We start from the raw sequence: 60,948 nt of genomic DNA, 5'->3' as shown, positions 1-60,948 counted from the left end.
TGTATATTTAGTATACTGGGCTCTTGCCTGTCACACCCCACAAAAGCCATTGACAGCCCTGGAAGAATATGCAGTACCGGATGTTATTCAAGCCGCTTGTGTTGTAAGTGATGGGGAGATTAACTGGGGGATGGGCCAGATAGATATAATGTAGCTTATTTCCAATATTCAAGCGTTGAATGATACAGTTCAAAGCACTCATCATGAAAAACGACCTGGGTTTGAGGGTCACTTCAGGCAACAGTAGCGGCTGTCTTACGTATGCCTTTTTTTGCACACACCCTGCATCTTTTTGGGCCCGTTCTTTTCCTGCTTTTTCAGTTCTGGGACACTTGTTTCTTTCCATTTGTGGGCATGGGCATGTGGTCTCTTTGCTGCTGTAGGAACTGGGCAGTATACCTGTTGGTCATGATGACCATATGCTCCAACAGGTTATAGGTGAGAAAAAACTGGAAATACTGCAGAGGGGTGAAGCCAACAATAGTGATCGATTAGTTCTGAAAATAACTTCAAAATACGATCAAGTTTGTAAAAAAGAGCTGTTCGGGTCTGCTAAATGTTGTACACATCACGATTTGCTCAGATCACATTAAATAGACTTTAGTTGCTGTAAAAAAAATAGCTCTTTGAATCCCCTAAATGTTGTAGGCATCACGTTTGCTCAGATCAAAGCACGATCCGTAATATATACAGACTTTAGTTTGCTGACTCGACTTCCTGAATTCCAGACTAAACAACACGGTTAACGCCTATAGGCTAATTTAGACGTCAATCCTCCACTATTTACGTGACAGATACACCGTTCACATATTTCTAGAGATTAAACCCTCCCACGCACTCAGCAATTGTTTGAAACGATCGGTTACAGCTTGCGGGACAGTGCGATGTATGAGAGGACGTATCATTTCGTTCCCACTTTATATGAGCTGTTTAATTTACTGTTGCTCCACATGGCACCTATACGCTTCCGTAGTTATTGACCCCAGAGATCGAATATATAGTATTTCAATGATTTTAAATAAACCCGTGATACAGTGGACTGCTATTCCAAGATGCGTTTAGCATTATCAATTCAGTGCTGCTGGTTTTTGTTCATTCAGACGCATGCGCTTATTCGCGCATTGGCCCATTAACAATTGTTTTTAAATGCTCATTCAACTCTCCCCGACATATGCACCCTTAAATACAGAAGGTACATGGCGTAATGTAACGTAACGCCTACTCTAGCGCAAGTTGTATTTCTATAGCCGTTGCCCTTAGTACCAACATGGCGTTTGTATTCTTCACTTCCCTTCCTTTTCAGGTGTAAGCTTCCGTTTCCTGTTGCTTGTTTCCTCCTGGAGAGGGAAGATGGCGAATTACAGGAGACGGGATTTTGAGCCCATGTTTTGCTTCAGATTCCCGGGCAGAGTCAGTGGACTTGGAGGGGCGCTGATCTTTCTGAGCTGTGTCCTTGCGGAGCCCAGCGCGGCCACCACACACTGGGTAGTGACCGAGGATGGCAAGATCCAGCAGCAGGTAGGGAGCTGTGTGAATCAGAGCAGGGCAGGGTCAGCGCACGGACTAAGATTTGCGGGAATTGGGCTGTCATTGAATGGCCACCAGAGAAAGTGTATCACGGACCCTGTACGAGAAGCTGTCGGTGCAACGGCACAACAAAGCTGAAGCAAGAGTTTTCATTAGGAATGTATTTAGCTGAGATTACTACTGGTTTGAATCTTGTGTTGTTGCTAAGAGGTGCCAAGTGTCATGACTGGCACAGGGAGTGAGAAAGCTCAGAAGGAGGAAATGTGGTCTGTTGACAGGAGGTGCGCGGGTGCGAGTACACTCCCGAAGTGTTTGCAGATATATGGATTTGTACCCAATATCACTTTTTACTAACTCGGCATTAAGCAAGTGTTCAGTCTCCATTGCAGTTTGTTTACCTGCTGTAGAGGTTATCAGTTAACTGCTGCTTGAACATTAGTATTAGTCATTGTTTTAAATCTCTTAAATGCAACTTGTGACTTACACGATGAAGGAATTATTTAAAATACATGTTTTAGTAGTCGTAGTATTTATTATTACACTGAAATGTACATTTGAATATATCATTTACAGTGGTAACCTAATAAAAGGGATGCAAGCACAGGAGCGGTATATTGTGCAGCCTCCCCTGACAGACAAAATTATTGTTAAAAGATGATAGAGCCTTCTGTCTGACAAGTAACCAACATCTGACAACATTTCATAAATATATAAATACATAAATATATGGAAAGTATGTTTAATTACAAAGACAAGAAAAATGCATTTTGGCTGAACTCATTTAGAAAAAAAATCAATTTTCAATGGCTTGTCTAAGAAAAATATCAAACAAATATGATGATTGGAATGCTAACCGATTAAAAATCCCCGACAAAAGAACAGTTGAATTTCATCTGGGGGCTTGGATTTAGTTTGTCCCCTAAAAAATATCTTTACAATGTTAACTCCCCAAACATGAATACATTGCCATAATAACAATGTTGTGTCCCCCTTTTGGTCCCAGTATCCAGCTCTTTCTCAGATGTTCTGCCTGGCTGTGGTCTTCTCTGATTGCCTTTGCTGTTCTGTTTTGCAGGTGGATTCGCCCCTGAACTTGAAACATCCCCACGACCTGGTGATTTTCATGCGACAAGAGACCAGAGTGAGCTACCTCAAGGAGCTGGAGGTACCTTCATACAGTATCCAGGAACTAAGCATTGCTAGACCAGTGCTCTGCATCCATCAACACAAGCCAGAGTGCTTGGAGATGGAACAACACATGCTCAACGCACAAATATATGCTCTAGATTTTGCCTAAAGCTTACCATCATTGTGTCAGTGTATATACACACACACACACACACACACACACTTATGATGAGCAGGAACGATATCAGATTGGAAAAGCACAAGAGCTTTTGAGAGTATGTGGGTTTAAGCTGCAATGATCAGTTCTCAAGGAATTTCAGACTGCAATTGCTCAATGTTAAGGTCTCCATACACTGGACACGATACAATTTGTCCTGCGAAAAAATGATACTTTCGTGCGACATTACCTTTCACACCAGTGGCGACAGGTGCGCGACTCTCACCTGATTGTGTCGTCAGCTGGAAAAACAAATCGCACGTGTGAGTCCTGTTATACAGCTAATAAAAATGTAGAATACATTATAGCTTTTCAGAATACTTATTTCTGTAAAGGTAAATGAATCATACACACCAGCAATATCCAGTTCCCTGGAAATGGACTGCCAGATGTTCTCCCTCATTGTCGTATCGTTATAATTGTCGTGTCCTTTATTGTACAGTGTGGCAGGGACGTGGTTAATGTCTCTGCCAGCAATCTACTCCTCTCCCAGAGGGAGACATTAATCCCGTCCCTGCCACATACAGCTCCGGGTATTTTGATACTGCAAGAATTCTTTTCTTCTGCCATTGTTTACTGAAGGTGAGCAAGGGAAGCTTTTCCTCATCGGTCAGTTCCCTAGTTGCCGCGCGACAGAATCACAAAAATAGACACCAATCCTATTTTTTTTTTTTGCACATCACAGGCAGTGTGAACGGCTCGTATCAAAAATACATGTTTCATTTTTTTTGTCGTGGTGCGGTGTGTCGTATGACACGTTCATTTATCGCATCGCAAGGCCTTAACACTTCTAAGCAAAATCCTAAAAAAAAACATAGTTCTCAAATTTGGCAGAACCAGGTGGGGGACACTGCTGCTGTGCCCTTGAGCAAGGTACTTTACCTAGATTGCTCCAGTAAAAACCCAACTGTATAAATGGGTAATTGTATGTAAAAAAAAAAAAAAAAAAAATTGAATGTAGAAATAATGTGATATCTTGTAACAATTGTAAGTCGCCCTGAATAAGGGCATCTGCTAAGAAATAAATAATAATAATAATAATTTATGTAGACATGGGGAGATGCAGAGAGATATTTGACACCTGTTTCTTCCCAATCTTGGTAAGTACATCCCTTAGCATCAAGTTATTGAGAGTTGCAGTTTGGGGATATAAGTTGGTGCCTGTATGTATGTCACACTTGCATTTGTACATTCTTTTGGATGTATGTCATGGAGAGGCACATTTTTCTAATAGAAGGCTCTGATTTTGTTTTCATAACCATGACAGGGATATATACGTCTGACACAGTTTTAGGCACTTGTATTTGGGTTATAGAACACCCTACAGTGTTTACAAGAAACACAATACCAATCACTGAGTGCCTTGTCTGTATCCCAGCATTGTATTAATTTTAAAATATTTAATCCAAATATTTAATCTAAATCAACTGGGAAATACCTTTCTCAACATTTACTCGGGAGCGTTCTCCAGGAGAAGACTTATTTCTCTTATAAGGATTACAGTGTATCCAGATCATGCTCCCCCTGCAACAGTGCTGGTTTTCATTTCCCACAATACTCCACTCATTTCAATCGGACCACCAGCATTGTTGCAGGAGAGAGCATGAACTGGATACACAGCGATCCTTCTAACAGAAATACATTTTCTCCTAGTTGATTTACCAATGATGTGTGAATAAAAATATCAAAAACAGGATTATGTTGAAAAATATATTGCTGCGATATGGACAACACGGAATACAGCAAAGGTGAAGTATGGTGTCTCTTCTGAACTCGGCAGGGGGTTCTGGAACACTGAATAATAGTGCTGACTGCCTGCCTCCTGTCCTGTTCACTGCTGTAGAAGCAGCTGGTGGCACAGAAGATCCATATTGAGGATAATGAGGACCGGGACACAGGATTGGAGCAGAGGCACTACAAAGAGGACCTGGACTGCATCAAAGCCAAGGTTCCTCTGGGAGACCTAGACCTCTACGATGGAACCTACATCTCACTGGAGAGCAAAGACATCAGGTACCAGCAGGGGGCAGCACCTTCAAAGTCATATTGGCTACAACCAAAATAAACTCCATTGAATGTGTTATCATTCACAGCTGTAGAGCCCCATATAGTTTGTGTAGGTTTCAGAAAATGGTTGCTCTGTGACCCAATGTGGATAGCTGTCGTTATGATATTGGCTTAACAAACACCATCTGGTTACAAATTCACTTTGTTTTACTTTCTGCACTCATAACCACCTACTGCTGCAAATAGTAGCCGGAGTGTCCCCTTATATCGCCTTATAAAAGTTTACTAGCAGTTAAAGTAATCTAGCAGTTTTCCTATGCTTTCCAGTGGTTATACTCTGCATTAGCCATAGTTTACCATGGTGTGCCATGTTTTTGAAGATGCTTTCCATAGGGTTGGGACAATATTGAAAATCTCTGAAATAACTGGGATAAAAAATGCGGTAATTGCAGTTATCGTGGTGTTTGCTCATTTAGATTCCGCTGGTTATACAAATATAAAATACAGCAGTCCCTCGCTAAACCAAGGACAGGTTACCTGGAATAATGAAGCGTCCTCTTTAAATAATAAAAAAAATACATTTTAAAAAACGTTATACGCATCTATACTGCTCAGATTATTTTAAATGTATTTCCTTTTTCGCTAAAATACAATTTCTGTGATGTCTACACATGACATTAAGAATGACTACAGTATACAGATAGTAAAATCAAATGAATACCCAGTGCATTGTTTCACTTTAGCTTATAGGCTACTGTAAATAATAACAGTAATGCACAAAATAAATCATGGCTTCTCTGTACACACTACTGTAGAATTCAGAAATAATAAGATTATTTCAAATTAAAGCTATTTAACAGTACACAAAACAACAAAATAGCTCATGTTGCCAGATTAACTGGCTATGATACCATACAGTACCTTACATATACTGCACACGATAAAGAAATAATACATCAATTTTAAATTTACATACAATAGTTTACAGTGCATGCGTAGCTGCAAGATCAGTGTTAGGTCCTCTGCTCTTCCTAATCTACATTAATGACTTAGATTCTGGTATAGTAAGCAAACTTGTTAAATATGCAGACGACACAAAAATAGGAGTGGCAAACACCGTTGCAGCAGCAAAGGTCATTCAAAATGATCTAGACCAGCATTCAGAACTGGGCAGACACATGGCAAATTACATTTAACATAGAAACGTGTAAGGTACAGCACGCAGGCAATACAAATGTCCATTATAAATACCATATGGGAGATACTGAAATTGAAGAAGAAATCAATGAAAATGATCTAGGAGTTTATGTTGACTGAGAAATGTCTTAATCTAGACAATGTGGGGAAGCTATAAAATAGCCAACAAAATGCTTGGATATATAGTGAAAAGTGTTGAATTTAAATCTAGGGAAGTAATGTTAAAACTTTACAATGCATTAGTAAGACCTCATCTAGAATATTGTATTCAGTTCTTGTCACCTCGCTACAAAAAGGATTTTGCTGCTCTAGAAAGTCTGCAAAGAAGAGCGACCAGAATTATCCCGGGTTTAAAAGGCATGTCGTAAGCAGACAGGCTAAAAGAATTGAATCTATTCAGTCTTGAACAAAGAAGACTATGCAGCAATCTGATTCAAGCATTCAAAATTCTAAAAGGTATCAGTGTCGACCCAGGGGACTTTTTAGACCTGAAAAAAGAAACAAGGACCAGGGGTCATAAATGGAGATTAGATAAAGGGGCATTCAGAACAGAAAATAGGAGGCACTTTTTTTACACAGAGAATTGTGGGAGTCTGGAACCAACTCCCTAGTAATGTTGTCGAAGTTGACACCCTGGGATCCTTCAAGAAGCTGCTTGATGAGATTTTGGGATCAATAAGCTACTAACAACCAAATGAGCAAGATGGGCCGAATGGCCTCCTCTCGTTTGTAACCTTTTTATGTTCTTATGTAAAACACATAGCCTACCTGCTATTTTCTAAAACAGTCCACAATTGTTTTCTGTTGGTAACATATTTTGCACATAGGGTACCTCAATTTTTCTCCAAAAATACTGAGATAGATTTCTTTTTTTTTATGAAGCTGTTTTGAACGAGAGTGCTGGCTGCTGCTTTCAATTCAAATGTGCTTTATTGGCATGACTATATTACAAGAAGTATTGCCAAAGCAATTTATAACAATTAACTTGTATATGTATATGAACTAAACATTATTAAACATTACTAAAGCATTTCTCTGTCTCCTTATCCTTCACCTTCCCTCACTAACCTCTTTCACCCTCTCCTTTGCTCACCGCCTTTTCTCAACAAAATCTCGCAAAAGCCTCACACCCACTGGGTCATCGTTAGGGCGGAAGTGGTGGCTGCTCCAATACACTACAAGACGTACTAATTAAATTTTACTAGAACAGATGGAATACTTGGAATTACTTGTGGAATAATTAATCCAAAAATAGCATACAAAGTTCAGCTGTCATTAAAAATCATCATACTAAATAAAATATCATACATTTCTGATAACTTCGTAATTATTTTTATAATGCAATTTTTTTATCGTGACTTGTGTTCGATATGATATTACCGAGTTATCGTAGATCGTCCCAACCCTACTTCACCATACCTCTGGGCTTTACAATGCTTACCTATGCTTTACCATCCATCACTGAGCTTTATTACACTTTGCTATGCTTTTACTTTATGGAAAACGTTCATAAGGGTCCACACAACTAGGAAATGCAAACAAACTGGAGTGTAAGCAGGGCCTGTGTGTTGAGAAGCGCACAGAAGAGAACTGGAAGAATGTACTAAACAGACACTGAAGAATGGTTGTTCTAGTAAAAGATTGAAATGGTTGTGGGACACTGCTTTAAGTGTTTCTCTAGTGTGTAGCAGGCAGCTTTCTCTACAAGCTGTAATCCAGGAGTTACTGTCCTCTTACATTTTTCAGATGTTTGCAATCATCTGAGTGGCTCTTATTGTGCTTGCTCAGATGCTGTGGTTTTCTTAAGTTGCCTGCCACAGGTGCATGGAACTAGAGGCTGGAAGATCCCGCGCTGTTTGTTCTAGATAGTAAGATACCCTTTTATTGAGAGCTGCTTCTCCTTTTCTCCCTGCAGTCCAGAAGACCATGTGGACCACAAATCCCCTCTGCCCCTGAACCTGGAGAAACCTAACTGTACCAAGGTACTGGAGCTGCCCTACAGTATCCACGCCTTCCAGCATCTGCGGGTGAGTGCAGCGCAAAGTAACACTTGGACGCATGCACCCTAAGGATCAAACACTTCTTGTATGAATTGTTTCATGATTTGTATCATTATATGCAGGTTTGTATTGGGATACACTGCGTATTCCTTATAGTCCTCCAAATAGTACTTGAATGAAGCTCGACTGGGATTTGTAGTTGCTGCTTTAAATAATAAACACAACCTTTCAAACACAGCACATGTCTGTTTCATTGAGCCCAGCTGCAGCCTGTACCTGTGCTGGACCAGCTGCCACTGAGCTCCCAACATCTGATTGGAGGAATAGGACATTCATATCCAGAGTGTTACATAAGGAAAGAACCGAGCAGCGAGTAGCCTTGGGAGTGATTACACTGACTGAGGTTATAGGTGTATAAAGATTCTGAATGATTACACTGACTCAGGTTATATGTGTGTAAAGATTCTGAATATGTTTCAGTATTTCTCTCTCCATCTCCCTCCCCTCCCAGGGTGTACAGGAGAGAGTGAACCTGACCACCCCACTCCTGTCTCAGGAGGACTCCATCTTCAGCTGCATGTCCCAGAGGGTGGGGAGGAGTATGGAGGAGATGGGCCATCGCATCCACGAGGCCCTGCACCTGGTGAGACGCCTGCACTGCTGCAGAGAGAGCTGTCTCAAGTGCTGTTTTAAAGAGTGCACTGTTTAAAGTGGTTGTAGATATCTAAATAACTCCATAAATCATACCTGTTTTGCACTTAAGTTGGCTGCATGAGTCTCTAACGTGCAGTTTTGGAAGAAACAAACGTATTTTAAATGTAAAACATGATGTCTGGAACTTGCTGTCTGTAAATATGTTTCTGGGACAATGCTGGACACTGACTGAAGTCATGTGAGTCAATGGGGAAAGCAGCTGGTTGGTTAAGGACAGTTTCACCCTCCAGGAAGTGCAATACTATCTGAAAGCATGGCTTGCAAACAGAGGTTTCATTAACAGTGTATTACCAGATATAGTTTTAAAATAATAATACCTGTTAACTAGAACACATTTCTTTAGAACCACTTCATAAAACAGCCCTTAAAGTAATTGTAGCTGACACACATTACATTTTTTTTTCTTCTTTGAAGTTGTGCACTTTCATTTGTTATATAGCTTTCAGATATCCAGTTTTGAAAGAAACACACGTTACAGTAAACTTAATTTTTTATTTTAAAACACTATATGGTACTACACTTGGTTAAATAAATCAAATTTTTGCAAGCCATACATTTAGAATGGCCCTTTGCTGATTATGTCTTTCCCTCCGACACCGTTGCTCGTGAAACATCAGCAACTTGAGCTGTCTTGGACACTGAAGCTCCTGCCAAACACGCCCCAAAAATCACCCCTCTTTCAAAGTCAATGAGGTCTCCTCTTGCAGCCATGCTAGCCATAATTATAGGCAACCAGGCCCTCCAGCATTTTTATACATGACCCTAAGCATGCTGGGATGTTATTTGCTTAATTAATGCATGAGCCACACCTGTGTGGAAGCCCTTGCTTTCAATATACTTGGTGTCCCTCATTTACCCAGGTGTTTCCATTTTTTTTTGTCCACTACCTGTATGTACATAACATGAAAAATAACAAAAGCTTTCCTATTCCATGAATTGAATGACAAAAGCGTTTTGTAATGATATATTCTTTAGGATGTGACATCAATGGGTAAGAAAATATACTGTTTTTGTTTTCACAACCCAAATGGCGAAACGTCAAGAAACTAGTGCTTGTTCCTGTTCATCAGATTAGTCATTTGATACTGTCATGCTTCATACAGGAGCATCACATGTATCATGATGCACATCATTACGTGACCTGCACATTGTGATATGTAGAGTTACACTTCTCAAAGGGGGCCTTGGGGTTCGAATAGTTTCATCACACTATGCAACCCTTTATCCAGTCTTCAGGGCCTGTTCCCAACACATTGAAAGCTGTTATAATAGGGGGTGAAATGTCTCTCTGTGGTCTAGGGAGGCTTGGGTCAAAGCTGGGCTAGTTTTAGAGATGCTGTGTAACCACTGTGCTGACCCCACACAGAACTCCTCCTCTTGGGTGCTGTATAACATGGCTGCGTTCTACTGGAGGATGAAGAACGAGCCGCGGCAGGTGGTGGAGTGTGCCGTGAGGGCGCTGCACTTGTCTCCCAGGTACGCTGCTGCAGGAGGGACAATGCAATACAGAGTCACTACTCGGGTCAGATCCAGATTCAAACTACTTCTGACATGAGCAAGCTGTAATATGTGATGGAAATAGTTTGGGCTCTTTTTCTTTTAACTTTAATTGAAGATTTAAAGATGTTGTAATTAAACAGATCATGTGTGGGATATCAGCTAATCGCAGTTACGGATTGGTCATTGTTCACTTAAATTCAAGATGTACAGGTTATTCAATAATAATAAAAAAAAAACCTGTATTGGAAATGAAGCAGCCACCATAAGGATTTCTTAATAATCCGGTACATCATGTCCTGTTTGTGTGTGTAGAATGCTTCAAACTATGCTGCATGTTCTAAACATTTTTTCAATGTTTTAGTATTTGCAGAGAGCAATCCTTTTTATGTGTGTGTGTGTGTGTGTTTTTTTTAAATTGCATTTTGTTTATATGGAGTCTGTTATTCTTGAGTATTTCATCTCGCTTTTCGGCCCTCTTGCCCAAACTGTGCGAGATAAAGCACATGACTTATTAACTTGTAGTGCAACGTTACAGATCAACAAGTAATACTGTTGCTTTCTGGCATCTATTTACTTCCTGTCCTGAAGGTCACATAGTCTGATTGCTGCTAGACTTGGACAAACACTGCCAGATAGCACAGGAAGTGAACAGATACTTGTAAGGAATTTTAATTGTATACCATTATCTTTAAATGAACTGCATACCCTGAATTTAAAAAAAAAAAAAATCCTCAAGGAGGTTTTATCTGCAGTTAGACATCAGGCTATGCTGAGTAAAACCCTATAATCAGAAGTAGGGAGTACTGTATGCTCTCTGTCTCCCCCTACAGGCAGCACAAGGACATTGCTCTTGTCAACATGGCCAATGTGCTGCATCGTGCTCACTTCTCTGCCGACGCTGCCATCCTGGTCCACACAGCTCTCGACATCACCTCAGACCTGCTGACCAGCCACTACACACTGGGGAACATCTATGCAGTGAGTACACTGCCCAATGCGCACCACAGGGGAAAGACCGCTCCATAAATCAACATGAATTGACTCAGAAATTCAGAAGCTGCTTTCTCTCTCTCCCTCTCTCTCTCTCTCTCTTAATCGGTCCTCCGTCGATTCAGAGTGTTTGCGATGACTCAAAATTCATATTCAAATTTAAAAGTTACTTTATTAGCATGACAGTATTCGTGGTATTGCCAAAGCAGTTACAAAGTACAATATAAACATTATAAGCATCAATAAAAGTTAATAAATGAAAAGAAATAATTAAATAAAAAGGTAGGAATGTAAAACTGAACACTGGTAGATAAACAAACTAATCACCCCCCCTCCTGTCAGTGCCCCTGTGCAGAGTGCTCACTGTGTGTCCCTCAGGCTGTGACAGGCACACACATACTGTGCAGAGCGCTCACTGTGTGTCCCTCAGGCTGTGACAGGCACACACATACTGTGCAGAGCGCTCACTGTGTGTCCCTCAGGCTGTGACAGGCACACACATACTGTGCGGATCCCTCACTGTGTGTCCCTCAGGCTGTGACAGGCACACACATACTGGGCAGCTAGTGGGTCTATGTGTCCCTCCCCCAGTAGGACTTCCACTCTCGATTGGTCATGTGTGGGAATTGCAGGAAAGAAATTGTAATTTTTTTTAAAATAATGTGTCCCTTGTTTGGGTACATTTACTGCAATGTAATACAAAGTGCATCTCTGTCTCAACTTCTCCCAGTTCACAGTAACCACATAGCCTCTTGTCTCTGGGCAGCCAGGACTGTCTGTGTTGTCCTGTTTTGATGGCCAGGTGGTGGTCACTGAGTCTGTTTTTAGGGCCTGATACTTTTCAAGTTTGTTTTGTGTTTTACTTTTGTCCCAATGAGTGAGGTATAGTTTGGTTGACTGACTGACATTATTTTAGCAGTGCTGTCCAGAAGCTCAATGATCTCAGTGCAGTGAGCTTCTTGGCTAGCTGGGGGCGGAGCTCTTGGTTTGTCAGGGCTTTGTGATGGTAGGATTTTGGGTTGCTGTGGTTTAAATGAACCCAGTATTTTAGTGCTCATTTTTTTAATAGGTAAATAGGTAGTGGCCTAATTCGGCTTTGCATGCATGGTTTGCTGTATTTCTCTGCACTTCTAATATATTTTTATAGAAAGGTTTCCGTTGGCTGTTTGTCCCACTTTGTATAGTCCTGGTCTGTGAGTGGACCCCACACTTCACTACCATATAGGGCAATGGGCTGAATGACACTTTCAGATATTTTTAGCCATATTCTTATGGGGGGATTCATGTTATACAGCTTTTCTTAATGGCGTAGAAAGTCCTCCATGCTTTTTCTTTTAATGCATTCACTGTCAGATTGAAGCTCCCTGACACACTGATAGTCAGACCCAGGAATGTATCTCTCTCTCTCTCTCTCTCTCTCCTCAGATGCTGGGGGAGTATAACCACTCAGTGCTCTGCTATGACCACGCACTGCAAGCCAAGCCCGGCTTCGAGCAGGCACTCAAACGAAAGCATGCTGTCCTGTGCCAGCAGAAACTGGAGCAGAAACTGGAGACACAGCACAGGTAGGGAGGGAGGGAGGGAGGGAGGGAGGGCGGGCTGAAGGCCCCCCTCCTGGAGAAGGGGCTGCTGTGTTCAGGTACTTTTAATTGTGTTTGGAAATGTGTAGTTTCCAGTACATTAATATTGTAGCATACAAAATCATTCATAATCCATAAATCTTAGCCATTTTGAACTTCCATTGGCTATATAGGTCTCGAATGTTAAGTTTTGAAGGAAATGAATGTTCTAGCAGACCTGTATTTTCATTGTAAAATATGCTTTCTGGTAGTACTCAACTTGTGTGTGTGTGTAATATACAGTATATATATTAGTGCTGGGACGAACATGGGATTTTCAGGTTTGGATATTCGTTCAAGATTTAGATATTCGTTCGGATATTCGTTATCAAAACGTTATCAAAGCCATTATATGTAACACTGTATTAAAGTTGAAAAATATCCCAGAAGTAAGAAAGTCTTTACTTTACCCTCGTGAATTAACTACAAAACAAAGAAAGCAATACAGTACTTTTAAATTGTGTGTTTTTTAATTGGGCAACAAAAAATTTAGCAGCGACATGACCATACACACCAGAAGCGACACAGAGGTGATGCAACAGGTTTGAAAACTGCCAGATCTATACAACTGTTAAAAATTGTTATTGACAAAACTATGATCAAGACTGGTACATATTCAACAACATGATGTGGAAATTGTGAGTGTCTTCTCTGACGGTATTTCAACACATATGGCAATAAATCATACAGACCTGGAATGTCCAGTTCCTTCGCAATATATTATCTTTCATCTCTGTGTCTTTGTAATTGCGATCACCTTTGTCATAAAGCTCTGAGTATTTATCCACAGCAAGTATTCTTGGTTCCTCCGTCATTTTGGATGCTGCTTCACCCTGCTGGAACACATGCATTGAAGCTGTTCAATGATTGCTCAATGCTCTAGATGATGAGCGACAAATTGCAAAAAACAGGATTCAGTCCTATTCGTTTTGTCTTAATATATAATATAATATAATATAATATAATATAATATACATAATTCTATTTGATTTTTTAAAAATGAAAATACATGTTTGCTAGAACACGTTTCTTTCAAAACTGCAATTTGTATGCAACAATTTTGTCAGCTACAATTACTTTGTCATAGCTTAAATAAAACATGAACTATTTCAGTAGTGTATACCTGTTTACAGAACTCTATCGTAGTATAGGAAAGGTAGCTGCATTCAAACAGCAGATTGCTCCTGCAGTATAAGAGAGAGCTTCACTCAAAACAGCAGCAATGATGTCATCATAACCCTGCAATGTATTCTGATTATTGTTTTAAATAAAGCTTAGGAGGAATGCATTTGATGGTATCAGTTGTACTCAGATTGCCATGCTGTTCAGAGAAGCAGGATACTGTGTGAGGTTTGTGTGCCTCTCTGTCTCTGTGTCTGTTCAGATCGCTGCAGCGCACTCTCAATGAGCTCAAGGAGTACCAGAAACAGCACGACCAGTATCTGCGGCAGCAGGAGGCTCTGGACAAGCACAAGCTGGGCCAGGAGGAGCAGATCCTGCGCAACATCATCCACGAGACTCAGATGGCCAAGGAGGCCCAGCTAGGTAATGAGTTCCACACCATGCACCTCCATTCATTATATAAATCTCAAATATGATTGGAGCTCACAGCATCACTGCATAAGAGTTCCACACCATGCACCTCCATTCATTATATAAGTCTCAAATCTGATTGGAGCTCACAGCATCACTGCATAAGAGTGCCACACAATGCATCTCCATTCATTATTATCTCAAATGTGTAGTTTTTTTTTTTGTTTGTTGCAAATATTCATATTCATAATTTGCACAGCATTGCCAGAGCATCAGCAAAACCTGGAGGGGTACATGAAGGATGATATGCAAAGGAAAAGTGACAGAGACTCTGACACACTGTTTGGCCACCAGAGGGTTGTTCAGGTATAAAGAGGCTACTGCGCACATTATGAATCACCCAGCATATTTCACGTATCTGGTATTACATTAGGTTAAATAAATCTCTTTGTTGTCCTAGCTTGCAGATAGTCTTGCACTTGGTCATTTTTCCTGTAGAGTGAGGTGGTCCATGTTAACAGGCACATTTATTGAGATTAAAGACACTTTGTGAGTGACAGCAGCACTCAGTCTCGGGAATGATTGACTCCAACCTAGTTAGAAATCTGTGTGAATCACCGTAATTGTAGAGACTGCAGTGAACTAGGGAATGTAATTCCATATGCTGCTTCTGATTGTGATAAAACTGAGAACATTCATTGAGATATAATGAGGACAGTTGAGAGGATCAGAATCTAGGGGCTTTGTCTGTAATTAATTGAGAGGATCAGAATCTCTAGGGGCTTATGAGAGCGCTTTGTCTGTCTTTGAGAGGATCAGAATCTAGGGGCTTTGTCTGTACATCATTGAGAGGATCATAATATCTAGGAGCTTTGTCTGTAATTAATTGAGAGGATCAGAATCTCTAGGGGCTTATGAGAGCGCTTTGTCTGTCGTTGAGAGGATCAGAATCTAGGGGCATTGTTTGTACGTCATTGAGAGGATCAGAATCTAGGGGCTTATGAGAGCACTTTGTCTGTCTTTGAGAGGATCAGAATCTAGGGGCTTTGTCTGTACATCATTGAGAGGATCAGAATCTAGGGGCTTATGAGAGCGCTTTGTCCGTCGTTGAGAGGATCAGAATCTAGGGGCATTGTCTGTATGTCACGCTTCCATTTTAACATGTCCAGTATTTAGAGAACTTATTATTGTGATTAAACTTGGTACTGGCCGGTTGTGCATCTGATTCATGCAGGTCATAGTGGTTAACCTTCCCACAATAGCCATGTATTTACACTGTGGCAGGCGATGTATACCACGCATTGGCGACACCAGTTTTTCATGTTTTTCATGGCTTGAAAAACTGGTGGGGCACAGCCCCCCCCCCCCCCCCCCCCCCAAAAAAAAGTGCTCAAACCCGATGCCCGATTTTAACCATTTTTATGTAAACATTAAGCTAGCTTTCTAACATTACCAGATATTTCATCACAAACAGTTCTACACCAGATTGTCACAATCAAGAGAGCTGCAAACAACACTTTACAGGCAAGAGTCTCTTATCGACAGACAGCTGCACCTGCACTAACCTGAGCGTTTGAAATGGAAGTATCGTCACACTCTTGTGCTGTTCGTAACATTCTGAACTACAGAAGAGTCAGGTTCGGTTTCTGTCTCTGGCGTTGGAGGTTTAGCTTTTTTGTTGTAGAAAAACTCCAAACGTAGCTGTCTTTTTGCCATTTTAACAGGGCTCAAATTCACTCCGTTTTAGCACATATTTTCGCTGACTGAAAAAGTGAAAGTCTCACACGAGAACAAATATAACGGTGAAGGGTCTTAGACACTCTTTGTTATGTTATTATGTTTTGAAAGTTTGAAATAAACTGCACATTTTTAAATAATAAACCCTGGCAACAGATTTTTTTTTCGGGAGAGGGTGGCAATGGTAACTTTTTTAAGGTGAATAGTCACAGTGGTGAAATTGGCAACCTGATTTCTTATTAGTGCATTGACGTTTTATTTTCGAAAAATAAAGAACATTTTTTTTAACAGAAGATCCAATAATCAAATACACTGTTGTGCAAAATAGTTAAAAAGAGAGATTCAGTTCAGAACACTTCCGTTTAAAAAAAAAAAAGGAAATACGAAGCAAAGGACTTGAACTTTTAACATGCGCATCAGATTTCAATTTCACATTATGATAATAAATAACTATATATAATTTCATTCGTACTTATGGTTGTTCATTTCACATTTGGTGTTCAGAGCAAAGCAAACCATTTTATTTAATTTCACAAATCCTGACTAATGTAATTACTCTTTGACTGACGCAGGACTGCCGATGGTACCTAATCTTCTGGAGGTTCGGGGGAGGAGGGACTTGTGCACACAGTTGCATTAACTACATTGTATAACTACAGCGCCTTTAAAAACAAAAAAAATGTACAAACAGCTGATCCAACAAAAAACTTGGGTTGATTGACAGCAAATCCAACCACTCATTTTTTTTGGTATCACACTGCACTGACATTCGCTAGTTGAGCTGACGGACACGCTGTAGCCTAAACAAATAATCAGAATGAAAACAAGTAGGTAACCGAACTCAGGAATTGAAACATTTGTGCCGGTTTTCTCTCAGCAGCGTCCAGAACTGTTTTCATTCTGATTTATTTATTTAGCTATTCAATTAATAACAGGTTGTACATTTACCACTCCATCTCTAAGACCTGGATGGACTTGGTTACCTTCCCTTGATGAAGCTGGCTGCACAATCCGTGAAAAATGATAATCTTATTAGTAGGCTGGCTGCTGGAGAGGTCAGCTGGCAATAAGATATGTCATGAGGCGAGTGCATTCTATGTAAATACATAGGTTACTCATTACATAGTAGATGTCCTCTACCACATCTATGTGTGTAGTAGCTAGGCTACATAGCATATACAGTAATCATAGCCTATATGTTTCATGCATCTGTGTTTGGGGTTGAGCAAGTACAGCTTGCTTATGTATTCTCATTGGTTGATAGCAACGCGGTAAATAAAAAGTTCTTTCCGTGAGCGAAAAGAAAAATCAGCGCCGCCCATGCCACGTCCGCCCCGCTATAATGGGAAGCGAAAAATATAACAATATTGCAATTTCTTACACATGTTTCAGTGTGAACGATCCTAACACAGTGGCTAAGCCACTGCCTGGCAGAAATCTGGGGGGGCATGTGACCAGGCGTGCCCCCCCTATGCGTCGCCACTGATACCACGGTTATGCTTAGATTATTTTTAGGTTGAAAAATACACAAAATAATAAACCAAAAAACAGTTGTAGCTGACCAAAGTCATTTGGGAAAAAAAGGGTTGGTTGGGGGATGACATTTATTGCCCCTCTAGACCCTTTATTTACTAAATATCTTGGTATCCTTGAATCACCTCCTCTTTAATCTGTCTTACAGTGGTACCCCAAAAATGACTGCTCTTCATTTTACCATTGGAGATGCATATTTTTAGGTCAAGTAAAGACCAAATATCCCATGCAGTCATTCTGCATTTATAGTAAATGTATAATATTTGGGGAACCACTGCACTTGTGGGACTTATTATTCATTAAAATACTTTTCAAAAAGGAGAAAATTATATATTCAAAGATTCCAAGATATTTAGTAAGTAGGGGTCTTATAGGGACAAGAGGGTTAATAAAGTCCCACCCCAGTCATTCTGCTTCAAGGCTGGTGACACCATAGTTGTGATCGGTGTGTATTTCATTGTGTTTCTCCAGGAAATCACCAGCTGTGCCGCCTGGGGAAGCCACAGAGCTCACTGCACTGTCCCTACGACCTGCCAGTGCGCTACCACCGCGGGGACGTCTTCGAGAGTGTGGAGCTCATCCAGGTGAGGGGCTCTCAATTACTGCCGTGTTTCTCTAGGCTGCCCTCCCGCAGCGTGGAGCTGGTATCAAAGTGAAAGATTCACAGTCATATTCTCATGTGAGAGATGTTTTCTTTTTGTTCAAGACTGCTGTGAGTTTGTAACCCTGAGTAAGCCTCTGTTCCTTCTCGTTTCTCCTCAGTGAAGCTCTGCTGCGAGTTTGTAACCCTGAGTAAGCCTCTGTTCCTTCTCGTTTCTCCTCAGTGAAGGTCTGCTGTGAGTTTGTAACCCTGAGTAAGCCTCTGTTCTTTCTTGTTTCTCTTCAGTTCGGGGAGGATGGCTCCACTGCCAGCAGCACGTCTCTAATCTCGGAGCTCAGCCTCAACCAGAGCGAGGGCCGGGAGCTCTTCCCTTCTGTATCTTCACCCCCCTCGCTGGGGACCTTCTGGGGCAAGGAGGCCTCCTCCAAGGTGAGGCTACCGCACAGTCTTCCTCTATAGATTCATCCAGGCTTGTTCTACCGTTTTGATAAAAGAGCTGCGATTATGAGCAGTGGGCTCTTAGAGACACAAAATCATACAGGTTGAAAACAGATTTAATAATGCTAAACAGAGCTGTGAAAAGGTAAACCACCACCACCTTTATTTATTCATTCATTTATTTATTTATTTATTTATTTATACTTTTCAAAAACATCTTTGGAATCTGTAAGAAATTCAACTGAAATAAAAAGCTATGTGGAAATAGGTTAAGGACAGATAGTCCATGGGCCAATACCAGACATTTTTGTTCCTTAGTATTTCTAAATTGAATTTCTGCCTGTTGCCAAGCTGGGTAAGTGGCTTGGCAACAGCATATTCTTAACCTAGCCCTCTTTCATATTTATGTAACTAAAAAATGTGTGTTTGTTTAGAAATTACTTTTGTGTGATGAATACAATTCACCAAATTGCAACATTTAAACGTTCAGAGGATCATTTTAACAATTTAACATGTTTAAATACATGTGATATTTATACTGATTTTAAGCATTTTTGTACACTAAATGATTTCATATTGTCTGATACAAATTTAATTATTTATAGCATAACTATCCAATTTGTCAAAAATGCAATGGCTGCTGCCTAATGAGGTAGGCATCCCTCTTACCAAGCACACTTTGTGAGGTGGAGTAGACAATCCTTCCTCCCAGGTGTTCAGCTGGGTTCTGCCCCTTAATGTCTGAGACTGTAAATGTCAGCACAGATGTCGTCTTATCGGAAAATCCCTAATTGCTTAGACTATAAATTGTATTGGGAAATTATCATTGATGAACTATAAAGCACTGCAATGTTGGGAATACAGTATGTATGACCATTTTACATGTCTGAGTCTCTGTCATCCTCAGATTCTTTAACTGCCTCTGTGTACAGTTCTCACAGTTTAAACCACATTTGCAGAGTTCTGTTCAAGCCATCTTTCTGATGGCTCACAAGCAACAGACTCCTGCCCTAAGCAGCCACAAGTGATGAGCTCCATGAGGGTGTTTGGAGCAGGCAAGATCTCCCAGTGATATTGCCTTCGACCACAGTCCACCTGTATCCAGCAGGCTCTGCTGTGTGTGGTTTGGCTCCAGAGATCGCCTCCATATGGCAGCCTGGTAGTTTGCCCTTTGTATGTGATTCCTCAGAGCAGCTATGCATGGTGGTAACTGGTTGCTTTGAAGATTATGGCTACAGAAGAGTTTGTAACGACACTCATTTATATCACTTCCTATACATGGAGCAGACAAAAGCCTCACAAGATGTGAAAAGCTCCTCGCTTGCTTCAAACTGCTGCCCAATTAACTTGCAACATCCTGCATTGTTGACTAATCAAATTAAGTGTGTGTCCTTGTTCCTATATACACCAGAACTCTTGCAGGAATGTCCTTTTGCAAAGAGCAAGCCAGGAGTAGCACATCTGTGTCTTGATCACCACAGTTGCATTTCCCTCGTCAGCTGATGTTTGACATGGAGGAAAATGCGAGTATCTGCCTCCTGCTGTGTAGACTTCAGTCCTCAATAAACTGTTGCATAACCTTTCCATTGCTGGCATGAAACCAATGGCAATGTCCGTAGTAGATAACATGTATCAAACTTTGCTGCATGTAGCTCTTTCGACCACTCCTGAGAGAAGAACATGTTGGCATCATGGGAAAGGAACTTCTTCCACTGCTTTGGAAAGTCTGGTGACTGTTGCTGATTTTGATCACTAGTTTGCCCCTGCTAGCACGACGACTGTGCTCGGTGCATTCAATGAGGTTTTTGGATATTCATCAGTGAGAAGATCCCTTGGAGAATTGGAAGGCCTTCTCCAGAACTACCATGGCAAGGTCTGCAAGAGTCTCTGGGAGGTGAGCAAGAGGTTGCAGTAAAGCCATCAGCCTGGTGTGAAATTGTGTGAGCTGGTTTTACATCCTTTTTGATTTACTCTCCCAGCTTGCTCTTTACAGTTTTGCACGGGGTACCATCAGTTGCTGCTAGTGCCCAAGGGAGAGATCTGAATCAGTGTCTCGGGACATTTTGCAGATACATCTGACGGGTCTGTTCTATGAGCACCATCCATGCAAGCAGGCTAACGTCAGCTCTGTGAATGGCTCCTCGCCCAGCGGCTTTGGTTTTTACCAAATTCTATAAATGTCTTCAGCTTTATCTTGGGGAGTGGATCATAGCATGTTTCACTTGTGAACAGTCTCTGTTTCATAAACTGTGATGAGGCTTCCTGGCCCTGTTGTTACTTGAGGGCCTGCCTTCATCCCAGATGTAACACCAAAAAGTTAATCCGAGCTCTCAAAGGGGTTGACAGACTTCTTGAATTAATCAGGTGCTTTCAAGACATCATCATCATTGTCACGCTTCAGTCTTGGCGGCCTTGCTTCTTTCTGTGCTGTCTTGTCATACTCGTTCCTTCCTGCCATTTGCTGACAGCTTTGAGTGATGGTTGTCTGTTCGTGTGCTGTCAACATCCAGGACATGAGCTCCACACCTCCTTTTCTGTGTTTTAGTTGATAGACTGCTCAATGGCCTGGTCGATTGGAACCTGGGAAAATGTCGTTGAAGAAGATCTCTGCACAGCAAATTCCCCGTTCCTGAGCTGGTTATAGGCATCACACTCACATAATTGTTCCTGACATTGGAGTGTATCCAGGGGAGCATATCATTCACAGAGACCAGGTACATTTCCAAGTTGCCTTCTCGAGTAGCCCTGATGAATGATAACAGCAGACATTTCTGTGTAATAGTTCCAGAATTGTGCCATTGGACTTGAAGCAGGACTCCCACAGTCCTGTTGAAGCAGGACTCCCACAGTGTGCTTTGTAAGCTGCTCTCAGGTCTTTCTGACATCTACCAATGGTTCAGATTTGGTGCCACCACAATTGTGTTCAACTAGCCAGTTTCCAAATGTTCCCAGTGAAGTCTCAGCAGGGCTTCCATCGTAATCTTCTGCATGCGGACTCTCTGTTATAGTGACACCCTTCAGGTGCTCCATTAATAGAACCAGATCAAAAGTTTTCTGATTCCAGTAGCATGTCCCTGAGACCAGCATTGGGGAAAAAGCTTTCCCAGCACAGCGAGCAGAGTACAAGCGATGTGAAACTCACTTGCAAGGCACAAAGCGCTTCAATTCCATGGGGTTCTTCCATGTCACAGCTAGTGCTTTTGCATAGATGGCCTGATCAAAAACAACAACATTTGCTTGGCCCAGTTGATCAGCCATAACCTGCAAGCATTTGAGGATGTTGTGCACCACAGAAGCATCTGTCGGAGAAGCATCTATCCCGTGACAATAGCCAGTGCTACGTCAGGTACTTCATGTCTTTTCAGTTCAGCACTGAACCCTGTCCATGCTGGAATTTGTTTGCTTTTCTTCTTTGTTTATGGAGAATAGGGAGTCACCAATACCCAAGTGAAGTAGGAACCATGCAAAATCCAATCTTTGACTGTTTGAATCAGTATGAGGAGATCTTAAAAGCAGATGGGTTACATGGCAGCAATTCTCTGGAGTGATGGCACAGAGGACATTGTTTGGAGCATGCTTATGTAGCTGTAGAAGACATGGGAGCACCCATATCTACCTGTCTTTGGATGGTGATGCAATTAGTGCAGTGTGTTGCTCCTGCTACAGAAAGGGTGTCCTCAAGAGTATCATTGTTCTCCCAACACCATGTTGCAAATACCCCTGGCTGGACATTGCTGGGGAAAAATATTTCTTGTTCCTCCAAACTGAACTGCTGCTCAGCTGTGGAAGTTGCTACTGTGTATGTGATGGAATGGCCGAAGCGGTTGAGCAATTGCACATCTCTATGCGCTGGAGCTGTACGCTTTGAAGTGGCTCAACCACCCGCACTGCCTGGCTAGATGCATTGCTGCCATGTGTGACTGGACTGGTGCACCATAAACATATTTCAGTACCTCCACGTTTGGGTCTTTCCATGTGGTGAAGCAAGTTCTCATTTAATTCGGTAGCTGTCCTGACAGTCACCACTGCAGAAACATGTTTTTAGAGTAAAATGAAAAACAATTGTCCTACACCATGTTGTTAGTAAATTGATAATGCTTGGGTGCACTACTGCACTTGTGAGAACTTGATCAACTAAATCATTTTGCATATTGCGTATTTCTTAAAGAGGAAACAAATTAGCCAAGATATCTGATATTTAGGGGGTCTAAGGGGAAATAAATGTTTAATCCCATTCAAGAGTGGTGACACATGGAGTCACGAAGCATACTACATGCAAAACTGGACTTTCTGATGTGTGTGTGTGTGTGTTTATAACAGTGCAATGTAGCATGAAGATCTGCGGAGAAGAAAGGGTTGATTCTTCTAAGAGTATCAGAGACACTTCTTCACACCGAGAGGGGTGAGGGTATGGAATGGGTTACCTAGTCATGTTGCTGATGCTGAATCACTGGAACCCTCCCTTTAAGACCTGGCTTGACAAAGTTTTGAGATCAATCAGCTACTATGAACTGGGCGAGCTTAGGTAGGCTGAACGGACTCCTCTCATTCGGGAATCTTCTGATGTTTGTGATGTTTTTTTGTTTAATTTCAAAGCAAGAAATTTAGAAGAGTTCCTCTGAAGAAAATTTGCTTGTGTTCTAATATCAGGCAATAACAAGCCCTGTATTCTGACTTCTCTGGGATTTCTTGCTGATCTATTTTTTCTGATTTATTTCCTATTCTTTTTGTTTCACTGTGCAGGACAGCCAGGACATCCTTTGGCCAAAGAGGTCTGACTGTGCCCAAATCTTTCCTTCCATCCCCACACCGGAGGAGCTGCCCACCTACTTCCTCCCACCAGAGAATCGTGGGCTGGGGTAAGAGATTAAGCATGCTGCCCTGGCGCACTGGCACACTGCGCTAGTCACTGTGTACCAGCCGGGCGTTTAAAGCGTCCCAGAACCCCCTGCAGTGTTTACAAGAAACGTTCTGCTCCTTTGCTGTGTCCTATGTTAAGAACCCTGTTACTGCCCCATGGCGTGTGCTATGTTATTTTACCTTTGCTGTGTCCTATGTTCACCATTTTTGTTTTATTCACACGTCAGAAGTAATTCAACTAGAGAATTCCTTTTTTTTTTTTTTTTTACTCGGGGAATGTTTGTCAGGTGAAAAATGTTTTCTTCTAAACATCGCAGTGTATCCAGATCATGCTCCCTCCTGCAACAATGCTGGCTGTTGTAGGAACAGAACATCTGGATACAAAGAGAAATTCTCTCTCCTGAAGAACGCTCCCAAGTACGATATGGATATCGCTGTGTTACAGTTGAAGTAATTGTAGCTACTGTACCAAAATAATTGTGTTTCTCTTGCCTGTTTTGCACCATTGTTTTGAAAGAAACACATGTTATAGAAAGCAGGTGTTTAACTTTTTGTATTACTTTTAAGTTTAAAAAGTCCTCCAGTTTTTATAACTTATTATTGCACTTCCTTGGTTATTTCTCCTCAGCAGTGTTGTCTGAGTCAAAGCATGTTACTGGCTGAAAGCATGTCAGTCAGTAGGAGAAGCAGCTGATTGGTTAATGACAGGAAAAAAGCCATTGAAGGGATGGGGACAATTTCACCCTTCAGATAAAATGACCAAACAAGTGCAACACTAACAGAAAGCATTGACAGAGGTTTCTTTACTAAGTGTAGGACCAGATAGCATGTTACAATGACATGTGTTTCTTTCAAAGCTGGACATTTTGAGACCAACATTACGATCCAAAGAGCACAACAGAAGTTTATGGAAGTATTGTGTTAGCTACAATCCCTTTAAAAAGCAGCATTTAATATCAAATGTTGTGAAGTAAATCGTAATGCCACAAGGAAGCGCTCTTGTTGAAGTCCAGATATAAAGATGTGCTTTCACCTGTTTGTGCCAGCAGCACAAACTCCCATGGGCATCTACTGATAGAATTACACATCTGAATGGCTTGGGATCTCGACCATGACATGTACAGCTGGAAAGGTTTCCAGAAATAGCATACATCCTGTGTAAAAATAACTTCCTGTGTTAAACTGTTGTGCCATGTACTCTTCCAGTGACAGTTGTTTTTTTTTGTTCGGCCATAAATCCCAAATCCAGTAGTATTAGACTTTAAAAGGTTACAGAACACCTAGTCATGTTTACTAATACAGGGCTTCCCAAACCGGTCCTGGGGGCCCCCTGTGTCTGCTGGTGTTCATTCCAATTGAGCTCTCAATTACTTAACTAGACCATTAATTGAACTGATCATTTACTGAATCAGACCTTTTTAATTTGTCTCCAGCTCTTAACAGTTGCATATTTGAAGTTAACTATAACATTTTATAAGTAACTTGAACTCTGCAACTGTTTAAAAGCTGAAAACAATTAAAAAGGTCTAATTAAGCAAATGATCAGTTCAATTAAGGGTCTAGTTAAGTAATTGAGAGCTCAGTTGGAATGAAAACCAGCAGACACAGGGGGTCCCGAGGACCAGGGTTGGGAACCACTGTACTTATGCATTACAACTTGGATCATTTGAGTAGAAGTAACTTGAACAAGAACATACTAATTCAAATGGAAATGGTAGAAATATGTCATTTCCATATTAGCATGGAGGCTAATTGTTCAGTGTACTTCATCAATTTAAGTTCGGTCAACTAATCTAAATGAGTGGCGCTTACTATTTTACTATGTGGGTGCCTCTTATTTGAAACAACAGAATAAGGAATGTTTGTATAGCTAACAAAACCCTTTCACAGATCTACTGTGTTTTCTACACTCCCACTCACTATAAAGGTCTACCATGTGCAGATTAAAAAAAAAAAAAGCACAGTATCGTAAACATGGATTTTCATTTTGAAACCAGATTTACAGTCCACGAATACCAATGTCAAGGGACAGGCAAAAATACGTGTCTTATCAGTAATTCTCATTATCAGGATGATAGCCAGATGCATACTGTCAGTTTTTATTGAAGTTACAGTAACACTGAAATCAGAATTTAGTTAGAACAATGAAAAGTATTATGAATTTTTAAGTACTGTGTGTTTTATTGAAAATACGGTTGTAAATAAACTTTTAAAAAGTATACATTTCAACTTGAAAGCTGTATGTCCTGTCCTGATCACAGACATTTTGAGGCGTCCTGAACATCAGGGTATTGAGCAAATCAGACATGCTGACGACTTGCATCCACAGTGTGCTGTTCATAGGCCTGTGTTGTTGTATCCCGGTTTTTCAGAATGGTTAAGAAAGCGTTCATGGGAACGTTGAAATCTGCAGAAACATCTTTTTCTTGTACAGTGGTGCACTATCCACTCTACTTTTGTCTGCAAGGATAATGAATGTATTTTGCGCTGGTCAAGAATTTCGAAATGGCATTGATGTCAAAATAATTTGCACAGACATGAAATTCGTGTTAAGTGAATTAGTATTGTAAGAAGTAATTTACAATAACCAGCTTAAATTTGGCCGAGACAATGTAGACAATGTGTAGTATCTGGAAATGTGTTTTAATCGGAGTTCGTTTTAATGAGAATAGACTGGAACTGGTACTATTTTAAAGAGAGAGCTCAGTTTGCTTGCCTAATTACACCTGCATTTCCTAGGTCATTTCACCTCAGCAGTTTTTTGGGGGGTCAGGCATCTTACTGGCTGCAAACATGTCAGTCGTTGGGGGAAGCAGCTGGTTGGTTCCTCCCAGGAAAGAAGGCCCTGAAGGGGTGGGGACAAAAACCGTACATTTGAAACCTATACAGTGAATGTCTGACATGTTAGATTTTTTTAACTATTTTGTTAGCTTCACACACTTTACATTTGCTATTTTACTATTAAAGTGCTTCTTACTTGAATAGAGTAAGTTGAAACAACAGAACAAGGACTTTTGGTTCAGTTAACTCTGTGTGAATGAGAAAGGATCCTGGTTAGGGTTTCCAGTGCATCGATGCCCCCTCCGTGCCTAACCCCTGTACTGGCTCTGCTCCACAGGGTCCAGGCTCTTCTGTTCCAGGGCCGGCTCCCCGAAGTGCTGCCGCCCCCCACAGACTGCAGCTCTGTGCCGGGCCCCCCCCTGAGGGACAGCTCTGCTTCTCTGGGGTGGGGGCTGGAGGGGAGGGAGCTGCCAGACCATCATGCCAGGCTGGTCAGTCCCCACCTGTTAGTAACTCTTATTATTAATGAGATCTGTGCTGGTAGATCCTCTATTTCCAGGGCTGTTGATCCCGCAATCCCAGTAAACCAGGTTGAAGTTAATGCATGTGTTTTGTGTAGCATGATCATTGTAAAAAAAACAAAAAAAAAAACACTTTAAAACTATTGCTTTAATGCTAAATGTTATCATTAATCAAGGTGCAAAGTAATATATAAATATTCAGGTTTGTTTTTTTTGCCTTGAAGTATCCAAAATTGAAATATACACAGTTAGCATGGAAGGGGATTCATAATTTGCACAACATTGTTGGTTTGCATTGTTTTCAGTACTACTTTAATGTTGATATTATTGAACAGCCCTCTGGTGACCAGACGGTGCATCACAGTGTCTCTTGTCACAGACGTTTTTTGTTTGCATATCTTCCTCCATGCTCTCCAGCTCCTGCTCTCCCGTCTGGACAGGCCGAGTCTCAGTGAGGAGCAGATCGGGGGACTCATTACTCAGGGCTTGAACCAGGTGAGGCTCACAGCTTAACGCAGCTGCACCCTGCCTCAATTTTAGAGCCTTTTTTTTGTCTATTTATGAAGTTACTTCATTTTTATGATTTTTATATTTCACCTTTTATATTTCTAGAATTAAAAATACTAAAATGGGACTTATTAATGTCTTTAGTGACATGCACCTCATCATAAAGTTTATTTCCCATGATCAGGTTCTTATAATATTAAAGTGATGGGGGAAAAGACTCCTATTGCTTATAACCCATTCAGTGGAGGAGGCAAGGGAGGCAATCCTCAATTTCAAAGTTAAAAAAAAAAAATTATATATATATATAATATATAGTTGTGCAGTATTATAATTAGGGCTTCTGATTTTTGGTTTTAACTGATAAAACCCGATAAAACACCCCTGATACACAAAAATGAAATCGGTGGATAGCCAATAAACTCTGGAAAAACTGTGGAAATGGTTAATCAATTCACGTTGACTTGACCCTTTTCCCGTTAAAAGGAATAACCTACTACAAAAATAATAATAAATACAATGTCCCGCCTTCCTGACTTGCATCTATCATTGATTCGTTCTGAATACTTTAAACCCACCCCAACTACTGAGGGACAGCACATTCCTACATTTCTATTGGAGACTCCGCTTGCGAGATTTTAAACGAGATTACAGTCAGTATGGAGGCTTGTTAGCAGGATTTAAAGCTGTATTACAGTTAAGATACAGAGGATTTAAAACAGAATTGTGGCAAAATGTACAAAAATGCCTACACACAAAAACCCCAGAAGAATGTGCCAGTGACTGTAGGGATTTCATTGTGGAAGACAGCAAAGGAAAGAAGTGTGCAAGTACTGTCGAGTTACTACTATACATATTTTGACCAAAAAAATAACAAAAACGCTCAAGCATTTTGGAAAGTAACCGAAAACACAAATTTCATACACTATATCAAAAACGAAAGCCCCCCAAAAACGATTTACATAAAACTCGGAAATAGCTAAAAATAAGCACTGAAAAATACAATTAATATAACCTGAAAAACAGAAGCCCTAATTATAATATAATAATGTTCAATAAAACAAACCTGTTGTCTAAAATACAAGAAAAAACGACATTTTAACCTAACCCTAGATTCAACATTCCTATATTAACAGCAGCACTGTCTCCTCAGAGGAGGCAAGTCTCCGTTATGGAATCCTATCTGCTATTAACCACAGTACTAGCAGTAGCAGATCATGTGATCTGAGCAAGGTTTTAATTGGAGGAGCCCAGAGTTTTTTTTCCTCAGAGGAGACAAGCCTCAGTTATGAACTTCTATCTCCTATAACTACACACAGTATGGTACTAGCAATGGCAGATGACATAGTCTGATCCCTGGTTTTAATTGGAGGAGCAATTCCTTCTGTAGACCTACAATTTTGTGCTAGTATTATTACTAATACTGCACTCGTATTACGCAAACATGGTGTGTATACGTTTTGATCATTTTTAATTCTTCTACACCTTTGAGCCATCTGAGGCTAGAGATGGTGCATATTTCAAAGCAAATATATCAATGAAAAGCAGGCAGAACTGAAAGTAAGAACTGCAGTATTCATTTGATTTTCACTTCATCTGTTTTGTATTTTGGTGTTTTTATACTGTTTTGATGTCTAAAGTGCTTTTCATTTATAATGCTGAAAGTTCTCATTGAAACCATGGCGATTTGAATAAATTAATATGCACATATCTCAAAGTAATGCAAAATTCAGCATGACACAGGGAAGTTGCAGAAATAATTGCTCGGAGCACTTGCTGCTCACGTGGAAATAAGGAACCGTAGGATGTCAAAAAACATACAGAATGACCTGCTTTTATCAATTTCCTGTACTGCGCAAGAATAAATCAATAAAGAAATTAATGAAGCTCCTTTTTTCTTTGCATGGCAGATTGATTAGATGAAACAACGGGTTTGTAATTGTTCCTCTTGTGACTTAGAAGTCACCAGCCACCACTGGTACAGAACGGCATATGTAATTATTTTCTTGGTAATTTTTTAATATATTAAGTCAATAGGATGTGCTTGATTTTTGTCTGCCTTTCTCCTGCCTTAACAGCCTTATTTAGAAAATATGTTTTGCAAAGCATGTTAGCAGGGTGTGATTTCACGTGTGGGGGTTCAAGTCTCTTATTAACTAACCTAATAAATACATAAAGAACCATGTTAAACACAATAGACCCAGGCCTGTATATATATATATATATATATATATATATATATATATATATATATATATATATATATATATATATATATATATATATATATATATATATTAGACACACACACACACACAAACAGTATCCCCCCTGCTTCCCATACTTGGTGCTGCCCCAGATGCAGGAAGTCAGGGTACTAAATGCTTCCTCACATAAAATGGCGGTTTCTTCATTTCCTGTGAGTACAAACATTTTGAAACTAAACAAATATACAAAGTAAACGTTTAAACCCAATGTGCATTTATAACACAGCGATTAAAATAACAATACAGCTTAAGAACGAGTCCAACAAACTGTCCATTTGTGAGGGACCTTGCGCCGTCACACCCCCCTACTGGAAATTTGAAAAATGACACCCTGTGACATGGTCTTGAAATCTAAATGCTACATTAATGTTGTATTCAGCGCATTTTTAAACATACGCTGGCAGTGTTTAACAGTTAAGTTTATTAGAATAAACTGTGATGGGCTACTGTTTTATTTTCTCTGCTGGCTAGTGGAGGAAATTTGTTTAACAGACAAATTGGGGTATATGTTAAGATATGAAAAGTGTTGTCAGTCAGAATACAATAATTAGATTCTACTGCTGAAGCATCCTGCTTTTTTTTCTGCCTCCCCATTTTTTTTTTTTTTTGGCCACTGAACCCATTCCAGGTTTTTTTTAAAAAAGCTTGATTAACTCAGGTATGTCTTAATAAACTCTTTAGTAAAACCAGGAATGGATCAAACTGCTGTGCAATGGGAGTCTTATTGTCATCCCTGTATGTATAAAGATGCTATGATGATTGAGTGTTTAACTCATGTATTAAGTTTTTGTTAGTGAAAGGGTAGATTTGAATAAATGTTTTGTTTTTCACACTTTCTTGAACCCAGTCACAGCACTCTCTCACAGTTGTGAGCATGCTGTCCTGGACTCTTCTCTGGTCTGGATACCTCTTGAACCGTCTCCTTGTCTCGCTTTCAGTCTGGCGCCCCCTTGTGGCTTGTCCTAAATGAGGCTGCTCTCTTCTGGCGAGCGAGTGGCAATGCCACCTCTGCCCTTTCCTGCCTGCGCAGAGCCCTCAACTCCGCCCCTCAGGAGCACCTTGACATCCCATTGGTCAATGCGGCCAACCTGCTCCTGCACTACGGGCTGTACCAAGAGGCCAGCCAGGTCCTGGAGAGAGCACTTTCCATCAACAGGAGTGAGGTACACACAGGCAGACCGCACTGCCACCCAGTCCCTCTGCTCTAACCATTAGACCGCACTGCCTCCCTCCCTGTCCCTCAGCTCTAACCGCTAGACCGCACTGCCACCCTGTCCCTCAGCACTAACCACCAGACCGCACTGCCTCCCTCCCAGTCCCTCAGCTCTAACCATTAGATCGCACTGCCACCCAGTCCCTCAGCACTAACCACCAGACCGCACTGCCTCCCTCCCAGTCCCTCAGCTCTAACCGCTAGACCGCACTGCCACCCAGTCCCTCAGCACTAACCACCAGACCACACTGCCTCCCTCCCAGTCCCTCAGCTCTAACCATTAGACCGCACTGCCTCCCAGTCCCTCAGCTCTAACCACTAGACTGCACTGCCTCCCAGTCTCTCAGCTCTAACCACTAGCTAGACTGCACTGCCTCCCTCCCAGTCCCTCAGCTCTAATATAATAATCTTTATTTTATATAGCATCTTTCATGTACAAGCATCACAAAGCACTGACAGTTCAGTAAAAGAGACATAACAGACATTACAATTAAAAAATGTAAACATTAGGAAATGCAAGTCTATAAAAGTTTTAAGACATGATTTAAAAATATCCAGAGTCTCAGAGTCTTTGATCACCCCAGGAAGAGCATTCCACAATCTTGGTGCATGTCTGCAGAATGTGCTGTCATCCATTGAACCTTGTTTTTGGAATAATTAAAAGACCAGAGTCCATTGACCGCAAATTCCGTGATGGAATATAGTTGTGTACCAAATCTTTTATACAGCATGGAGCCAAGCTGTTTAGAGCCTTATAGGTCATCATCAGAATTTTAAAATCAGTCCTAATCTTGACAGGCAGCCAATGCAAGGATGCCAAAACAGGAGTTATATGTTTGCAGGATTTAGGTTTTGTTAAAACCCGAGCAACTGAATTCTGAACATACTGCAGTCTGTTGAGAACCCTCTTAGAGACATCAACAAGCAGAGCATTGCAGTAATCCAGTCTAGAAGAGACAAAGACATGTACTAACTTCTCAGCATCAGACAAAGACAGTATAGAATGGAACCGGGCAATATTACGTAAATGAAAAAATGACACCCTGGTGACTTTCTGCACATGGGACTCAAAGGCTAGACTAGGGTAAAAAAATAATACCAAGATTTCTCATTTAGCTCTAACCACTAGACCACACTTTCTCTCTCCCAGTCCCTCGGCTCTAACCACTAGACCACCCTGCCTCTCTCCCAGTCCCTCAGCTCTAACCAGTAGACCACACTGCCTCTCTCCCAGTCCCTCAGCTCTAACCACTAGCCCACGCTGCCTCCCAGTCCCTCAGCTGTAACCACTAGACCACAGTGCTCCCTGAGCGAGTGAACCAGCGCCTGTGTAATGAGTCTGTCTCTGTGTCTCTCCTTAGCCCCTGACTCTGCTCAGCCTGGGGAATGTGTGCCTAGCCCAGGGGAATGTGAGCGGTGCGGTGTCGGTGTTTCGACAGGCCCTGTCTCTGGGGACGCGTTGCCCGGAGTGTGAGAGCAGCCTCCGGCTCATCCGCTGCCTGCAGTTCTACCCCTTCCTGTACAACCTGAGCAGCTCGCCGGCCTGCAAGCGTGAGTACAATGAAACAGGAATTCACTTCATTAGAACAGACAGCTAAGCACAGGTTCACACAACTGGACACCAGTAAAAAAAACAAATACGAACTTCCATATTGTTTTTTAAGACGCAAATGCATACCGTCAGTACATTTTTCATGTAGGCATCGAGGGTGCATATTATCTGGCTGTGACCCATACCTGCCTAATCTCCGGATTTTTGCTATTGAGTCTCTGGGATCTGACAACGATGTCTGGGTAACTGAGCTTATTATCGCTGACCGTAATTAAATACCAGTCCCCATATATCATGTAAGGCCGGAATGTTCCAATTTACTAAAAAGTCCATCCCTGCTAGTGGCTAGACAGCGACTTGGATGATGACCCCTAATTTTGGTGTGTACCAAACCATTTCTGCTGGTACACATTGCGAGTACAATGAAACGGTCCGAGGCAGGAATTCCCTTCATTTAGAAGCCAATCTCTTGTTTTAAGTTGTTCTTCGGAACTCTGCTATAATTAGATTGAATAAGTAGATAGTACAGCAGCTAGCGCATGAAAGGTGAATGAAACGTCATTGAAGTCTTTGGGAAGGGTTACCGTGGGGATGAAGCAGGTGATTTTGAGGGATTGGGAAGTCTTTGGGAAGGGTTTCCGTGGGGATGAAGCAGGTGATTTTGACGGATTGGGAAGGGTTTCCGTGGGGATGTAGCAGGTGATTTTGACGGATTGGGAAGGGTTTCCGTGAGGATGAAGCAGGTGATTTTGACGGATTGGGAAGGGTTTCCGTGAGGATGAAGCAGGTGATTTTGACGGATTGGGAAGGGTTTCCGTGGGGATGAAGCAGGTGATTTTGACGGATTGGGAAGGGTTTCCGTGAGGATGAAGCAGGTGATTTTGACGCATTGGGAAGGGTTTCCGTGAGGATGAAGCAGGTGATTTTGACGGATTGGGAAGGGTTTCCGTGAGGATGAAGCAGGTGATTTTGACGCATTGGGAAGGGTTTCCGTGGGGATGAAGCAGGTGATTTTGACGCATTGGGAAGGGTTTCCGTGGGGATGAAGCAGGTGATTTTGACGCATTGGGAAGGGTTTCCGTGGGGATGAAGCAGGTGATTTTGACGGATTGGGAAGGGTTTCCGTGGGGATGAAGCAGGTGATTTTGACGGATTGGGAAGGGTTTCCGTGGGGATGAAGCAGGTGATTTTGACGGATTGGGAAGGGTTTCCGTGGGGATGAAGCAGGTGATTTTGACGCATTGGGAAGGGTTTCCGTGGGGATGAAGCAGGTGATTTTGACGCATTGGGAAGGGTTTCCGTGGGGATGAAGCAGGTGATTTTGACTCATTGGGAAGGGTTTCCGTGGGGATGAAGCAGGTGATTTTGACGCATTGGGAAGGGTTTCCGTGGGGATGAAGCAGGCTGATGATGCAGTGGTAACCCTGAGATTGTATCGTGCATTGGAACACTATGCAGATTGGTCTGTTTGTTCTTTTGTGTGTTGCGGTTGATGACATCACTGGTCACCAGTGGGAACGGGGCTGGAGGGTTATCTGGGATGTTCTTTATCCATCTATCTAAGTACAGCCTTCCCCCCTCATTCCCCAGTCACCCATCTATCTAAATACAGCCTTCCCCTCATTCCCCAGTCACTCATCTATCTAAATACAGCCTTCCCCTCATTCCCCAGTCACCCATCTATCTAAATACAGCATTCCGCTCATTCCCCAGTCACCAATCCATCTGTCTAAATACAGCCTTCCCCCCTCATTCCCCAGTCACCCATCTATCTAAATACAGCCTTCCCCTCATTCCCCAGTCACCCATCTATCTAAATACAGCCTTCCCCCCTCATTCCCCAGTCACCCATCTATCTAAATACAGCCTCCCCCCTCATTTCTCAGTCACCCATCTATCTATCTAAATATAGCCTTCCCCTCATTCCCCAGTCCCTTTCATGTGCCGTTCAATAGAAGCTAATTTTAGTGCAGGCACAAGGACTTGGCTCTATATATAGCTTCAGTTGATTTCTTTACCTTTCTCCCTCCCTCTCATTTTTGCATCTCTTCTCCCCATCTCTCAGCCCCCCTGCACTACACACACCCTGTGGGGAAAAGAGAAGAAAGCTTTGATGTAAAGGAACCGGACAGTTAATAATTGAACAGGATAAAAATAGCTGGGTGATATTTATAAAGCTCTTTCAATATTCGGTACACTGCAGAACTGTCTGTCTGAGTGTGTGGGAGTGGATTGAGAGGTGTTGCTAACCGGCTTTAAGGGGTGTGGTCCATTCTATGGAGACAGTAAGAACAGTATTGTATTGGGAATTTTAAAAACTATAAAAACACATTTAACAACTAGACCTGAGGAGCAGCTCCTGAACTCCAGTAAAGCACTTTAAACACAACATATTTCATATTGGAGGAATTGCACCAAGAATCCTCTATCAAACTTCTTTGGTTCTTGCGTTCTCAATGGTCGATTGTGACATCATAGATCATAGCAATGACGGGATAGCCTGCCTGAGAATTGCCAGAAACACAAGACCAGTAAATCCAGGTTTTCAATTAAAAATAAAATAATAAAAAACATAAGGTGGAATCCATTCTCTTGCAATGTGTGTTTGTGATTCTTGATCCTTAGGATTTCTCGGCGTCTTAGTCCCCCTTAACCTAACCTACCAATTTGCCTATTGGATGTCAACCGAAGTCTATATAATAAATACAATATTCTGTGTTTGGAGAGAGTCAGGATGCTTTATATTGCTATAGCAAGGCGATCAATAAGGAATACAATATTATTGTTTCTTTATTTGCATTAGTGCAGCATCGATACAGTTTATTATAATTTTATTTTTAAATATCAGAAATATATAGTATGTGCTTGTGGGCCTTTTGGTAAGTATATTCCATCTGCAGCGTTGGAATATATTTTTTTCTTCTGTTTCTGTGTTTGCTTCACAGTCGTATTGTTTGTGGTCAGTAAAGCCAATAAGAATTGTTTTTATTGTAAGACGCAATAACATTACAGTTAAAATGGAAGGCTGTAGTTAATGCATACCCCATAAGTTAGTCGTAAAGTATGTACAGTATTTATTGAAAGTACTCATGACTGGAGGCTCTGCCCCAGGGCGCTGGAGATGCTAGCAGGGAAGCCATGGAGGCTCTGCCCCAGGGCACTGGAGATGCTAGCAGGGAAGCCATGGAGGCTCTGCCCCAGGGCGCTGGAGATGCTAGCAGGGAAGCCATGGAGGCTCTGCCCCAGGGTGCTGGAGATGCTAGCAGGGAAGCCATGGAGGCTCTGCCCCAGGGCGCTGGAGATGCTAGCAGGGAAGCCACGGAGGCTCTGCCCCAGGGTGCTGGAGATGCTAGCAGGGAAGCCATGGAGGCTCTGCCCAAGGGCGCTGGTGATGCTAGCAGGGAAGCCATGGAGGCTCTACCCCAGGGTGCTGGAGATGCTAGCAGGGAAGCCATGGAGGCTCTGCCCAAGGGCGCTGGAGATGCTAGCAGGGAAGCCATGGAGGCTGTGCCCCAGGGCGCTGGAGATGCTAGCAGGGAAGCCATGGAGGCTGTGCCCCAGGGTGCTGGAGATGCTAGCAGGGAAGCCATGGAGGCTCTGCCCCAGGGTGCTGGAGATGCTAGCAGGGAAGCCATGGAGGCTCTACCCCAGGGTGCTGGAGATGCTAGCAGGGAAGCCATGGAGGCTCTGCCCAAGGGCGCTGGAGATGCTAGCAGGGAAGCCATGGAGGCTGTGCCCCAGGGTGCTGGAGATGCTAGCAGGGAAGCCATGGAGGCTCTGCCCCAGGGTGCTGGAGATACTAACAGGGAAGCCATGGAGGCTGTGCCCCAGGGTGCTGGAGATGCTAGCAGGGAAGCCATGGAGGCTCTGCCCCAGATAGATCAAATAAAGGTGAAACAACTTCTGTGATAAATATTTCATTTTTGCCTGACTCTTCCCATCTTATAAACCAATGAAATGAGATGTTCTGTGCGACGATGCTCACCAATCTGTGTGTATTCATCAGTAAAATATCACCACCTTCCGCCATCACAGCTGTCTGAGATGCCATATTTCAGTCCTTTGCAAATTCCATGAATGTAACAACCCACTTCACTTGGACCTGGGACATAACATGGTGCCATTTTTACATATATCTAAAGAATTGCTTGACTAATTTTAAAGAAAAGACATTTTAATATCATGATCTGGGGTATATAGTCTCTGTCTATGTCAGCATCACGTGCCTGTATGTCATACTGTACGTTTTGCACAAGTTATTGAGAGTATTAGAGCCTGGGAGTTTATTGAGGCATCTGTCCATCTGTCACACTATCATTTTTCCATGTGGTGCTTTATTTTTTTATGATCCGATTGACTCCTTACATTTCTCTGTAAATTATTAGTTAGAATAGGGTTGCTAGATCTGTCCCCTATCTGCCACGTTGAGACATTTTTGCACATCTTTTTTATTTTCAACTTGTATTAACATGTTTTTATATATCTATATATGTAGGCTCACCAAGTGTAAATATTTTTTTATATTACAGCTCATATTACAAGTATTCACAAATGTAATGCTCCTTTTACTCTGTGTTGCACTTGATAAGCTTGCATATATATATATATATACAAAAACCACTGCAAAAAATTAGCGTGGAGCTCTTGTTATTGTATGTAATGATTCATTTGCTTTCAATTTTATTTGGGCCAGATCTGGCTGCTAGTCTATTTTTCACAAAATAATTGAAACAGATATGCCGTTTATTTTTTATTCACTCTTTCAGAAAATATGCTTAAAAATGTAATGTGACCAAATCAATGTGTGTCCTGTAAAGGGTTAAGTGTATGTGTGTGGGTGTGGGTGGAGTGGCAGGACTGTGGATGATCTCTGCTGGTTAAAGGCCCCTCAGGAGTCCCCGATATCAGGACAGGTCTTTGGACATTGGGCTGACGTCATTTACTTCATGTAGGGTACAGGCCCTGTCTTGCTGGAGCAGTTTCTGACCAGGCTTTTCAGACTGGCATTACACGTTGTCTCTGATCGCCTCCCAGAGCGACAGCATTTCACCTGCAATGTGACTTGCTGCCCCCCTGATATCTCATACAATCCATGGGCTGAATCCCAGCTAGCTGTTTAAACACAAGGTGCTATGTACAGTATAGAAGACTGCAGTGGAGAGTCTGTTTCATGTGTCTCTGCTTGCTCTCTCCCTGCTCTTTCGTTCTTTTAATCTCTGCCCCGAGACTTCTTACCAACCACTTCATTCCGCTTTGCAAATGCTGGCTCCTGCTCCGCAGCCAGGTTCTTTGAGTGCATCAGAGTGGGGTTTTGATGTTGGTGCTGAGACTAATTTTAGTAACAAGGATCCCCAAGAGTGCATGTGCTAATGGGAAGCCCCTCAGACACAGGAGCAGACAGGAGGGAGAGCCTGGGGTCGGAGCCCCTCGGAGACGCAGGAGCAGACAGGAGGGAGAGCCTGGGGTCGGATCCCCTCGGAGACACCGGAGCAGACAGGAGGAAGAGCCTGGGGTCGGATCCCCTCGGAGACACAGGAGCAGACAGGAGGGAGAGCCTGGGGTCGGAGCCCCTCGGAGACGCAGGAGCAGACAGGAGGGAGAGCCTGGGGTCGGAGCCCCTCGGAGACGCAGGAGCAGACAGGAGGGAGAGCCTGGGGTCGGAGCCCCTCGGAGACGCAGGAGCAGACAGGAGGGAGAGCCTGGGGTCGGAGCCCCTCGGAGACGCAGGAGCAGACAGGAGGGAGAGCCTGGGGTCGGAGCCCCTCGGAGACGCAGGAGCAGACAGGAGGGAGAGCCTGGGGTCGGAGCCCCTCGGAGACACAGGAGCAGACAGGAGGGAGAGCCTGGGGTCGGAGCCCCTCGGAGACGCAGGAGCAGACAGGAGGGAGAGCCTGGCATTCACTGAACCCTACCCTGGGACCCCTTACAGCTCCATTGTAAGCCTACTTCATTGGATCTCACTGCTAGTATCAGGGATTTAAATATACTTTCATTAAGTGTTTGTAAAGAACAAAATAACTCCATGAATCTTATCTGTCATGCACTTTACAGTAGAACCTGAGCGTTACGAACACCAAACTTTTGAACTGACCGGTCAACTGCACACCCCACTTTGTTCCAGAAGCATGGAATGTCTCAACCATGCAACCAGATAGGCACTCCTATAAGTGCATGAAGCAGGCAAAATTACTGTACCAACAAATGTATCCAGACAAAAGGTTTGGCAGATTTCAAAAAAAGTGCAGGCAGTTTTACTAGAAACATTTTAGTTTTAAACAAAGCACAGGTTTATTTTTTTTCAAGCTAAAGAAGGCTGAATGACTGAGCAAGCTGCACAAATGCATTGTGTTTAAAATAAATTAAAAACAAGCAACGTTCACCCATAATTTCCTGAAACCCATGAAATATGTTTTTGCTACAGATTTCAATGGTAACTTAAATTTACTCAGCAGAACTTTAAAAGTCAGTTGTTGAGACTGTCAGATTAAGGTTAGTATAGATCCCAGAGTGGCTCACCTGGTAAAAGAATGGGCATTTTGGTTTGCAGAGCGAGTCATAAAGTTAGTGCCAGTTCTCGTTCTGGCTGTGCGAAGCCGCTGATCTTTGCTGCGGATTCCTGAGGGAGTGTCGCATTGGCTCTGGCACACTCATGGGTTAGGAAGCCAAAACCAGCAGGGACTGTTTCACCTCATCACACTACAGCGACCCTACTGTTGGGATTGCTGCAATGAGGGGCCATAATTGGACTACATTATAAATTGGGGAGAAAAAAGGGGCAAAAAAATAAGGTTAGCATCCTGGATTTTCTAATATGCAGAAGTGTAAAGCTTGTATGAGTTTGCAAACCCGCTCACTTGCTGTTTACAGTCGATCTGCTCTAACATTCCCCTTACATTACACTTTTGGGGAGGCTTTGCTTTTGTTCTCAAATACCCATTCTTGTTTATTCTCCATTTGGAACTTGACCACCTTTTTACGATGGAGTTTTTAATTAAACAATATTTAAAAGTAGGTGTTTTACATTGGGCACTGATAAAACATACAGTTACCACAATGTGTCATTTTATGTTATTGACTCTGAAATAAAACCCAAGAACGCTTTGGATATACTGTGGTTGTGATGTTAATACTGCGTGAAGATAATTGTAGCTGACAAAGTTCAAGTTCCATACATTTTCTCCACATTAATTTACTGCAGGGTTACATTCATTTAGGGCAGGGGTTTTCAACCTTTTTTGGAAAATGTACCCCTTCTGTCAGGAGGTTTCAGCTCAAGAACCCCTTTACAATTTCTGCTCTGCTGAATGGTACCACAGTTGCGATAAAGGATTAGCACGTTTTCTTTTTTTCCTGTTCATTTAATATATCATTTGTTACTGATATACTGACAAACTGCTGCTTTAGGACAGAATACCAAACAGTAGGCTTCATTCTTAAAACTTAATTACATGTCTTTGGATGCACAGAATTAAAAGACAGTATTTGGGAGTCTCTTTGGAAACACTTGTATTCGCTTTCTGTTCAGCAAAATGATTTTAGCTGATACAAAAGAGTCTGCACTGCAAATGTTTATCACGTTACCGTTTACTTCCAATCTTTGTGTGCCATTTTAAAATGTTTACAATACCAAAAACATTATCCTAAAGATATCAATAATAAATAAAACAAAAACTGTCAATCTATGAGTATTGTGATTATTATTTATTTATAGTACTATAACATGCAGAAAGAGTGTGCTTCATTGATTAGTATTCAATTATACAACAAGCTGAAAACAGCAAACTTCCATAGGCAGAATCAGAGTGGAAAGCCACTCAATCGATAGATCCTGTGTGCTTTTTTAATTTATCTGCGATTTCACTTTATTATTATTATTATTATTATTTATTTCTTAGCAGACGCCCTTATCCAGGGCGACTTACAATCGTAAGCAAAAACATTTCAAGCGTTACAATACAAGTACTTTGAGCTGCTAAACAAATGAAATATTCATGCACAGTGGTTTAGAGATAATATATAATAAAAAAATAAATTCAAGATCATTATTCTGTCTTACTTTCATTTTTATTCATGCATTTGACTCATCCTATGTACCCCCTAAGACCCTTAAGTACCCCCTAGGTCTCAAATGTGCAGTTTTTAAAGAAATGCATGTTATAGCAAGCATGTATTTCCTTTGAAATGTCTGGCACTACAGTTGGTTAAAGAAAACAAGTTATACTTTTAGACTGTCTTGCACTTCCTGGGTCATTTCACCCCTTCACCGGCTTATTTCCTGTCAGTAACCAACCAGCTGCTTCCCCTATTGACTGACATGCTTTCAGCCAGAAGACACTGCTGGGGGTAAGTGACCAAGGAAGAAAAGAAGTAACAGACATCTGTTTGAAAATGAAAATGTGTGTTTGCTGTAATACCTGCTTCTTTAAAGATTGCACTTTTGAGATCTATGTAGCTAATAGAAGTAGAACACTGTAATATGTGTGGGATTATTTCGTTATTTCCAATTGCTCTTCGTGTGAGTTGTGTATTCCCTAGTGGTGACCTCAGTCTCTCCCTGTCTCAGCGATGCTGGTCCTGGATGGTAACGGCTCTGGCGGGGAGCTGCAGCAAGACGAGGAGGTGCAGCAGGTGGAGGAGAGCAAGGAGGAGGAGGAGAAGGAAAAGGAAGAGTGGCAGCTGAAGGAGGATCTGATTGGAGCCTTCGAGGGGGCTCTGGATGTGAAGGGGCGCCGTGTGGACCTGCAGGGGATCAGGGTGCTGAAGAGAGGAGGAGGAGAGGAGGCAGACGCTGGGGGGAGAGCAGGGCCCTGCTTCGGGAACTGCGAGGATGATGATGGAGCCGAGTGGGTACGAAGAGACACAGCACACCCCTGCCCCCCAATACACCCAGACCCTGCCCCTCCACGTGGAGGAATGGCACAATACTGCAACAGAATAAAATGCCCGTGGCTGCTGGGTGATTGTCGTCTTTTTTTTTTTTTTTTTCCTGTGTTTTCTGCAGATCACATTCCAGGTGAAGCGTATGAGGAAGCCCAAGACAGACCCTTCTGACCTGCAAGTGGGGAGCCGAGAGAGGGAGGCTGGCTTCCACTCCACCCTGGAGATTAGCGGACCCCAAATCCCCTCCCCGGGACCCCCAGGTACCTCCTCACTGAGCCCCTGACTCTCCCTCAATCTGTACCCCTCTATACTGTAACAGAGCCCCCAACTCTCCCTCCATTTGTACCCCTCTATACCTTACTGTAACAGAGCCCCCAACTCTCCATCTACTGTAACAGAGCCCCCAACACTCCCTCAGTCTGTAAAATTATAAAATCCTTACAAAATCACTTGAAAACACCTATTTCAAAGCAATGCCCATTTGATTCATAGGCTACTATTATGCTACCTCTACTTTAAACATAAGGTATTTTTGTTATACCACAACTGCCTTGACAAATAACGTTTATGGAAAAATCATTTATTTTCATTGAAATCAAGTATGTGATGCTTGCCTTCAGCTGCAGCATTGCTCTTGACACCTGGCTTTCCCATTGCCTTGGTGGGGGAGAGCTTGTTGTGTGTGACTGCTAGTCTGACACAGTGTGTGTTTACAGGGAGACGCCGGGACTACCTGAGTCTTGGCTGGCCAAGCCCAGACGAGTGCCAGCGCCTCCGCAGAGTGGAGCCCACCACAGTGGCAAGCACCTGGCTGGCAGTGTCTGCAAAGAGCATTGAGTGAGTCCCAGGCAGCATAGCAGCACTTTAATCCATCAGCAGCGTCCCAGTCTGAGCACAGCTGTTTAATGGGGAAGGAGAGCCCCGCAGTATCTGTCAGTTTAACACGTCAGCAGCATCCCAGTCTGAGCACAGCTGCTTCCTTATTTCTTTCAGTCATAACATGGTTAGCTGTTATGAAATGATCTACAAAGTGCAAGTGTAACAGTGATGAAACAGAGAACTTTCTTTAACCTGGTGTCATACCAGATATCATGTTTAAAATAAAATGACATGTTTGCTAAAACGCATGCTTCTTTCAAAACTGCACGTTTAAAACCTGTGTCGCTACTGGAAGTGCAAAACAGGGATGTGTTACTGTTATCTGATTACATTTCTAAGTAACTTGTTACTTTCTCAGGATATTAAGTGAAGTAATGGATTACATTTTATGTGAAAAAACAACAGTTTCTTGTCGTTACATTTTAAAAAGGACAATAGCTAATGCATAATCTAGAAAATAATGCAAGTCAAACAGTACGTCAGAGGAACGTGCTTTTCATACCATCTACAAAATGGCAAAAGGGTTTGAAAGCTGGATCTTTTTGAGAATATTTCAAGATGCAGCCTGACCAAAAAATATCTCTAACATGTAAACTGTTCCTGAGAAGTAACAATTTTTAACTGTAACCAGTTACATTTTTTCTAAATAATAAGTTAACTAATTACAATTTTGTTTAAGTAACTAGTAACTAGTAACTGTGATGGATTACTATTACAAAGTCATTTCCACAACACTGAAGACAGTTAAGATTTCTGGAAGTACTTTGTGAGCTGCAATCACTTTAGACTAAAGGTCCTGTTCCTCTATTTTTATTTATTTATTTATTTATTTATTTATTTATTTATTTATTTTAAATTTAGTCGTTGCCAATTATTTTCTCCGCAATTTGGAAATGGCCAATTATTTTTAGGCTCAATTCACCGCTACCACCCCTGCGCTGACTCGGGAGGGCGACACACTGTCCTCCGAAGCGTGTGCCATCAGCCAACCGCTTTTTTTCATGCTGCGGACTCACCATGCAGCCACCCAAGAGCTACAGCGTCGGAGGACAACGCAGCTCTTGGGCAGCTTTACAGGCAAGCCCGCAGGCGCCCGGCCAGACTACAGGGGTCGCTGGTGCACGGTGAGCCGAGGACACCCTGGCCGACCTAACCCCCCCCCCCCCCCCCCCCCCGGGCGGCGCTCAGCCAATTGAGCGCCGCCCCCTGGGAGCTCCCATCCACGGTCGGCAAAGGAATAGCCTGGACTCAAACTCGCAACGTCCAGACTATAGAGCGCATCCTGCACTCTACGCGGAGCGCTTTTACTGGATGCGCCACTCGGGAGCCCCCAGTTCCTCACATTATTGATATAATCGAACAGAAAAAACAACTTCACATTAGCTGAGGAAAATATTCAAATGTCATGCTAAATTGTTTTAGGTAGATAGGTGGAACATGAATGCATAATAAACTGGGTCGAGCAACTGAAAGAGGAAAGGTGAATAAGGAGTCTTTCAGAAAGATCAATTACCATACCTTATGTTTAAATTAAAAATCCCTTTTTGATCAGCAGTACAACATTTTATTTAGAGAGTAAAACTTCTCAAACTTTGATCAGTACTGTATAATCATTACAAATGTGCAAACATCAACTAAATAAATACTTGGTAAATGTGGCCCTTTTCTATATTTGTGGAAATTAGTTTACTTTTGAGTTTTGTTACATTATAAAAATACGCTAATCTTGGTCTCTGGACCAAAGACTGTTTGTAAATTTGTCCTACTGTCCCATTTGTACAACTTCGGGGAACCACAAGATGGCAACAGAGTGCTGAGCTTGCACTGAAAAGCAAGGGTAACCCTCACTCTCTCTCCCTCCTTTGAAAAGATCGGAAAAATCCACAGAATTCTCTTTAGTAGAGGCGTTCTGTAGTTTACAGGACTTGCAAGGAATAGGGATTCTATATTGGTCTTTATTATTTTTCATTTTAGCTTTAATTATTTTATTTTAGATGTATTAGTTTATATTGTAAAACACACACACTCTCTCTGTCATAAAGAGGAAGAATATATGTTAAATAGAGGATTTTATAAACCTTTAGGAAAAAGTGCAAGGACCGTCTGATACAAGTAACAGTGATGACCTAGGGAATAAATGTAATGTTACAGGGATTGCCATAGACAAAGAGCACAGCTGGCAAAGCCATGTGTGCACCCAGGGAATTCTCACTCACTCCCTTTCGCTCCACAGTATCACAGATCACATAGACTTTGCCACTCCCCTGCAAGAGCCTGCAGTGGAGCCAATCTGCAACCCCAACCTACCAGCCACCATGCACACCCTGGACCATCTGAATGGAGTGGCCAACCGTGGAGGCATCCACTACACAGGAGAGAGCCAGCTCCAAGAGGTACCCTCCCAGCACAGTCACACATATCACAGCACGTACACACCATTGCACAGGAGAGAGACACAGTCACACATATCACAGCACGTACACACCATTGCACAGGAGAGAGACACAGTCACACATATCACAGCACGTACACACCATTGCACAGGACAGAGACACAGTCACACGTATCACAGCATGTACACACCACTGCACAGGAGAGACACACACTGTATCACAGCATGTACACACCACTGCACAGGAGAGAGACACAGTCACACGTATCCCAGCACATACACACCACTGCACAGGAGAGAGACACAGTCACACGTATCCCAGTGCATACACACCACTGCATAGGAGAGAGACACAGTCACACTGTATCAGCACATACACACCACTGCACAGGAGAGAGACATAGTCACACTGTATCATCTTACTAATCCAAATTTCCTGTCTTCAGGTGCTCCAGAATCTGGGCAAAGACAAGTACTCTCCACAGTCCTTCGAGCAGGTGGGGACACGCATCGCCAAGGTCCTAGAGAAGGTAAGCTATGCATTCAAAGTTCACCCTCTTAGTAAGGGCTGCAAGAAAAACAACAGAGAAGTTACTGCACCCTTCGATCAGCGCCTGTGTTGATGGAAATTATTAAGAAGCTTCCAATTCTTTTTTCAAAGTTTATTTTACCGTCTCCATTCTGAGTGGTTTGTATTAGCAATGCCAGTGCTTCCTTGTTGTGGGGTTGCCTTGTGCCCCGCAGAGCAGGTTATTAGGCAGCATGGTCATTGCTCCCATTGGCCATTCCACTACCAATTGTATTCTCATTAGAAGACAAAATCTCTTATCTATGGCTCCCGACTACAGCTTCATGAAGGGGGAGCACTGTACTCAAATATTGTATTTTTTATTTGATATATTCTGTGTTGACCGATTTTAAGTTTCTCTTCTGTTCTGTAGCAGTTGCTTATTGAAGACATGTTACCCAGCCTAGCTAAATCAAATGTCATGTTACCCAGCCTTGCTAAATCAAATGACATGTTATCAAGCCTAGCTAAAATGTCATTATAAAAGTAAGAGACAGTGGCATCTAGTCAACAGCGGTATACCTGCTCACTAGATGGCGCTGGCTCTTATGTCTTATGTAGCTCGGGTTACTCTGACTGGCAGCTAGAACAGAGGAGCATGAATAGAAGCATGTTCATACAGAAAACAAATGATATTTCAAGAAGAACCACTCTGAGTGATTGCAGTTCTAAATAGAAAACATTCAGCTTGAAGTTATTGACTCCATTAATAACTATTCATATTCAAAGGAGAACTCTTGTGAACTCTACCATTTATTCATCACTTTCTCAGTAAAACAGTCCTTGCTGCCTTTGACTTTTCCTTCTATTTGTGCCCTCTAGTATTGCTCTCTGAAACTGGCTTGGGTTAATGTTCGACCACAACATTGACAAATTGAGTTCTTTTGGGGCTGAACTGTTTACACTAGCCACTTTTAAGCCGGCTTTGAGGAGGCTTAGGTCTTTTTTTTTTTTTTTTTTATAGTGTAAATGCAGCCGGCCAAGGTCCAGCCATCCTAAAATTGATACGTATCAAATTGAAAATCGGAAAGTCACTGATATTTCTTTTTAGCTGTTAAACCAATGTGCTTTGCTTTTGTTGAACAGCAAAAATAATATATAAGAGTTGTCCGTTGTCATAATGCCTGTTTCTTTAAGTGTCCACACAGTCCTGAAGAAGAGGCTTTGGAAGTGGAAATTTAAAGAAACAGGCGTTATTTGCATATCGGAGTCTGACAAATAGATGGTACTGATATGCAGGTTTTCGATGCTTCGCTCCATTTCTGTTGGCAAAATTAAGTCTTAATTCGTATGGAAAAACAACCTTGAAGTAGAAACATGCAAATGACAGGCTTGTTGGTTTAAACGCCTCCGCCTCCGTGTTTTGGGGAGGGGAAATGTCTTCAAGCAAGGGGTGGTATGACATCATCGGGCACTCGCTACAGGTCGGGCTATGCGCACGCATTGGTGTCAAAGTCCGTTTAGGTCTGTGCTCAAGTGTAAATGTGCTATTAATGTTATACTTTCACAACCAAGGCTTTTCAAAGAAGAGAGACTAAAAGGCTGTTTTTGGTAACCTCATTGTCTCTGTGTATTTGTCCTTGTCTCTGTGTGTGTGTGTTCTTGACTCTGTCCTTGTCTGTGTCTGTCTCTTTGTGTGTGTCCTTGTCTCTTTGTGTGTGTCCTTGTCTCTTTGTGTGTGTCCTTGTCTCTTTGTGTGTGTCCTTGTCTCTGTGTTTGTGTCTGTCTCTGTGTGTGTCTTCAGAACCAGACATCGTGGGTGCTGTCCAGCATGGCTGCGCTGTACTGGAGGGTGAAGGGTCAGGGGAAGAAGGCTGTGGACTGTCTGAGGCAGGCTCTGAACCACGCTCCTCACCACATGAAGGTGAGACACACCCTCCCTCGCAGTAATAGCACTGACCTCTGGATACACGCCACCTGAGGGTGCACTGAATGTCACTGGGGATGTAGTGGAGACCTCCGTACTGTGATGGAGCTTGCAAAGGACATTCTTAGCTAAGTTTATTGAGGGAATTAGAATCTGCGGGATTTTGTAGTCTTAGTCACTGGGATGAATGTCTCTCTTCTTTGAGAACTCCCACTTGTTTAGACAGGAATTGGTGCAATGGGGTCTCTGTTAAATCATGTGTGCCTGCAGCTTAAAGTACTTTCGGTAATGTTATGAAACTGGTAACATCCGGGTTTTGATGAAGACTTCACAGAAGGCTAGACTATGGAAGAACGCTGGACAGTGCCTTCCAGTGTCTGCAGAGCTTCAGTGATGATATGCTTCTCTCTCTCTCTCTCTCTCTCTCTCTTTCAGGACGTGCCTCTGATCAGCCTTGCCAATATCTTCCACAATGCCAAGCTGTGGGATGATGCCATTACTGTGGCCAGTATGGCGGTGGAGATCGCGCCACACTTTGTGGTGAATCATTTCACCCTCGCCAATGTCTACATCGCCATGGTGAGAGGGGAGGGGAGGAGAGGTGTGGAGGGAATGGGAGGGGTGTGAGGGAGACAAGGGTAATGGCCATTATCCCCTCCTTCAGTAATGCAATGAAAAAAAAGGCTCTAAAAGGGCAAAAAATGTATCTGCAGCAGATTGCGTAAAGCAGTATCCAGCAGACGTTTTACACAGCGATGGAGGTAAGCTCTTCTGTACGTCCTGCAACGTTACTGTAGATCACTACCAAAAATCGGCTGTTGACGGGCATTTAGATTCAAGTATTCACCGAAAGCAAAAGGCAGAAATCCAGGGCAGTAGAAACCAAAAAATGGTGACTTCCACGTTCCAAAAGTCCACTAAAAACCGTGAAGCACGAAATACATTAAATTTTGACCTAACAGGCGTTTGTTTGCGCAGATATCCCTCTTGAAAAATTAGACAAACAAAAGTTATTTAAATTCTTCAGACTGAGTGTAGCAAATGGTGGAGTAAATCCTTCATCAGCCCAGCTGAGACATGAATACTTGTCTGAAGTTGCGGAGTATCACAAGCAGGAGATTATGGAATTGGTAAAACAGTCTGGTTGCTTGTCAGTGGTCAATGAGGAGTCGACTGATGCCTAAGATCAGTGTGTGTTAAACATTGTATTTGTTTTGCAAGACCTAAATGGTGAACATGCACCTGACGTACTGGAACTGAAAGCTGCCCTTGCAGATACACTTTACCTACAGGCTGTTAATTACCATTTCACAAGCTACTGTAAAGTGCTTGAATAACTTTGACATTAATTTTAATGATGTCAGTGCATTTATCTCTCTATTTGCTGTTTTTTTACCTGTGACACTGTCGTGAATTAAAAAAAAAAAAAATCAGGTTATCTACAGTATTGAAAGGGTAGTGAATGGATGTGCATGACTACAATCACTTCAAATGGTTAATCAGAACTGGAATAGCAAATAGCACACACATCCCCTCCAGATCACAACCTTAAGTAAGAATCGTAGGGGTAGCGAACACTTCAAATTGTGTTGCACTGCCTTAGTACAACTATTTGACATAACTCTCTGTACAGTGCAGCCACAAGTGTTTCACTTTGCTTTCGATAATCAAAAAACAAGAGGATGCAAGTTATAGAAATCATATTGAATTAAACAAGGTGCTACAACACCACCTCTAGGTGAAAAGTCCTTTTGAATAAATAGGCTTGTTGTCTCATTCCAGGAGGAGTTTGAGAAAGCCATGCAGTGGTATGAATCCACTCTGAAGCTGCAGCCCGAGTTTGCCCCTGCCAAGGATCGCCTGCGGACTATTCAGTGCCACCTGCTGACCAAGAAGGAGAAGCGCGTCCCGTAGGAGCAGTGCAGGTGTGAGGAGCCTCAGCATCTCCCCATCCAACCAAACCTGCTTTTAACTGAGCTGCACTTAAACAATTGAGACTGTTAAGACGGGGGGGTGTAATCAATAAAGTTAGCTTTAATCGATTTACATAATTTTTTTTTTTTTTTTTTTTTTTTTTTTTTTTTTATAAAGATTCATATAATCTGTTAAATTGAAATATATTAAACACTAAATACAATTCTTTCATTGGACATCTTAAATCAGAATTGTGAATGTATTTACTGAAATAGCTGTCTCTGTCCTCATATGGGAAACTTACTGGATGTTTTCTGGGTAGGCAATTACTATAATGCCATTTGATATGAGATTTGTAAACCATTCACACATTCTGATTCATCGATTTTATAAAGAACTTCAAGATTACAATCCCTGGTTAAGACAGTGTAATTGTATTGGAATATAACAGTCAAGGGCAGATGCCTGTAGAAAGTTGGATGTCTGTCTCCCCACTCTCACCTTTCTTCAGGTGTTTGTGCATCGATGAGAATTAGTAGTTAGTTTGATCCAATCTTGATCCATTTTAAACTGATCCAGAACAGCACCACTGTTTTATTATTTATTTATACTTTTTCTTTCTTCTGAGCAGGACCAGTTAAACGATTCATGCGGCATTAAAAGTGTTCTTTAGGCTCAAAGTTTTGCCCCTCCATTACCACATTAGTTCAGACCCACCCTTTTTTACATGCTTTTAAATCTACCTAGCCGTTCTTCTCACAATCCCATATAGACTGTTGTAAAGTAATTGTAGCATACAGAACTGTTTTGCACCTCCATTTTGTGGTGTCTGCAATCATTGTGAGTGGTTCGGAGTTCTGTTGCATCTGCCTTAGCTAGGGACTAAACAGCCTTCCTCAGTCCATTCAAGTCATGTGATACTTTTCCACTCTGCCAGGCCCACTAGCTCTCTCTGCCTTTATATCTGTGGAGTAGGTGGGCTGGAAGAGTTGAAAGGTCACATGATTTGAGGGAAGTAGTTCAGTTCTGGATTTTCCACCCCAGATTAGAGAGAAACAAACAATAGAATCTGGGACATGTAAAAAAGTAATTGAAATGACAGACTCTGGGCAGCATAAAATCGAACACAGAATTAATTCATTGAACATGTCGGGACAAATATTTTGAATTTTGGTTAATATTATCTTGAAAACAAAAGTATGTTTGTATTTGTCAAAATTGTAATGTTTATTGTAATCCCATACGGATAAAATAAACAAATCTAAAGTATTCTTTGTCTTTGTTTTGTACAGTGATTCAGTTGGGCCTGGGCTTACTTTCATCAAGATGTTTCCACTACACCAGTGTTCTAGATTAACAAATATTCAACTCTTTGTTTGAATTGGGTCCCACCAGTGTTGTTGTGAGTGTGTTCAAGATTGCATCACCTTGTGTGTAGTAAAGGGACCATTTACCAAAGAGCTGGATTTGAGAAGAGGACCTATCAGAATGGATTGACCTTTTCAATGGGTTAGAAATGGTAATGCTTCTTCAAGTAGACTGCAGAGCTGCTGTGCCCGTACCTCTCATGGCATTGCACCAGACTGTACATCCCCGCTGTTAGCTATGGGTACAAATACAGTATGGCGGAAGAAGTCAAAAGCTGATTGGCTAAAAGAATATTTGGAAAGCTTAAATGAAGCACTGTATCATTCTGAAGATTACAAAACTTAAAATGCACATTCCAGACCTTTCATTCTGTGCTGTTCTGGTCCACCTTTCAGTGCCGAGCAATGAAACGTCCACATTGGTGATGCTTAACTAGACCCCAGGTCTCTCCCCAGGACTCTGTAGTGTATCTGACACATGGAAGAAGTGTTATTCACTTAACTGCTGATATTGGGTTCCATCGTAGAACATTTGTTCAGAAATGTTTTTCCACCTCAGCATTTGAGTGGCCGACAGATTTGAAGCGGTCCTTTGCTCCTCTCCCCATCTGCAGTTGTTAGAATTCTGGACTGGTCTGCCAATGCAGGCTCACACTTAGGTCTGGTATTGCTGGTTGTTGGCCCTGGCTGCTCCAGTAGGAGCCCTGCAGAGCCCTAAGGATCATTAGCAGCGAGTATGACAGGAAACAGCACTGTGCAGTCTCCTCAATGTTATAGCAATTGTAGCTCAATTGCAGTGCTAAGATTTCTCCACCATGCACATCCATTCATTCTATAGGTCTCAAATGTGCAGTTATGAAAAACACATGTTACAACAAACATGAATTCTCAATTCAAAACATGATATCTGGTACTACAGTGGGTTAAAGAAAACTGTTCACAGGCAAAGCTTTTAGATTTGTACTTCCTGGGTCATTTGACCTCGACAAAGACATTCTCCCCACCCCCTTCACTGGTGTCTTCCCTGTGAATAACCAATCAACTTCTTCCCCCAATTGATTGACATGCTTACAGCCAGTAACATGCTTTGACCCAGACAACATTGATGAGGTGAAATGCAAACAGGCAAGCCAAGAATAAGGCATAGAAACTTAGTTTCCATTAACCTACAGTAGCACCAGATATCCTATTATAAATTGAAAATACATGTATGCTAAGATTTATGGAATTTTTTTATTAGCTATAATAAACTTCAAGAGTGTCTGATCCTTGTACAACATAACAAATTATTAAAATCTAGATATGTATTACATACTTAACTTGCACTCTGTCACTCCGCTGAGTACACTCTCCAACTGTTAGATCGCTTGAATTTTGTGCCATTTTGCATGGATCGGTATTGGTCAAAATGTATTGTATCTGTATTTGGGATTCTCTGTGCCACAACTAATCCGAAGGTGAATGTCTGGAAAATAAGAAAGATCAGTATTGTTTTCCGTAACATTGTAAGGAAGTGTAGTCTTAACTTAGTTAACATTGGATTGTGTTCCATTGAGACAATGTAATGAAGTCCAAGAAAGTCTCCAGGGTTCAGTAGAGGGAATCAAGTTCAGTCCTGGAAACTAGTGGGACGAAAGCAATCTGCCATAGTACTGTGACTTTAGTGCAGGGCCAGCAAGCTATTGTATTTGTTCTGTGATTGTGACCATTCCTCAGTGATTACCATCATCTGATTTCTTCAGGGAGGATCAGGGAGGAAATATACAGTCTTCACCAGAAAGAGTCAAGCAGTCTCCATACTAATCACTCACACCTTACCTAGGCATGTGTTCTCAAGCAGTCTCCATACTAATCACTCACACCTTACCTAGGCATGTGTTCTCAAGCAGTCTCCATACTAATCACTCACACCTTACCTAGGCATGTGCTCTCAAGCAGTCTCCATACTAATCACTCACACCTTACCTAGGCATGTGTTCTTCTCAAGATTCTGCCTTTGTTGCAACACCATCTAGAGCTGGATGAAGAATTAAAGGAAAGAGTTTTCCAGATTCTGTGTTGACTCAACCCATCACCATACTCAAAACTCAAAATCAGTGCTGTTTTACTCTGAACTGTATAGTTGGGTTTGCAGAACATGGTTTGGGAACTCTTGTCTCTCAGACCTGCTGTCTTGACCATTCTGACTAAACTTAAAGTAGGATATATATATATATATATATATATATATATATATATATATATATATATATATATATATAACAGAACCTGTGTGTGGGGATTCACCAGTCATGTAAGAGTCAGCCAGTTTACATAAAGGTGCATCTTCCAGGTGTCCAACCCCTGTATGCTCACAGATTGAAGCCCTCACTGAGCTCTGGTCATTACTGGAATTCAATCCCAGCTACAATCTCATCTCAACATTAGAAGGGCATTTTTGGGGCTTATCAAAAGTTGTAAGACCAAATAGGCAAACTGGACGTGTTTCATCTATATTCTAGCCTTGATGATGAGTAGGCGGTGCACATACTGAAGGTCCTCATAATCGCAAACTACCTGAACGGTTCCAAATGCAATCCGAAATGTCTAGTGGAGTTTCGTGATTTTTTCTTTCAGATTTTAACTTGTCATATTTTATATAAAATAAGATCAGTAAATAAAGGGAGTTACCCTTGTGTTAATTGCAGAGCACAGTGTTTGGATAGTCCTCCCATCCATCCAACCACACACGATTATTCAATTCAGCCCCGTATTTAACTGAGCCTGTAACACAGGGGTCGGGACACAGCCCTGTGTTTAACTGAGCCTGTAACACAGGGGTCGGGACACAGCCCTGTGTTTGACTGAGTCTCTAACACAGGGGTCGGGACAAAGCCCTGTGTTTAACTGAGCCTGTAACACAGGGGTCGGGACACAGCCCTGTGTTTAACTGAGTCTCTAACACAGGGGTCGGGACACAGCCTTGTGTTTAACTGAGCCTGTAACACAGGGGTCGGGACACAGCCCTGTGTTTAACTGAGCCTGTAACACAGAGGGGCAAGGACACAGCCCTGTGTTATTAACTGAGCCTCTAACACAGGGGTCGGGACACAGCCCTGTGTTTAACTGAGCCTGTAACACGGGTCGGGACACAGCCCTGTGTTGAACTGAGCCTGTAACACAGAGGGGCAAGGACACAGCTGGGGAGACACCTGTTTTCATTTTTCAAAATTGTCATATAAGCGTGTTTGAAATGTAATATAAATGTCTCCCATTTTGATTTCAGAATTTTAAACTGTCATTATAATTGTATTTTTTAATCAGCTCGATGAAGATATGCCAAGCATATTAATCTTCATATGGTGTTAAATGGCATAGGACTAAAAATAAACTTATTTTTTTTCCTATAAACTGTGTTTTCTCCTCTTTTGTGTCAATGCATAAGAAAGACCACTAGGTGGCACCAAGTGCTGTGTTATTCGCACTGTAGCTTGTTTAGATCTGAAGATTCCACTGTCTTGGTTCCTGCAGCCAAAACGATTTTTAACAATGAAAGCCAACACTCCTATTTCAGAAGCCACCAAAATTATTATTGTTATAGTTTGTCCAAGCAGACACTTCTTTACAGGTCATGCTATTCATTGAGGACATTCTGAAATGCCATTTTCCCCACAGCTCCAATGCTACAGCCAGGTTACGTTTCCATGTTTCAATGCAAGAGAAACGAGCTGCAGTAGACAACATCAAATTATTACAGCGTAGGCTTATCAATTGAGATTCATATCTGAAATTGAGATTTCATGAAATGTCATTTTTCAAGCTAGCCAAGGACCAAAAAAAGTCCTTTAAGACACTCGCTGTTTGTTTCATATTGAGGCACTAGAGGGTGTGTTTAAATGTCGTCTAATTATAGACAATTTTTAGTGAAGATTGTTGAATTACTTTTCTGTAAAAACCCATTTGGGAAGTCCCCACAAGCTGTGAGCACCACTGCCTTTGTGTGTGTGTGTGATTGTTTGGGCTTCATGCTTCCTAAATGTGTTCATATCCATGCAAGTCCAGAAGGGAACTCCCATCATCTTACTAGTAAAGAGTCTGAATGCTGAGCTGGGGTTTATGCAGAGATGGTCACACGAGGGAGTTTCCTGTATCACCAACTTGGGAACATTGGAAGAATTTGACCATGGTCTTTGAAAAAGGCAGCCCTAGTCAATTTTTTTTTTGTCAGGAAACACCCTCTCCATAGCGCAGGCTGTGGCACGACCCTCCTCCAGAAATGCACCGTGTCCCCCGAGCGTCTGCATTCCTTCTGCAGTGTTGGAAGCACTCTGCTTGGTAACCATGGCTGCGTTCCCTCTGCTGCACTTGTGCATGGCAGAACGAAACACCAGCCGGCTGCCATTGCTCTCGAATGCCTGCAGGGGGCTCTGCTTGGCTAGGCCAGCTGATTGATTGCGACCAGGTATTTCCCAAACAAGCTGCTTCTCAAAAACTGCTGCTAAAAAGAGGAGGAGGAGAAGGGTGGCTGCGTGCCTGCCTAGCAGAGGCTCTGGCAAGTCGATTGCAACATGGAGCAGGGGAATCTGTACTGGAGAACAGAAAGGTATACTTGAGAAAGGAGCAGCTGAGCGGATGGCTCTCATGCTACAAGTTACTGTATCGGAGGTTAGGCACTAATTACACCAAGAAAACCTGTCCCCAGCGGGTATTCTTGCTTGATAATTGCCTACAGCAACAGTTATCCTGAACTTAATTTAGAAATTCAATGACAGACATCTTTCTCAATGTCTTCAATGCCTTTAGAGCCGACAGCACTCATGCGTATCAGTCTAAAACATTGCATAAGAAAAGAGAAGGGAGCAACAATCTATTGCAGAACTAATAACAGATTGTCCATTCAGAACCAAATAACACCACTCTACCAGAAAATATTTCTCACTTAAGATCTCCCCAAATCTACAATTCATCCCCTATCTTTCTTTTTTCTTTACCTTCAGAAAAATCCTCATTTTCCATGTTTGATTTTTTTCCTTGCCTATGTGACTTGCGGTAATCCACACCTCTGCAAGGCCGCTGTCTAATACGTAGATAATCAGCTTGCATACATTCCTCGTATTGGGATCCTTGAGATCATTCACACCTTAGTCATCAGAGATGGCTCACATCAGTGATATAAGTATGTGAACCAATTTCAATTAAAAAAAAAAAACTGTAGATTCACTCCCAATCACACCACCAAAGTTATCACAATAGAGAACCCCACCCTGGGACTTCAATGAAGCAGTTAAGACAAGAATACTTCCAGGTCTAGCCTTTCTGAGCATCCAGGGCCTGGTGAGCCCCAGACCCTTCTGGCCATGTGCCTGGTGAGCCCCAGACCCTTCCGGCCATGTGCCTGGTGAGCTCAGGCAGACAGCTGCAGGGCTAGCTTTGGTAGGTCGGTAGCTTGCTGACATCAGCTCTCGACTTCCTCAGTGTAAAGAAGCAATTGGCTTGGTCATGGGATCGGAAGACACCCCCTGACCTGCAGTTCTCCTGAGCTGTGTGGGGAATTGCGGCATGAGTGAATGGCATTGAACATTCTAAATGGGGAGAACATGGGAGGTAAAGCAATTGGGCACTTAAAGAAAAACAAATGCATCAGCTTTAATAAAATGACACTTTTTTTCATACCACAGTATAATTACAGTTCATTCTAAAAACACAAGTTAATAATAGGGACCCAAAGGAAATATAAAGGATAATGCTTAACAGAAAGCAAATAATTGAGTGCATTATTGAAAGCAGAGCCATAAGCATGGGTGGTGTGTTTGTTGTCTGGGTGTAGTCCTTGTAAAAAAAAAGAGCAGAGATTAAATATACACAAATAGGAAGCATGCTGTATGGAGCACCTTCACTGCATAAACACATTTGTTTTAAAGTACTGTATATTTCAAAAAAACATTTTTAAACAAAAGGAGACGTAATGTTTGCTACAGGAAACAGTTTTTTTTAAAGGGCATGTGTTTGAAAATAGCTGCTACTATATATAGCATCTTCTATATTTAAATAATCACAAAGCCTTGCAAATTGTTTTATCACATGTGCCCTTTTATAGTAGATCCATCTTTCTATTGAAGCAGCCAGGGTGGGTGACAAACATACGAGTTCAGTAGAGGTGAGGGGCTTTCTTTGCATTAGGAACTGACTGCATAGCCAGGGGGACTGAAGGAAGGATGGCAACATGACAAAAGGGGTCTAGCTACACCAAGAGAGGGCAAGGGATTTCTAGAGTTTTCCTAAATGTTTAATCATTGTTATAAATACAAAAGTTAAATGTAGATTGTAAGGTAATTTAATTCGATTCTCAATATAAATATTACATTTCCTTATACTGTAAATTGTGTGTAAGGGGTTTTATTAAATGTTTTTCCTAAACACTGAATTGTTGTCAAAAACATGCCAGTTTTAGTGTATATATAGTTGTATGTGTACATGTCACATACGACCAAGGTTTTAATTGTTTTATCAATGGTCGTTTTATTATCTATACTGTTTTAGTTGCACTAATTAGTGTGTTTTTTACACTGTGTTTTATTGCATTTTTTTTTTTTTTTTTATACTGTGTGTTTTATTATTTTTATACCCAAAGGGAGACCCCAATAAGGGTTAAAGTTATATGTTGTATGTACCCCAGGGAGACCCCAATAAGGGGCATGGTCACAAGTGATTGGGACATTGATTGTAGTCCGGTGCAAGTCATCAGCTCCCCTTGATTAGTTCCCCCATATAACTCGAACAAAACGAACAGAGGGAAGACAGGGGGAACACTGGAACGTGACAAATTTTGACAAGAAAGAAAGAAAGAAAGAAAAGAAGAAAGAAAGAAAGAAAAGAAAAGCATCAGTAGCCCTGGAACCTAAACAACAGATACAATGAAGAGGAAGAGAAGGACATAAAATGGCACAACTAAATGCAGTGAAGACTCCATGTCACAAGAAAGAAAGTTAAGTACCCTGCATTGTTGAGAATAAGAGAATACTGTTTCACAACGGACTGCGAATATAACTTGTGTTGTTTATGCAAGCTTCCCGTCTGATGGATGCTAGTGCTCTAGTTATTGTTAACTGTTACACGACTGTGAATGGAATAAGTATACTCTTGGACTGGAAGATATCTTTATTGTATTATGAGTGCTGATGCATTGTAGTTCTGTCTGTCTCCAGGGCTTGCCTTTTAAGAACATAAGAACATAAGAACATAAGAAAGTTTACAAATGAGAGGAGGCCATTCAGCCCATCTTGCTCGTTTGGTTGTTAGTAGCTTATTGATCCCAGAATCTCATCAAGCAGCTTCTTGAAGGATCCCAGGGTGTCAGCTTCAACAACATTACTGGGGAGTTGGTTCCAGACCCTCACAATTCACTGTGTAAAAAAGTGCCTCCTATTTTCTGTTCTGAATGCCCTTTTATTTAATCTCCATTTGTGACCCCTGGTCCTGGTTTCTGTTTTCAGGTCAAAAAAGTCCCCTGGGTCAACACTGTCTATACCTTTTAGGATTTTGAATGCTTGAATCAGATCACCGCGTAGTCTTCTTTGTTCAAGACTGAATAGATAAAATTATTTTAGCCTGTCTGCATACGACATACCTTTTAAACCCAGGATAATTCTGGTTGCTCTTCTTTGCACTCTTTCTAGAGCAGCAATATCCTTTTTGTAACGAGGTGACCAGAACTGAACACAATATTCTAGGTGAGGTCTTACTAATGCATTGTAAAGTTTTAACATTACTTCCCTTGATTTAAATTCAACACTTCTCACAATATATCCGAGCATCTTGTTGGCCTTTTTTATAGCGTCCCCACATTGTCTAGATGAAGACATTTTTGAGTCAACATAAACTCCTAGGTCTTTTTCATAGATTCCTTCTTCAATTTCAGTATCTCTCTCTCAGTATCTTTTCTCTCCCTCAATTCCAGAAGGATTGCAGAGAAGACGGTCTGCTGTATTACCTGCAGACAGCCTGATAGGCAAGGCTTTCACCTGCTAGAGTTAAGTGTCAGTGGCTGGGTCGGAAGACTGATGCTCTTGTAGGGAGGGGCCGAATGCGGAGTGTGTGAATTAGCCCCGCTCAGAGTGAAACGGCAAGGGGAAAGCGAGTATTAAGGACGGATTGTTTTCATTGTTTCTCCAGGATTGACATCACAGAGGAAGGGAGAAAGTACCCCCTGGAGGCGGGCGTGGGATCTGCATGCAAAGTATTGGCGTGAAGCCAGTTGGACTTTCATGGACAAATTTAAGTGCCCGCAATTTGGTGAAGACCACTTTGGAGAAGATTGCTTTTTGTCCTTTGAGGGACGAGACACTCTGCGGCCATTGAAGGTCAAGTGACACTAATATTGTGGACATAATTAAGTTACCTTCTAAACAGTGTGGGACATTTTGAAATTCCCCAGTGAGACTGAACTATGCTGCTTACTTACCTGAAAGAAAGAGCATCCATGTCTGCAAAGAACAGCGGATGGGTTTTGTTGCTGACGTTGTTTATAGAGTGGGGTGGTTAGGAAACTTCACCATGTTCGTTGCTCAATATTTTATATCACAGCTTTGTGGTTGCGTGTGTATGTGTAAGACTATTTATTTGAACTTCCTAGTATGTAACTGGGCCTGCGTTGTGTTTTTAAAAGGTGTTTTGTGCTTGAAGGAAAATGCACCACAAACGAGCCAGGCATTGGAATACAGTTTAAACATTTCTGGACTTTTAGTAGGCCCGCCTACTCAACAGCCACCTCAGCACACCAGCTTGGTCAGCCAGTCCAACAGTCCCTTTCGCTGCAGGCCGAACCTATGGAGGACCTCCATCTGTGCAGCATGGAGGGGCTCAAAGGTAAGCAGTGCCACCGACTGAAGGGGCTCCTGAAGGAGTATGAGGCCTGTTTTGCCCCGAAGTCCAAAGACTGCTCGCGGACTGGTTTGGTCCAACAGCACATCTGTGAGGGGGGTGTTGACTGAGGTCCAGGGGGAGGACCTGGCCCAGCTGCAGAAGGACGACCTGGAGCTTGGGTTCCTGATCCACCAGCTGGAAGAGAGCCGCCGGCTTGCTTGGGGGGAGATATTGACGCTCTCGACAGGGGTCAAGGCGCTCCGCGGACAGTGGGATGCCTTGGAGTTGAGAGGGGGGCTGCTTCACCGAGCTTGGGTCTACCTGGACACTCGACCGCGGCGCTGGTAGCCTCAGGTACTCTGGGAATAAGTGCTATGGGCTGTTCATGGGAGCCCGAACACTGGCAAAAACATTGCACCAACTGCGTGACCAGTTTTAATGGGGCTGCTGTAGACGTAGAAACCCATTGCCAGCGGTGTGACGCCTGCACGGCCCGAAAGGGACCACTAGGACAGTCGTGGGCATCCCTACAGAGCTACCAGGTGAGGGACCCAGTGGAGTGCATGGCTGTGGATGTCTTCGGGCCCTTCCCGAGGTCCGAGCAAGGGAACTGGTTTGTGTTGGTGGCAATGGGCTATTTTACAGGACCAGAGCACGCCCACCATTGCTGATGTGCTCCTGCGGGGCACGTTCAGCCGCTTGGGGTGCCCGAGGAGCTCCATAGCGACCAGGGCCTCTATTTCTAGTCCAGGATCTTTGCTGAGGTGTGCAGGTGGATGGGAATACAGAAGACACGCACCCCCCACCCCCCACCCTCCACCCCCAGAGCAACGGGCTGGTTTAGCAGTTTAACGACTGGCTTGCCCCCTATCAACCTGGGGTTAACCAAGGAGGGACCACCCCTACACCATTGGACTCAGGTGCTCCACCAGCATCACCGGCAGGGGAGGGGCCCACTGCAGTGGCAGCCCACCTGGACTCTGTGTTAGAGCCAACACCCCCACAGGGCCTCCTTTGTCAGAGTGGAAGACCCTGTCAGGTCCCACTAAGGCTACAGGACATTTTCCTAGGTTAGGGCAGGTCTTAGTAGTAAGTGTCTCACTACTAAGAGAGGGTAATGTAGCGATCCTGGGGGTTGGGGGGTTGGGAATGTACAATGTAAATAGCTGTAAATGTTGTAATTGTGTGTGTGTGTGTGTGTGTGTGTGTGTGTGTGTATGAGCATGTAGGGGAATGGGTTGCAGGGGTGGCGCAAAAGACAAGGGGAGCGGGGGTCTGGCATAAGGGGCGGGTGTTGAGGGGATATAAGGGGGTGCTTGAAAATGACCGGGACAGCAGGAGACAAGAGTGAGTAAAGAGAGAGAGCGAGTGGATTGAGCAATAGCGAGAGTGAGCGAGAAAGACTAATTGTTCAGATAAATGAACCCTTTAGAGTCCACACTGCCATCGTATACACAAGTGTCCAATTACATCATAGGCTTCAATCAAACATTTCCTATAGAAACAAGGTTTTCAGATATTCTGGCGGGTTAGAAACAGTATAAAAAAAACCTAAAAAAAATATGGATCAATAAAGTACAATACAGTTGCAACAACTCTAAAATGTGCCGAAGCTCAATTTCCTAAAGCTAATACCTTTTTGTATTGTATCGCAAATTCTATGTACTTATGCACTCATATTCATCATCATATTCCAGTTTACTGTATGCGATGTGCTGCACCTAGTTGTCACAGGATTAATATTAAAGGACATAGTGAGTAGAGAAAACATTAAAGATATAGAAAGTGTTCAGACTGCAAG

General features: G+C 42.3%; 1 protein-coding gene across 1 annotated transcript; it reads left to right on the top strand.

Moving 5' to 3' along the window:
• The first annotated feature begins 868 nt into the window (after positions 1 to 868).
• Positions 869 to 50,216, top strand: LOC117431951 (tetratricopeptide repeat protein 17-like). Its single transcript, XM_034053259.3, has 24 exons — positions 869 to 1,518; positions 2,603 to 2,692; positions 4,716 to 4,885; positions 7,992 to 8,103; positions 8,588 to 8,719; positions 10,157 to 10,266; positions 11,121 to 11,268; positions 12,706 to 12,845; positions 14,284 to 14,444; positions 18,174 to 18,286; positions 18,589 to 18,732; positions 23,485 to 23,600; positions 26,720 to 26,873; positions 27,321 to 27,398; positions 30,613 to 30,837; positions 32,249 to 32,438; positions 41,003 to 41,286; positions 41,441 to 41,579; positions 42,036 to 42,156; positions 44,432 to 44,591; positions 45,037 to 45,120; positions 46,903 to 47,022; positions 47,461 to 47,604; positions 48,808 to 50,216. Exons 1-24 carry the CDS (start codon positions 1,351 to 1,353, stop codon positions 48,937 to 48,939), a joined length of 3,435 nt encoding a protein of 1,144 aa, XP_033909150.1. The 5' UTR covers positions 869 to 1,350; the 3' UTR covers positions 48,940 to 50,216.
• The last annotated feature ends 10,732 nt before the right edge of the window (positions 50,217 to 60,948 follow it).

Source organism: Acipenser ruthenus, chromosome 27 (genome assembly GCF_902713425.1).
Source record: "Acipenser ruthenus chromosome 27, fAciRut3.2 maternal haplotype, whole genome shotgun sequence".
In the NCBI taxonomy this organism is placed as follows: Eukaryota; Metazoa; Chordata; class Actinopteri; order Acipenseriformes; family Acipenseridae; genus Acipenser; species Acipenser ruthenus.
The sequence above is the reverse complement of the archived record's forward strand: the minus strand, read 5'-3'. Positions and strand labels throughout refer to the sequence as shown.

Bases quoted from the DNA above. Each gene is read 5' to 3' on its own strand.
- LOC117431951 (XM_034053259.3), top strand. From the start codon at position 1,351: ATGGCGAATTACAGGAGACGGGATTTTGAGCCCATGTTTTGCTTCAGA. The intron at 4,886-7,991 runs GTACCAGCAGGG...TTCTCCCTGCAG, and splicing joins CTGGAGAGCAAAGACATCAG to TCCAGAAGACCATGTGGACC. The intron at 45,121-46,902 runs GTAAGCTATGCA...GTGTGTCTTCAG, and splicing joins TCGCCAAGGTCCTAGAGAAG to AACCAGACATCGTGGGTGCT.